At 55.1% G+C, this 62,946-nt stretch overlaps 2 protein-coding genes and 1 long non-coding RNA gene across 4 annotated transcripts in view; all 3 read right to left on the bottom strand.

The window, feature by feature from the left end:
• ATP2C2 (ATPase secretory pathway Ca2+ transporting 2) overlaps positions 1 to 9,364 on the bottom strand; it is a 63,145-nt gene extending 53,781 nt beyond the window's left edge. For both annotated transcript variants that reach the window (XM_081791571.1, XM_078439111.2), the window contains exon 1: positions 9,115 to 9,364. In XM_081791571.1, the coding sequence (XP_081647697.1) occupies positions 9,115 to 9,213 (99 nt within the window). In that variant the 5' untranslated portion in view covers positions 9,214 to 9,364. The remainder of the gene's footprint in view (positions 1 to 9,114) is intronic.
• Positions 9,365 to 16,943: 7,579 nt separating this feature from the next.
• Positions 16,944 to 22,068, bottom strand: LOC144614567 (uncharacterized). The gene is made up of 3 exons (XR_013552400.2): positions 21,403 to 22,068; positions 18,405 to 18,481; positions 16,944 to 17,174 (listed from the first exon to the last, which is right to left on the bottom strand). It is a non-coding gene; the product is annotated as an uncharacterized LOC144614567 (long non-coding RNA).
• An 8,288-nt stretch (positions 22,069 to 30,356) lies between these two features.
• WFDC1 (WAP four-disulfide core domain 1) lies at positions 30,357 to 53,473 on the bottom strand. The gene is made up of 7 exons (XM_060650015.3): positions 53,199 to 53,473; positions 41,729 to 41,912; positions 39,039 to 39,122; positions 37,985 to 38,125; positions 34,471 to 34,512; positions 32,287 to 32,358; positions 30,357 to 30,746 (listed from the first exon to the last, which is right to left on the bottom strand). Exons 1-6 carry the CDS (start codon positions 53,340 to 53,342, stop codon positions 32,300 to 32,302), a joined length of 654 nt encoding a protein of 217 aa, XP_060505998.1. The 5' UTR covers positions 53,343 to 53,473; the 3' UTR covers positions 30,357 to 30,746; positions 32,287 to 32,299.
• Between the last annotated feature and the right edge of the window lie 9,473 nt (positions 53,474 to 62,946).

The raw sequence follows: 62,946 nt of genomic DNA, 5'->3' as shown, positions 1-62,946 counted from the left end.
GCATGAGCCACCTGCCCTCAGGTCCTGGTTTGTAAATTCCATTCTTCCACTAAAAAGAGTGGAGAAATGGCTGCTTCCAGGGCTCGGGCTGGGAAAGTGCCAAATGAGCCTGGAATTTCTTGTGACGCCAGAAAACGAGGACGGGCTCCAAGAGCGATGGAAAAAACATCAGGGGACACGGCAGTCACCCTGCAGATGCTCCTACGGGCCAGGCCGGGGACATCAAACTAAAACGATGGTAACAAATGTAGGCGCCCCTTATAAAATAGGAATTCATGATAATATGAGTGAATGAATGAATGAATGAATGGGCACGCCGAGGGGGGCAGCGCTCCCTCCGGCCTGAACACCAAGGAATCAATGAGCGAGGGACAGAACTAGCAGATCAGCTCCTCTTGGAGGCGCCATCGATCTGGGCAGGGACCTCCCACAGATGCTAACACCAGAGTGGAAAGGTATGAGAAACAGCCTCGACACGACCCTCCATGAAACACTAATCACGGCCAGGAGAGCAGTAACTTTATGGAAGAGAAACGGAGGAGGAGGTCAGGAGAACTCAAGCATCTCCTACACCTGACGCGGGTCCGAATTCCTGGGACGGCCGCGTGACCCCGGGGAAGGTGCCTCGCTTCCTAAACCTCAGATTTCTGCAGGGATTTTTATAAGGATTCAACACAGCACGGTGCACCCGTAGATGTTCACTGGGACATTCTTCTAAAAATTAAAAAGAAAAGTGGGGGGGGGGGGAACCACCCAAATGCCCATCAGTCGGGGGCGGGTGAACTAGAAATGTCTACGCAGCCATTGAAGAAGAACGTTCTTGATCTGTATCTACTGCAGGGGCATGGAGAGGCTGGCGGGGGGGGGGGGGTGGTTGTTGCAGACGGCGTGCACAGTGTGATTTTATGTCTGTGTTTTTAAAGAGACACTTGTGTAGTGGCATATAAATAATAATTACTGAGATCAGGGGCTGCCCTAAATGCTTTGTACATACTGAATCATTGCCTTCACCCCGTCACAACACCCCGCTGTACAGAACACTGAGTTGGCTCCAGGTCATTTTGCCCCCCCCGGGGTGGGGGGGCCTGGGCTGCGGGCTTCAGCGCTCTTGACCGCAGCCTCTCAGGACTGCACAGCAAGGGGCCACGCCTCTGACTGCTGCCAGCTGATTAGATTCAAACAGTACCTCCCTCCACCCCCCGCTGAGGAGGAGCGAAAAAGCGCCCAGAGAAGGAGGAAGTTCATAATGTGCACCTTTTTATTGTGGTTTATGGGGGGAAAGAAATCCTTTAGAAAGGAGAAAGGGGGAGGAAAGAAAAATGTGTAAGGCTCTTAGTTCACAAAAGATAAGTGAAAAACAGTAACTAATATTAGCCTAATTCAATGGTCCGGGAAGGCATTTCCTCGTGCTCGCATTTCGGTGCTGGAATTTGGGGGAGGGAGGGGCAGAGAGAAGGACAGAGGGGGACAGTGAGAGGACTCCTGACCCTGGAGAATGAAACTAACTGCGGAATCCACCTGGGCAACAGGAACCTCCCAGACCAGAGGAGGGAGGCCAGCTGGGCTTGGGGCAATCCGTAGTAGCTTGGGTGCAAGTCTCAGCTCACCAAAGGGCTGCCACCTCCTCCGGGAAGTCTCCAGGGTTGCAGCCAGGTTGCAGTAGTCCCTACCACTCCCCCCCCCCCACACACACACAGGCTGTGTCCCGCTCCTGCCTTACATGTGCTTTCCTTCATGGGGCTTTTCTTAATTTGTAATTATATACTCACTACTAGAAGTATTTCATAGCTCTCTGTCGACCCCACCAGACCATAAACTCCACTCGGTAGGGTCAGTCTTTTTAAACAGGAGGACAGCTGTCCAAGGAGCTCACGTGAGCATCAGAACCACGCACGGGCTTGTAAAGACTCAGACCGCTGGGACCAGACCGCATCTGGACAGCAGCTGCCCTATAGGAAGAATCCACTAAAGCGGGGACAGCCAGAAGGATGGTCTGTGCGGGGGCTGAAGGGAGGGACACCAAACAGCAAGAACTTGCTCGCACGTCCCACTCATGACTTCATGCCAATGACCCCCACCGGGGCCAGCCCCACGGGCGCGCCCAGGAGGGCGTGTTTTTCAGGCAATGGCCTGCCGTCGTCGTCTTGAAATTCTTGGTCGTTTCCCCCACACTGTCCTTTTGCGCTGGGCCCCGCGCACTGTGTACCCGGTCCTTCCTGCCCCTACCACGGAGCTCTTCTCCGGGTGCAGGACCATGCACTTGACCCAAGTCGGACTGCAAGACAGTGAGAGACTCTTCAGAAAAAGAACTATCGCTTTGGGGCGCCTGGGTGGCTCAGTCAGTTAAGCGTCCAACTGCGGCTCAGGTCATGATCTCACGGTTCGTGAGTTCGAGCCCAGCATCGGGCTCTGTGCTGACAGCTCGGAGCCCGGAGCCCGCTTCGGACTCCGTGTCTCCCTCTCTCTCTCTGCCCCTCCCCTCCTCACGCTCTGTCTCTCCCTCAAAAATAAATATTTTCTAAAAATTACTATCACTTTTGTAAATTTTTAAAGTCTATTTATTTATTTTGAGAGACAAAGAGACAGTGTGAGCAGGGAGGGGCAGAGACAGAGGGAGAGAGAGAGAGACTCCCAGGCAGCCTCTGCACTGTCAGTGAGGAACCGGACAAGGGGCTTGAACTCATGAACTGCAAGATCATGACCTGAGCCAAAATCCAGAGTTGGATGCTCAACCAACCGAGCCACCCAGGCGCCCCCAAAATCACTGTCACCTTTTGAACTGAGCATTGTACAAAGGGTTTGAATAAAAATTATCGCTTTTGGGACCAGGCATGTACAAAGAGTTTTAAACCTTGTTTATTTTCTTATCCTTTTTTAATGACTACATTCCCTGAAGGCGGGCATACTCGTGAGCAAAGAAGTGTGCTGAGTGTTTGCATACATTCCCTAATCTCATCTTCTTCACAAAAAGCCAGTGAAACGCACGGACGAGGAACCTTGAAGGCAGAAAGGGAATCCGACACTTTTACCGATTATTACCACAAATGTCCCCACTTGCAGGCAAGGACATTTGAAAGTGGAGAGATTAAGTAATTATGCTTAAACTCATGTTGCCGTAAGTAACGGACCCCGGGCGGGAACTCTGGGCTTCGAATTAACACGGTAGTTTGGTTTTAAGGGTTTGAAAGATAAAGGATGATTCTGTGCAGCATCTGCCTTTGTTCCAGGTGCTTCAAGTCTATCCTGAGCCCTTCTTTCCCATCAAGCACTTGAGTTTCAAGGCGGGCCAAACAAGTGCTTAGGTGGGCTCTTTTCCCTCCCTACCAATGGAAGGTCAAGGGGAAAATGGCGGAGCTGGAAGAACCCAGTCCACCCATTTTCCACCCGGTGACGTAGGGCAGGTGGGTGAGGTTAATAGTACAACTTCAAGAGTGTCTATAACCTCAACAGAAGATTACATATTTTCCCACTGTGGCCCACAGCCCCTCCCCACCGATACCCTTCAAGATTCTACACGGAACATAGTGACATGAGCTGAACTGCGTCCCGCCAAAATTCATATGTTGGAGTTCTAGCCCCCAGTACCTCAGAAGGCGACTGTATTTGGAGGGAGGCCCTTCAAAGAAGTGATTAAATTAAAGTGAAATCGTTCGGATGGGCCTTAATCCAATATGACTGGTATCCTATTAAGAAGAGGACATTGGGGCCGATATACACAGAGAGAAGACAGCCACCGACGAGCCTTCTAGTCCCTTCCCCCGAGGAGCTCTGGAGATTTGGGATCTGCTACCCCTAATAACAAGTCTCATGACATTGGGATTTGGGGCAGAGTTTCTAGGATGGGATCTGCAGACATATTCCCAAGAGCCCACGGTTTTCTAAGAACTTTCGAACTTTGACGATGTGTTCCAATGATTGCCCTACTTAAAAGAGACCATTGGGGGCCAATCGATGACAAAGCACTGTTATGCCACACTAGGGCCCACGTGTGCATCGGTGACAAGAGTCACATGACACCCCGCAGGGATGAAAGTTTCTCAGTGGCTCAGAGAGGAAAACTGGCAGGAGAACAGAATCGTGACCCAGCAGACGGTATTGACAAGTCAGCTCAGAAGTACCGAACCACGGAGTGGTGTCACCACATTGTAAGGAGAGCCTGACCTGAATCCAGTCTGGGGGGCATAGCTACCCGCCAGGGTTGAGAAGCACCAACTATGGTAGCCAACACAGAGCGAGGGATCTTCTCACCCCCACTGGCCGAGACTCACCTTACCTTCAAGTGCATGGGCCAATTCTACGGTTACCACGGGACAGCCTTGAAAACAGACATTCATAGGCTGCTTGCTGTCCCTTGTGCTTAAGGAAGAGGCTGGCTATCCCAAACTAGCAAACGGACTCTCGACAGATTTAAATGCCATTTTGCACACATACGTGTAATCGGACATTCTCAGCCTGGGCATCATCAAAACCAAAATTGAAAAGGAGCCTAAATCAAGACTAGAATTCAAGACTAATGAAAACAGTAAGAAAAAGAGAGAACTATTGAGCAGACTACGTCCCGGGCGTGGCTCTGGTTTTTATGTGACTGATCTCACATGTAAGAAGCTACTCCTTTCCACCGCTGTGGTGGACAGCGTCTACCCCCTGCCTCTTGAGATTCACGCCCTTATGGAATCCAACCCCCTCCTCCTGTCCTACCTCAAGCATGGGCCACACCTAGACTCATTCTTTATATATTTTTAATTTTACTTATTTAAGTAATCTCCACCAATGTGGGGCTCGAACTCACAACCCCAAGAATTGTATATTCTACTGACTGAGCCAGCCGGGGGCCCCCAGACTCACTTCTAATGAACAGAACATGGCAGAAGTGATAAGATGTCACTTCCAGGGTGCCTAGGTGGCTCAGTCGTTTAAGCGTCTGACTTCAGCTCAGGTCATGATCTCACGGTTCATGAGTTCAAGCCCCGCGTCGGGCTCCGTGCTGACAGCTCAGAGCCTGGAGACTGCTTTGGATTCTGTGTCTCCCTCTGCCCCTACCCCTGCTCATGCTCTCTTTCTCTCTAAAAAATAAATAAATGTTAAAAAAAATTAAAAAAAAAAAGATGTCACTTCCAAGGTTGGGTTATAAAAAGCCTGTGGCTTCCAGGCTTTCGTGGCTGCTTTTTCAATCTCTCTTGGATCATTCACTCGTGGGCAAGCTACCTGCTGAGCCATGAGGCAGCTCTGTGGACAGGCCCATAGAGTAAAAGTCTAAGGCCTATAAACAGCCTCAAGAATGAGTTTGGATGGGGCGCCTCGGTGGCTCAGTCGGCTAAGCATCCGACTTCGGCTCAGGTCACGATCTCACTGTCCATGGGTTCGAGCCCCACGTCGGGCTCTGTGCTGATGGCTCAGAGCCTGGAGCCTGTTTCAGATTCTGTGTCTCCCTCTCTCTGACCCTCCCCCATTCATGCTCTGTCTCTCTCTGTCTCAAAAATAAATAAACGTTAAAAAAAAAAAATTAAAAAAAAAAAAAAGAATGAGTTTGGAAGGGAATCCTTCCCCTGCCACAACATGAGCCTTCAGATGAGACCACATCCCCAGCCAACAACTGCACGGCAATCTCACAAGAGCCCAGAGCCAGGAGCACCCGGCTGAGCCACACCCAGATTTCTGACCCACAGGAACCACGAGATAATCGGTTGTTGTTTTAAGCTACTGCATTTTGGAGTAATTTGTTAAACAGCAACAGACAACTAATACAATCATTCAACGTCAGTGGTTGGTTTAAATAAAACATCACCAGTCACATCAAACCTCAGTTGCTTCATTTGTACTTTATGATTTCATTATAAACTCCGTTTGATTTGTCAAGTTACATCATATGCACACAGCTACGTTTAATGCAAGTTTTATACTTTTTTTAATGTTTATTTATTCTTAAGAGAGAGAGAGAGCAAGCACGCGTGGGGGAGGGGCAGAAAGAGGGACACAGAATGCAAAGCAGGCTCCGAGCTCCGAGCTGTCAGCGCAGAGCCCGACGTGGGCTCGAACTGGTGAGCTGCGAGATCATGACCCGAGCCGAAGTTGGATGCCTAACTGACAGAGCCACACAGGCGCCCCTATGCTTATACTTAAGCCGCCTTGTGGCACAAACGACTTAAGATGACACCGGAGGGCTGTAGGACGTTTCTTCCACGAGTCCTCTCGTTCTATTTTGGGAAACACTAACGTATATCTGTGTGGGTGCGCGTGCGCCTCAGAACTCCCTCCTGCGCACTGTCTTCCCGCAACCCAAGGGTGATATCGTCACAACGCGAGCCTGACCGCGTGTTTTCTCTGCTGCGCTCCTAATGTTTGGCTCATCTGTGAATGAATGAACGACCGTCATGCCCTGACTCAAAACCCTTCAACGGTTCCCTGTCTAGCGATACAGCCCAAACTCTTCACGAGGGCCCAGAGGCTCTTCGTGGTTCACCTCTGCGACCTCACCCTTCTCACACCAACCCCTGCACCTCGCCCCGCTCTGCCCAGAGCCCCTGTGAGCTCTGTCCCTCTCCCGGCACACCACTCTGATCTTGGCCACTCGTAGGAAAGTAAGCATCCCTCTCCCTCCCGGGTGTTACCCACCTGTGGTTAAGCAGCCCGGTACCCATCTCTGCCCACCAGGAGGGGGCGCCAGGGGAGCTGGGAGTGTGTACGTCTTCTCCTCCACCCCTAACCCTTAGCACCTGGCCCCCCCTGTGAGTTTCGATGTCCTCATCTATCTCATTTTTTTTTTAAGTTTATTTATTTTCAGAGAGAACGAGAGAGTGCAAGTGGGGGAGGGGGAGAGGGAGAGAGAGAATTCCAAGCAGGCTCCACACTGCCAGCACCGAGCCCGATGCAGGGCTTGAACCCACAAAACCGTGAGATCATGACCTGAGCCGAAACCGACAGTCAGACACTTAACCGATCATCTCTCTTATGATTATAGTAATAAAGCTGACCTCAGTGCAGAGAGACCCGAAAGAAGGCACAGCAAGTGCTCAGTGATAATTAGTATCATAGGTGAGGTGACTGGGCAAAGTGGCCGGGAGGCTCGGCGGCCGTCCAGAACGCTGCCTACAAGTGCTCATAAAAGACAGTTACAATAGCGTGGAAATGATCGCTGTGAACACATTCTGCTTCTTTTTCAATTTTTCTTGGCCAAAAAAAAAAAAAAAGGGGTTCAAAATCGGGGAGGGGGAGGGGAGTAAGTGTGAGAGCAAAGAAGGCTTCAGACTATGAGCCGAGCTGGCAGTCAACAGGCCGCCTCGCCTGCCAGCCTCCACTCTCATCACACCCCCATTTACATTTATGTAATCTGGGTTTGCACAGGGCGCCTTCAGAGACCGGACCCTCCGTGTCTCAGCCAGGCTCTGCCGCCGGCTGCCTGGGTCGCCAGCCTCCCCGCCACTCCCCACCTCCAGGTCACCCATCACACGCCATTCAGGGTCCTGCTGAGAACATCCCGGTCCACAACCGGGTGGGTGAGCCCCCCAACATACCTACAGGCAGGTTAAAGACCTGTTGTGCCCTTGGGGGGGGGGGGCGCCCTCGGAAAAGATCTGGAGGAAGGAAGTCCGCTTTGATGCAGAGATCACGTTCCCCCCAGCACCTGTTTGTTACATCATCCTCACACCTGGCCACGTGGCCACCAGCCACACCTGGACAGCCTATAAAACCTAATCACAACCAACTACACATCAGGAGTGTTTGCAAAACACCCGGCTTGATGCAAAAAACCAAAGCATGGAAAGAAAGAAAAAACAGAAAAAGGAATCACAGCGTCGGCAAACCCACCTCCAACTCCTTTCCCAGGACTCACTGCGTGGCACGTGGGTAGAGAAACGGACCTCAGCAAACTAACCAAACCCTACACCCATCCAATCCACGCCGAAGCCACACGTCGCTTCAGAAAGACAGAGATTACGTGAGGACTGCTAGTTACCCGGCTCCGCGGTCTACCACGCGGGTGCCAGAACGCTCGCACTGACGTTCCTTTACAAACTGCTACTTTGTAAATGCGCAAACGTTTAAGCAACATACAACCAAAGCGTTTGGACTTGTTGTCATTCTTTGGGAGGAAAAATCAATCGCTTAAGTCCAGCGTTTTCATCCCATCTCTTCCATGAAGACGTGAATTTAACCGTGAGGTTCCCCTTCCCCAGTCGGAAGGCCACTGCAATGTTGTATTCTCCCGAGCTCGCCCAGGGCACTGTTTCGGGGAATTTTATTCTTAAATGACTGATTATGCTGGAAAGGAAGAAACAAACAAACAAAGTGCAACGACCCCAGGATGCTTTTGCAAGAATCCAGCGCTCTCTGCTCTCCTACCATGCAGGATGCAAAAGCAAAAGCTTACGCTCTTGCAAAGCTCCGGAGAAAGTTCCTGGGTCACCCACCCACGCTGGCTTCACCAAGTGCACGGGCTTTTTTGGACACTTTTGTCATTTCGGCTGCTAGTAACCCCTCCCTTACCTCCCCCCCCCCCCCCAGTCTCCCCCCACCCATGCTCCCGGCCTGATAATCCTGTAGATTTATCCTAGAGGGTCCCCTAGAGGCTACAAAGTCAACATACACATCTGAGTACATTTCAAAAGCGCGCTGGAGAGGCGGGAAGCATTTTCACCATTATTATTATTATTATTATTATTATCATCATCATCACTCTTACTGCTAAAACATTTTCGCCAAATGTTTTTGTTTTCTTTACATCGCTTTGGTTTTCTTTTGTTTTCAATTCAAGTAACTTAAAAATCAACCCATCAATCCATATAGCAGCCTGTGTGCAGAGACCCAGGAATTTAAAATCTCTGGAGTCGGAGAAACCTAGCTGGAGTGCCCAGCTAGGTCGTTTGCCGGCCGGGTGCCTCTTAGGGGACCCGCTGAAGCTCCCTCTGCCTCGCTTTCAAATCCACAAAATGGGCTGTTTTGGGGTGGGGGGGTGGTGAAATGGCGCGTGCCCGGCTCGGGGTAGCAACGCGACCTGGCGTTGCTCTGAAGACGGCTTCTTTCTAGAACCCGGGGTGGGGAGGGCGAGTGGCGGGGGCGCGGGGGAGGGTGGGGTGCGGCGGGGCGGACGGCCCGCGCCGGGTCGCCCAGACTCACCAAGATTTCCAACTCGCTCCTCTCCAGCGGCTCGTACAGGTGGCCCGCGCCCCGGAAGGCGAGCTTCTGCAGGAACCGAGAGAAGCGTCTTTCGACCATGGTGAACAGGCGGGGTGCCCCTCGCCCAGCCTCCCGGCCGCCGCCGGCCGCCCCTGCCCGCGTCCCTGGGTCCCTGGCGTGGCCGCGGCCGGCTGCGCGCGCCCAAGCCTCCCGGGCCAGGCCCGGGTTACCTGGTAGCCGCCCACCTGCCCGCCGCAGGTGAGGCCCCGCCCCCGGGGCGGAGCTACGCCGCGGGCCGCCCCGGGCGCACCTGGCCCCGCCCCGCCCCGGGAGCCGGCCGCGGGGTTAACCGCGGCGCCGGAGGGCGTGGGCCGTTTCCCAGTCTTGCCAGATCAGGAGAACCAGCTGCAGCCGGGGACGGGGTGGAGGGGGGCGAGCAAACGCCGGTTGCGAGTGCGGATTCCCGGACCTCGCCTTACCCTGCGTCGCCGGGTCCGGAGCCCGCAGGGCATGTGGGGTGTGGCGGTTCCCGGTCCGTAATTGAAGGAGAAGCCTAAGATCTCACCTCCAGGGAGGGCGCTGGGAGCGCGTCCCGGGATGGGGAGGAGGGCTCGAGGACCCCAGGGCCCCCTTTGGGTTCTGTGTGGTCGTAGATGATCTTCGAGCCCTTTCTTCTCATCTGCAGATTGGGCTCCTGCGCTCGCTAACCCTGGGACCTCGGGCGGGCGTCTTAGATGTCCAGAGCCTTAGTTTACTGATCTGTAAAACGCCCACCGTGAGAGCCCTTCATAGTGAGATGGAGGGAGGGCTTGGTGGCGGTGCCATCATCATCCCGCGGAAGTTGCTGGAGTCAGATGGCTCCCGGGGCACATGACTGAACGTGCAGGGTAGATGGTCGAGCCCCCCACGCCCCCCTACCCCCCCACCCCCCCACCCCCCCTATTGGCCCTATTGAAAGTGTAAGGGCTTTGGCTTCACGTGGGACTGGAATCCATAACAAGACCCACCACTGAGTAGGGAGGTAGCTTCGGGGAAGGCTGTGACTCTCCTCTGTGCCTCAGTTTCCTCGTCTATAGAGTGGGCTTCTTAAATGTAAGAACTCTAGAGTGCGACACGGACGTTCTTCCGTTAAATGGTGCTGCCCTTTTTGAGCAAATACATGCCACCTGCCCCACCTGCTCCCCGAAGGGTGTCCACCTCAGCCCCACTCAACCTGATGGGCAGCTCTGGTGGCCCTTGTTTCTCCCATCTCTTTTCTCCCGACCGAAATAGAAGATACCACCAGCGTCATGCCTGCCTGTCTCCACCAATGTCAACAGAGGCCTAGGAATAATAGAGCAAAATTGTGGCGCGAGTGAGTACAGATTTGAAATCCCAGGATTGTTCCTTCCAAATGCATGGCCTTGGGCAACTTCAGCTCTCTCCACCTCAGTTTGCTCATCCCCGAAATGGGGACGGCACTACCTCCCTTTGAGTCAGGGTCCCAGCAGGAAACGGCTGGCACATTCAAACTGAGTAATTTGGGGAGAGTTTGATACACAGACTGTTTCGAAAGGCATGAGCAGAAAGTGGAGAGAAACAGAACAGAAGCCACCGATGCAGACTTCTGGGCTGAGAATCCAAAGGAGAAGGCAGGAGGGTGGAAAGTGGGTCTGGGGGAGCAAAGAGGAGATCTTGGGAACCAACCTCACAGTCCTATTGTACAGATCCGGGCTGCTGTTTGCATTTGTAGAGTGCCTAACAATACTCTCCAGTCCCTGACGTAGTAGGTCCTCAGTAAATTTTATTATTAATATAAAAGATACATGGGAACTCAGCTTAACTATTTCTGAGGTTCTTTCTAACTGGCATTCTGAGATTTTGAGACAGTATTGGATCCAGGGAGGAAGAATGTCTTGTTGGCATAGAATCTGATGCTCTCCCAAGAGTGTCACTCAGGTGTGGTTTCTCCAGGCGGGGCAGCCTCCGTGAACAGGGAGTGATGTGCTGGCCAGGTGCCTTTCCCTTAAAGCTCGACCTCTTGGATCCCGTCACAGTGGCCTCTGTTCGGAGATGCCCAGGCTAGAATTTGTGGGTCCAGTTTAAGAACACCCAGAGCATTCATGAAGGAAACTCTGGGTGGAGGCCCGGACCTACTGGGATGAAAACAAAAGATGGAGTGGACCACAGAGAAAGCAGTTAAAGCCATGGGACTGGAAGCAGTTGAATGGGTACCCTTAGGCTTAAGTGTAATTTCTGTTTGTGTTGTGTTGGGATCAGCCCGCACACACGTCTGCTAATTCTCTCACTTTGTTGGGACTTGGTGCCTGGGTTGTATGCAATTTTTTGTAAATATTTCAGTGGCGCCCGAAAAGTTGGTGTATTCTTTGAAAGGGTATTGGGGAGCTGCACTCTTCTTGGCAAATCAGTCCAGTATCTGTTCATTCTAACTTTCTAGTGACATTGTTCACGTTCTTACTTTTGACTAACTGATCTCACATAGGAAGATAATGAAGAGGTTGAAATTTCCCAGTCTAATTGCTTTCCCGTCCATTTGTTTCCTTGTTGTCTGAATTTCTGCTTTTTGTATTACACTTCCCTGTTGATTGGTGCGTATAAGTTACCTGTTCGTGATGACTCTTCTAAATGTTTAATGCCTCCTGTATCTCATTAAAACGTATTCCTTAAACTACACTTTGTAGAGTTAATTATTGCCACTGTTTCTTCTCCATGGGTTAGCCTGTGGGATCCAAACTTGGTACCTTATTTTTAGCTGTCTGGTTTCATTTCCCCCCCCCAGAATATAAACTCTGTGAAGCAGGGGACTATTATATCTTCATCATTGTGCATCTGTTCAGTGTCTGCCATGGAAAATAATTTTCCTGAAACATGGTAAATGCCCCCAAATATTTATTCAATGTGTCTCTCTCATCAACAGCAGCTTGTTGAAATTTATTCTTTTTTTTTAATGTTTATTTATTTTGAGAGAGAACGTGAGTGGGGGAGGGGCAGAAAGCAAGGGGGAGAGAGAGAATCCCAAGCAGGCTCCACACTCAGTGCAGAGCCCCAGGCGGGGGGCTCAATCTCACGATCTGCGAGATCATGACCTGAGCCAAAATCAAGAGCCAGGCACTTAACTGACAGCCACCCAGATGTCCCTGAAATGTATTCCCAATCTGAGGCTACTTGCTTTAATCTGGGGAAATGGGTCATGTCTACATTGTTGGAGTTGTTATCATTAGACTGGCTTCCATCATCCTGATTCATGTTTTATTTCCGTGCCTTTTGAGACAAGCAGTCTGCTACATGCTGTCATCTTTTATGTTGATTTCAGAATAAACTGAAAATTCTATCAGGGTCTATCTGAAAGCATTTCAGACATAGAGACAAATAATTATGCCATCTATTTCGATTGCTTTCTACAATATAATAGGGTTTTTCGGCTTCATATTTCTCTTTCAAATCTTTGCTTTTTTCCCCCATAATCTTAGGGATTTAATCTGATTACATAAACCTTATTGTTTTGGCCTTTTCGTTGCTGTTGTGCGTTCTTCACTTTCCCCCAGAATCACACCTGCTATTTATATTTGTTTTTGAATGTGCTTTATTACCTCAGTCACTTTGATTGGATTCCATGATCATCACTACTGACTTCAAGACTGTTTCCTTCAAGAGTTTTCTTTCTGCCTTCAGCTGGCCAACTTCTGGGACCCGCTCTGAAGGAATCAGGTCAGGCAAGGTGGTTCACTGGGAAACTTTCTGAGTCTGCAGCTCTGATGGGGATGTTCATGCTTTGGCTGGTATTGAGAGTCAAGGGTGGGGTGCAGCCACAAGCATCCTGCCTTTCCTGAAATATCTGCTCTGGGCACCTTGAACGATGAGGTCACGCTCTTCAACTCCCATTCACTATACGAAAGTGGTGTCATTTCATTTCCCATAAATTATCTCCCAACAATACGCCCTGTTGGAAAGATGTGATGCAATCCTAAGGCACCTGAAACTTTTTTGGTAATAAACCTCACTCACAAATGATAAGGTTGGTATTTTGCAGGCATCCTTTTCTGAAGGGATATGCCATACAAGGGGTAGTGTGTGTGTGTGTGTGTGCGCGCGCACATTTAATTTTAAGTTCTTTTGAAATTATGGCTCTTTACGTAAACTCTCAATTCTGTTTGTTTTTTAATGGCCATGCACACAGGCAATAAGATAATCTTTTTAGGGGCGCCTGGGTGGCTCAGTCGGTTAAGCGTCCAACTTCGGCTCAGATCATGATCTCACGGCTCATGAGTTCAAGCCCCGCGTCGGGCTCTGTGCTGACAGCTCAGAGCCTGGAGCCTGCTTCGGATTCTGTGTCTCCCTCTCTCTGCCCCTCCCCCACTTGTGCTCTGTCTCTCTCTGTCTCTCAAAAGGAAATAAACATTAAAAAGAAGATAGTCATTTTATAGATGAAGAAATTGGAATTTAGGGTGAGAAAGCCACTTTCATTCATTCATTCATTCAGCAAATAGTTTTAAGCACAAACACAGAAGACTTTCTTCTCGAACTTTGTATCTTCTCTCCTGGCAGGTGTGATAGGCTGCGAATAAATCAATGCGTAATGCTGTGTGAGGCCGGCACGTAGTGGGTTGAGTAATGGCCACCCATAAGCCTATGTCACATCCCAACCCCCAGACACTATGTATGTACCCTTCTTTGGGAAAGCAAATTTGAAGACATCATTAAGTTAATTTAAGGATCTCAGGATTTACTGGGGGTGGGGAGGGTGGGGGCTAAGTCCAGTGATCGGCGTCCTTCCTTGTAAGAGACAGAAGAGGAGAGGGGCACCTGACTGGCTCTGTCCATGGAGTGTGCAACTCTTGATCTCGGGGTTGTGAGTTCGAGCCACACGTTGGGTAGAGAAGTTACTTAAAAATAATTTTTTAAAAAATCTTCAAAAAGAGAAACAGAGAAAAGAGAGACAGAAGAGGAGAGAGACAGATTCAGGGGGAGGGCCCCATGAAGATGGGGCAGAGATGGGAGGGGTGCAGCCATGAGCCAAGGAACATGTGGGGCCGCCAGAAGCTGGAACAGGTGAGGAAGGGCTCACCCCTTGAGCCCTCGGAGGGAGCATGGCCCTGCCCACACCTGGATTTCAGACTTCTGGCCTCCAGACTGTGAGACGAGAAATTTCTATTGTTTTCAGCACCTCCCCCACCCCCAGGGCGCAGTCATTTGTTGTAAGCAGAGTGGGGACCCGAGAGAGAGAGAGAGAGAGAGAGAGAGAGAGAGAGAGAGAGAGAGAGACTCTTGTTGCCAGAGCAGGCAGGAGAGGTGACTCTTGAGCAGAGACCCGGACAAGGTAAGGGTCAAGGTGTTCACTGGGGGGACAATATTCCATGTGGAGAGAAGGCCCCGGGGAGGGGGGAGAGGGGGCGTGTGCTCAGCTGGTGTCACCACAGTGAAACAAGTCACATGTTTGCACCAAAACCATGGGCACACACACACACACACACACAACCCCTCTTCAGGCACTGTTGGGGTCACACCCTCACTGTCACTTCTTCCATAGTCATTGTTTGCCAAATGATGGCGGACATTGGCTGAGCAACTCCTATGGCTGCTGCGAGCGTTTCTGGGCCTCTAGGTGACCGCAGGACGCCAGTTGCTGGGTGAATGTGTCATGGGACTCGCTCAGTCCCCAGGCGGAAATACATAGCAGAGAGGCCACGGCTCCCACCTGCTACACGCCCACAGCAGACATCACCGTTCGTGCGTGGGGTGACATCTCCCCATTGGACGGGCCAGGCCTGGGAACCCTTCCCCTTATCTCTCTCCGTAGCCACAATTGTTTGGACCTGGCACGTGAATAGAGCTATTCGCCAAAAGGTTTCCAGAAGAGGAAGGAATGATCTTGGGCAGCAGGTGTTATGGAACCTTCTAGAAGGTGATGGTATGGCTGAAAGAGATTTCTATGGGTAAAGTCCATAGTGTACATGAGGGTTCACTCTTGGTGTTGTGTATTCTGTGGGTTAAAAAAAAAATTGTTTTTTAATGTGTATTTATTTTTGAGAGACAGAGAGAGACAGAGCGCGAGCAGGGGAGGGACAGAGGGAGAGGGAGACACAGAGTCCGAAGCAGGCTCCAGGCTCCGAGCTGTCAGCACAGAGCCCGACGCGGGGCTCGAACTCACGAACCGCGAGATCATGACCTGAGCCGAAGTCGGACGCCTAACAGACTGAGCCACCAGCTCATGCTGTGTGTTGTGACAAATGTGTAACGTCATGAATCCACGATCATAGTGTCATACAGATGGTTTCGCTGCCCTGAAAACTCCCCTGGGCCCCACCTGCCCTCCCAACCCCTGGAAACCACTGATTCTTTCACTGTTCCTATAGTTGTGCTTTTTCAGACTATCTTGTAAGCGGAGATGTGACTGTCTTTCAAAAACTACTCTCGTTTACAAACTTCACAAGCATCCAGACCCGTCACCCGGAGTCTGAGAGAATTCCAGTCCCAGACCAAAAGGCCCAAGGCCTTCCATGTCTCAGCTCACCCTATGTTTGTACTCCCCAGGGTCACTGGGAGGCGGCCACCCCTGTTTGGCTGGGATGGTCCCAGTCTGGAACAGCAGTGCTGGTGTCCTGGAACAACCCTCAAAACCTGCACGGCTAGTTCCCTGCCCCCCACCCCAGCCACCGTCCTGAGACTCACACCTGCTCTTGCCACTCCCTGGCTACCCCCTTCCCCTTCCCCGGGGCCCCAGGGACAGGCTCTTCCCTGGCAACCCTCCCTCCTCTAACACCTACTCACCCCTCAGGTTTTAACTCACTTGGGGCTCCTCCCCAAGGGTGATGGGGAATCAGGGGCATCCCCACCCGCCCTGAGCTTCCCACAAACTCCCGGCACTTTCTGACGTTTATGCGTTTCAGAGAGAAATAAAATAGTTAAAAAAAAAACATAGCGAACTTGATGTTCAACGATCTCGATCTCAACAAAGGTGTATTTTAAAAGGAGACCCTGTATACGTATTTACTGAACAGAAAACGGATGAGAGTATATGTGGCTAAACTGGGAAACCTAACTGTCGTTAAATGAACAAATTCTGTTGGCTTCTGATATAATAAAAAGAGTTCAAAGTTCCCGGTTACTCCCTTTGAAAACTCCTAGGGCCCAGGGTTCCCAAGTGAGACTGTCCCTGAAGGGGGGGGAGGGTCAGTTCTCAGGGACCTGCTGTTGGAAAGGGGCCGGGCCTTCTTTCCCCTGGTTTGGTGCAGGCTGGCCTGGGCTCGTGCCCCGGAGAGTGAGAATTTCAGAAGGGGGTTGCAATCCCTCTGGCCCAGGAAACAGAGAGGGGCTGGTCTTCTGGTTCCCATTCTGGCTTTCCTTGCAGCCAGCACACCAGTCCAGTCCCATAGGTGAATGACCCTGCAAAAAGAAAGAAGGAAAGGAAAGGAAAGGAAAGGAAAGGAAAGGAAAGGAAAGGAAAGGAAAGGAAGAAACTGTGGGACCTCACCCTGGGCTCTGGAGCCCTCCCAAGAAAACTAGACTTATACTGGCTTCTGCCAGCAGCCCCCCCACCCCAGCCGGCCTCCCCAGCCCCGCTCCCCGCACTCCCCCCCCCCAGCTCCTCAGAGGGCCTCCTTCTTGCCTTCAGCCCCAGGCTTGAGCCCCTCCCAGAGCACCTCACTAAAGGCCCCCTCCGGCCCCCCTGCCCTGTTCATTTTGTAATAGTTCCTTGAGCACTTTGTGGATTTTTCTGGAGGTAAGTTTTGCTCCAGGGGAAAAAAAAATCTGTTAAAATCCAAATAAAAGCAGGTGAATGCTTCATGAGATACAAGATATCTACACAGTCTGACACCAGGTGCCCAGAAGACATTTATTAGTTACAGAGGGAAAACAGTCCCGTTACCGTGGAGGTACCTGGCAGACCTGACCTTAACCAAGGGATCAGCATTACCAGGACCAGCGATGGGACAGGTGACACCGTGTGACCCCGGATATGATGCAGCAGGGGACGTGCACTTCACTCCTGGGTATTTCTGTTGCGACTCTTGACCCAAAGCCCATCAGAAGGAGGCATCACACCCAGAATGACAGGTATCCTAGGAAACAAGGGACTTGTCCTCTCCAAAAATGTCAACGTTGTGAAAGACGAGGAAAGGCCATGGAATATTCCAGATCAAAGGACACTAAAGAGTTATAGCAATCTAATGCACGTGTAATTCTGGATGAGAATCTGGGTCTAGGAAAAAGTCTTTATCCTTTTTTTTTAACGTTTATTTTTGAGAGAGAGAGAGAGAGAGAGAGAGAGAGAGAGAGAGAGAGAGAGAGAGACGGGGGCGGGGGGAGGTGCAGAGAGAGAGGGAGTCAGAGAAGCCCAAGCAGGCTCCAGGCTCTAAGCGCAGAGCTGGACATGGGGCTCGAACTCACAAACCGTGAGATCAGGGCCTGAGCCGAAATCAAGAGCGGGACACTCAGCCGACTGAGCCACCCGGGCTCAGGGAAGGGAGGCAGGGGGAGGCTGGGGGACAATGGCCATGCCCCCCGGAAGACAGGGGTGCTCCCAGGGGGGTGGGTGACACGCTGTGGCGACACCTGCCATGGTCAGCTTTCTCCACCTGCCACCCCGGACCCAGAGGCTCTGGACAACATGCTCGGGAGGAGAAGGGGCAGGCACCTTGAACCCGGCAGAGCTGGCTTGTTCGTCGGACAAATATTTATTGAGAGCCAGCACAGAGGAGAGAGACTGTCTGCCGAAGGGGAGTAACAACACTGGCGAACAGAACTGTTGACTTGGTCCAGGGTCCGGGCTCACTCGGGTGTTTGCCCTCGTGTGACCCTCCAAACGCACACCTTCCTTGTCAGCCGCCGGCACCCCCGTTCCACGGACGAGGAAACCGGAGCGGCTGGTGTGGACCCCCCCACCCAGATCCCTGGGGATCCGTTTTCCCCATTGGGTGACTTCCCCTTCTACCGATCGGCGCCCGCAGAGCTTTGTGGGCTGGAGGGCACAGCGTGTCTGGGTGATCTGATCACGGCCACACCGCCAAGAGAAGAGGGAAAGACGGAATTCGTGTCCCGGGAGTTTGGGGCCGGAACCCGCGCACATCCCCATCGTGCTACACAGCAACGCCTTCCTTCCTTCCTTCATTCGTTCATTCCCTGGCTCACAGGTCTGCTCTGGCCAGCCCGTGCTGCCAGGCATCGGGCCGACGAGGGCACGCAGGAGGCCCAGGCCCCGCCTCAGAAGCTCTCCGCCTCTTTCCGAAGGCAGACGCAACCTCACCCATTTGATCGTTCACTGATTCAATAATCCTACACTGAGGACCTACCGTGTGCCTGCGACGCGCCATAGATGGGGAGGGAGATGTGGGTTCCACAGAGTCCTTGTCCTCCCGGAGCCCTGGGCCTGGTGGGAGAGGAGCAGACCACATGGCGTGTGTCATGATGTCCCCGCGGGCAGGACCCGGTGGGGGCCCACAAAGGGGCACGGGACGGTCTACCCGGGAGAGCAGGCAGGACCCCCGAGGAGGTGGGCCGGAGGAGCCTGGCTGGGGAGAAGGGGAGGAGACAGCTAGTCCCGGAGAGGGGTGTTTGCACAACGTCTGCGGCTCCTGGCCGACACGTAATCAGAACAGTCGCGCTCTTGGCCTGGCGCAGGAGGAAACGCCCGCGGAGGTGGCCCCCTGCCGCCCGCAGCCAGGGCCTGGCATCACCCCTGCCCGTGGGAAGCCCGAAACCCGGCCCCGAGTGCACCCTGGATGGGACCCAGCAGGCTGCCAGGCGGGCTCGGGCAGGTGAGGCAGAGGTTAGCGGGCCAAGCCACGCCCCTGGGGATTTGCAGGTGCTCCTGGCCGAGGACAGGCTCCCTTTTCAGAACCGCCCCCCCCCACCCCCGCCGGTCAAAGTCACCGGGGGCTAGAAGCGGGGCTGCTGTGGGAGCTGCCGTCGCTCGCAGGGTCCCACCGCTGGGACCTGCCTGCGGGAGGGGGGGCTCTCCTACTCACACGCTGGCCCCAGGGGAGAGCAGCTCACGGGAGCCCGAGCGTCACGCTCTCTCCCACGGGTCTCTGGGCCAAGCCGGGCAGTGGAGAGGAAGTGGGGAGGGCGGGAAGGACTTGCGGAGACAGAGGAGTGGCACAGACACTTGGGGAACCAGTCACACGGGCTTGGGTCTCACGCTCCCACCGCTTTCCGGAACCCTCCACCACGTGCCCCACTTCCCGAGCCTCGTGTCTCACCAGCCAGACCAGAAGAAGGCAGACCCTACAGGGGCTGTTAAGGACTGACTGAAATGACGGGGAACGAGGCAGCTGACGGTACCTTCTTCAATGCCTGCCCGTGACTTTGAACCACGTGTGCAACCACACGGGTCCACCCGTGATATCACCATGTCCCCCGAGGTACTGTGTTCCTCTCCTTTCTTTGTTGAAGTTTTAAATACGTTTGTTTTCGTTACAGAACACAATTCTATTTATTCTTTGGAGCTCAGTGAGCATCAGGGGATAGGAAAACTTAAAAAAAACATCTGGGGGCGCCTGGGTGACTCAGTCGGTTGGGCGTCCAACCCTTGATTTCGGCTCAGGTCATGATCTCATTGCGTGAGTTCGAGCCCCAAGTCAGGCTCTGTGCTGACAGCACGGAGCCTGCTTGGGATTCTCTCTCTCTCCCTCTCTCTCTCTCTCTCTGCCCCTCCCCTGCTTGCTTGCTCGTTCTGTCTCAAAATAAATAAATAAACATTAACAAAAAAAGCTGAGGAGCCGTTCACTTCTCTCTCCATAATGAACTGTGAAAACAAGATACTTGTTAAAAGTAAACCCCACCCCTGACGTGGGGCTCAAGTTCACAACTCCAAGATCAAGAGTCGAACGCTTCACGGACAGAGCCAGCCAGGCGCCCGCCCCTTCGTATCAAACTTTTTGCCCGAGCTGCCCGGGGGCTCGGGCTCTGTTTTGCCTTCAGGTAGAGCTAAGCGTTACTTGGGTGTCTCAGAAATGACCCAGCTGCCAGCAGCAGAAACCGACTCTGGTTATTTTAAGCAAAAAAGGGAATTTAGTGGAAGGGTATCAGCTTTGCCAGGAGTCTGCGAGGGGAGGAAGAAAGATCGGTCCCTCTCACCTTCTCTAACGGGAGGTGGGACATCGGCTGTGTGTGCCCATGGGTCTGTCCACCAAATAGGTATCGAGGGCCTCCATGCGCCAGGGCTCGTGGGAAGCCGGGGGCCAGGCAGTGCCAACGGCAGAACCGGGCACGTAAACAGGGCACAGATATCGTCAACATCTGTGTGTTTTCGATTAACATCTCCTCCCACCTAGTTACGCCTTCTCTTTGTGTCTGGCTTGGGGTTTCCCCAGCAGCAAACCCTGAGACAAAGATTCGAGCGCCAGTCATCTGGGAGGGGACCCCAGGACACATTGGCAGAGGGAGCGGGGAAATGATGCAGGGGACAGAAGGAAACAAGAAAGGGAGCCTCGTGGGGCCCGTCGCCATGCTGGGCACACGGAGCCCGGTCTTGCCAGGAAACGGGGAGACAGCACGGGACAGCACAGAGAGTGGCAGCTGGGGGCAAGGCCACTGAGGCTTGTAGGTACACGGGCACACCGCTCTCACACCCCTGGTCCCTTGGTTGACAGGCCTGCCCTGCCCCCGCTCCTTTGCATAATGTAAGTCATGAGCCCCGCAGACCTCTTTCCTTTTCTCTCTGGGCCACTTCCTGCGTCGCCGGCCAAAGAAACCTCAGCAAGACCGGGAGAAAATGCCCGTCTCCTGCGGCTGCGAAGGAGGTCTGATTCTACACTACAAAACCATCCTCGCAACTGTTATTATGTTTACCTCCTTAGATGTAACATAAAACGCTCTTAAAGAACCACACCAAACAAAGGTGCGGCTTCATGACTTATCAGGTGACCCCCTTGAAGCCACCAGCCAGCTGGGACAGAGAGGGGGGAGGGGGCCACCCTCCCCGGGAGCCCTGCCACGTGCCCTCCTCAGACGACGACCGCCTCCCGCCGCACGGATGGGCCCATTCTCCTGACTTTGATGTTCGCAGGCTCTTCGCTTCCTTACGTGGCACTCTAGTGTGCTCTTGTGCATTTTGCTAACTTGGCGTGTGCTTTGAATCGCCTTAACTGACAGGTCACCTCTCTACATTCATTGCCCGTTGCTATGGTCGAAGATAATCTCAAACTCACCGGCCTAAAATGGCCCAATCTGATTCCTTACGGTTCCGGACGTCAGATGTCTGCAATAGCCACACTGGACTGAGATCAAGGCTCTGGCAGGGCTGTGACCCTCCCAGAGGCTTGGGGGGGGGACTGTGCATTCCCTTACCTCTTCCAGCTTCTGGAAGCCACTGCATCTCTCTGCTCGGGAGGCCTTCGTCCATCTTCAAAACCAGAAATGTTTGGTCGCGTCTTGCTCATGCAGAGTCACCTTTCTTTGGACCCTCCTGCTCCATCTTATGAGGACCTTTTGGTTACACTTGGTGCCACCTCCCCATCTCAAGATCCTTAACACAGTCACATCTGCAGAGTCCCTTTTGACACGTGAGGTCACATGCTCTCGGGCTCTGGGGATTAGGACATGGATATTGTTAGGGGCCACTTTCCTGTCTGCCACCCCATCCTCCCCCTTACAATTCGCGTGTTGAGGAACCCAGGCCAGTGGCCGGTAGGTAGCATCCCCCACTGTCTACACTCCAAGTTCAGGTCTGCACGTTCCTCTGTGCTCTGAACTCCCTGCGAACTGGGGGTGTGATCCAGATGCTGGATCAGGCTCGGGCACCATCCCCCTGGCTCCTAATGTCTGCCCGTCTCTTTTCGTGATGTTGGGACTCACTGGTTCTCAAGGTCTAGATTCACGAGTGCGTTGGGCAAAGCCGTGGTATTCCAATCCCCAGATTCCTTCCAAGTATCAGCTGGAATACTTTCCTAAGGAGGGAAACTCCAACTGGGTTTCCAACTGGAATGGGAAAGGCAGAATGGCTGCATGACCCCTTCTGTTTAGCAGTTTCCAAGGTAACAAGTTGACTCCTCATCATCCTCTGAAGAAGATCCACTAGAGTTAAAAAGTTTTTTTGTGAACCCAAGAATTAAAACAGATTTCAGTAGATTCGTAAATTTTATAGCAAGTATAAATATATTTTTTAATGAAATCCCTTAGCAAGAGTAAACAAATGGGACTACATCAAACCAAAAAGCTTCCGCACAGTGAAGGAAACCATCAGCCAAACAAAAAGGCGGCCATAGAGAATGGCAGAAAATATTCGCATGTTGCATAAAGGACTACTATACAAATAAATAAAGAACTCCTATAACTCAAACGCCAAAACACAAATACTCTGATTTTAAAAAATAGGCAGAAGATTTGCAACTACGTGGGTGAAGGGTATTATGCTAAGCAAAATTAGCAACTAGAGGGTATTATGCTAAGCGAAATTAGCCAGTCAGAGAAAGACAAATATCATATGACTTCACTCCTATGAGGAAGTTAAGACACGAAACAGATGAATATAAGGGAAGGGAAGCAAAAATAATGCAAAAACAAGGAGAGGGACAAAACATAAGAGACTCGAATACAGAGAACAGTCTGAGGGTTGCTGGGGAGGTTGTGGGTGGGGAGATGGACTAAATGGGTGAAGGGCATTGGGAAGGCACTTGTTGGGTGAGCACTGGGTGTTATACGTAGGGGATGAATCATGAGAATCTACTCCTGAAATCGTATAGTGCTATATGCTAACTAACGTGGATGTAAATTAAAAAATAAGTAAAAATAAAAGAAATTAAGGAGGTCCGAAATAAAAAATAATAGACAGAGGACCCAAACACACATTTCTCCGAAGAAGACATCCAGATGGCCAAAAGCCACATGAGAAGATGCTCAACATCGCTCATCATCGGAGACACGCAAATCAAGACCACAGGGAGGGGTCATCTCACACCACTCAAAATGGCTACCAAAAAGACAAGAAGTAAGTGTTGGCAAGGATATGGAGAAAAGGGACCCTGTTGGTGGGAATGCAAACTGGTGCAGCCACTGGGGAAAGCAGTCTGGAGGCTCCTCAAAAAATGAAAACTAGAAGTATATGATGAAGTCGTCCCACTTCTAGGTATTTACCCAAAGAAAATGGAAACGTGAATTTGAAAAGATACATACATCCCTGTTTATTACAGCATTATTTACCATAATCAAGATAACTAAGCAATTTGGGGTTCCCGAGTGGCTCAGTCACTTAAGCGTCTGACTCCTGACTTCGGCTCAGGTCATGATCTTGCGAACCGTGAGATCAAGCCCTGCGTTGGGCTCTGCGCGGGATTCTCTCTCTCCCTCTCTATCTGCCCCTCTCCTGCTCTCTTTCCCTCTTTCTCAAATAAATAAGTAAACGTTTTTTAAAAAGCCACTTGTGTCCACCGGTAGATGAGTGGATACAGAAGAGGCGGTACATATTTATACAATGGAAACTTGGCCACAAGAAAGAATGGAATCTTGCCATTTGCAACAACATGGATGGACCCAGAGAACAATATGTTAAGTGAGATAAGTCAGAGAAAGACACCATATGGTTTCACTTATATGTAGATCCCCCCCCCCAAAGCCCCCCAAACTCCAAACCAAACCAACCAAACAATAAACAGAGAAAATAGACTCCTAAGTACAGAGAACAAACTATGGCTTCCAGAGGGAGGGGAGTGGAGGAAAAGCAAGACAGGGGAAAGGGAAAATATGAAATTCCTGGTGAGTCCATACCGTGAGCCCTCACTCATGCCCACCGGTGGGTCTGCGGAATCACGGCAAAGCGTGCCCTGTGTTCTTGGATCGGCACCTCCCTCCTCTCACACATTAAACCCAGTGACTCTTCTCTCCGATGGAAAAGGAAACGAGATTTCTATCCCCCTGTTAGATTTCTCATCTAAAGGAAGGGTCTGAGAGTCTGTCCTATTTAAGATAATAATACAGAACTCCTGTTTCCAAGCCCTGGGGGGTGGGGCTGGGGTAGTGCTGTCCTCAGTGTTTGCTCTGAACCCAGCCCCAACCTCCTGGCCCCGAGCCTTCCCGGAGTCCAGGGCCCCCCCCGCCCCCCTCGCTCCTTGGTTGTTTGTCCCTGTTTCCCGGCTGGGCCCTGGAGGGCCGGGGAACCCTCCTGGGGCTCCCGGAGGCCTCACAGCTCTTACAGCGGCCCCCTTGGTCCTCCCTCTGGGACTTCGAGAAGCCCATCGCCCTGGGCAACCGTGAGTTCCTTCCCCTCCATCTCCTGCCACGTCACTGCCTGGCAGCTTCTCCGCCTCAAGGGGGGGTCCCTGGTTTTCCCAGCAGGCCCCCAGATCTCCTGCACACCCTCCCCAGAGGCCTACTCCCAGCCCTGCCCCTGAGAATCGGGCTCCTTCTCAATCCTAGCTCGGCCTCGCCACCCCCGTTTGTAAGAACAGCTGGTCCTTCCGTAACAGGGGCTGGGAACCAGGAACCACTGTAGGTGCTTTATATACTTTAACCAGGAGACAGGTGCCACCAGCCGCGCATTTCACGGAGGGAGAGGCTCGGACGCGGGGCCACCTAAGAAGTGAGAGGAAGAGCCAGGTCTCACCCGCTAACCATCCGGCTCCGGGGGTCGCTGATTCTGACCAGAAAACAATACCACTGAAGACCAGCCCCTCAGCAGCCCGCACGGGGAAGGATCAGAACGTGCGTAAATAATAAAACGAGTAAATGCGAGAACAGAATCGCAGCCGCGTGAGATCGGTCAGGCGCTCTCAAGCTTGAGCTGGCATCAGAATCCCAGGGAGGGTGTGTTCAAACACGGATTGCTTGGCCCAGCCTCCGAGTTGCTGACTCAGCAGGTCTGGGGTGGGCCTGGGAACGGGCATTTCTAGCGAGGTCCCCAGGGATGCTGGTCTGGGGCACCTGCTTTGGGACCTGCTGCTGTAATGAACCTGCCCACCTTGGAAGAACGGGACTGGGCTGAAACTGTCTGCTTCCTCCCTGGTTACACAGAGGGGTAGTTCCAACGCGAACTTTCCCGACCAGTGGTCTTATGACAATGAGCATACGGTTAGGTAAAAAAAAAAAAAAAAAATCCTCGTCTGTTAGGGGTACATTCTGGAGCCTTCAGAGGGGATGTATAGCACGTCTAGGATTTGCTTTAAAGTACTCCAGCCTTGGAGTGGCTCAGTTAGTTGAACGGCTGACCTCAGCTCAGGGGGTCATGCCGTGGTTCGTGAGTTCAAGCCCTGCCCCGGGCTCCCTGCTGTCAGCACAGAGCCCCCTTCGGATCCTCTGTCCCCCTCTCTTTCTGCCCCTCCCCCGCTCACGCTGTCTCTCAAAAATAAACTTTTTAAAATGATAATAAAACACAAAGTACGCCAGCCTCTGTCCTCGCAAAAAAGTTGAGGGTATAGATGAACAATGGTAGCTGGCTGGCAAGTCCAAAGAGGTTCCTTATACCACTTTCTGCCCCCTGTTTATATTTGAAGGTGGTCATGATCAGCCTTGCAGACCTCATGCAAAAGAACGTCTGGCTCCCACACGTAGAAACTGGATACCCTTGAGCAAGAAGCTAGCAGTAACCGAGCCTCAACTCTCTCTGCCGTCAATGCGGACGATGGCATCCTTCCAACGGGGTGGTGGCGGAAGGGGCGAATGTTAGCCGCTCGCCTTGGCACGTGACTCGGGAAATCACAACAGCCCCAAGCGACGCCCCCACAACACACGCTCCAGCCTGGGCCCGGCGGGGTAGGGCCTCGCGGGCAGGGGACTCGCCCACCTCAAGGCACCTGTTCAACAAGTTCCGGGGTTGAAGATGGAACTTGCCAGACGTCTGCCGATCTCAGAGCCGGAGGTGTGGGTGTGGAATGCGGGGCGGCAGATCACGTGGGAGTGCTTCGCAAGGTGAGGCCTCCGGGCGGTCACAGGCAGGATGTGGCCTCTCAGGAGCCTTGGCGGTGGCCCCACACTGTGACTTGGGCCTGTTTCTTTATGTGGCAACCGAGCGTGGGGCAGGAATCCAAACGCTGTCCCAGTGGATCCCAGGGGGCCCCCGGCTTGCTCAGATGTCCCAGTCAAGGTGTCTGATGTTTTAGTTGGTGTTTTATATTGTTTCGTTCGGGTTCGGTTTTGATGGCCCATCACAGAAACCCATTTATGCCAACCTGAGTCGGGACGACTGGGGGCCACCGAGTCTTTCCTGGAACGTCAGCAGAGGGAGGGCCTCCAAGCCTCACGTCAATCGGATTCAAGTCCTGGGACACTGTCAAGAGCTATCTACGGTCTCTGTCTCTGTCTCTCTCTCCGCCTTCCTCTTCCTCCTCATACACAAGGCGGGAGGTGGCCTTTGCACAGCTAAGAGCCCCTCTCTCTGTTCACACGACCCGCAGAGCTGGCTGATGTTTGCCCAGGACTTCCCTTCGTGCCAGGCCTTGGGCAGGAAGCTTCACCACCAGGATTTCTCATTATCCCAATAGGAGCCATGGAGGAAAGCACCTGCAGAGGTGGGATGTACAGGTCTCCTCCCCCTGAGCCGGGAGCCTGGTCACCTCCCAGCGTCAAAAAGACCGGGCAGCAGAGTGGGATAGGGGAGTCTGATTGGCCTACCTTTAGTCAGGTGACCCACGCCTGGACCAATCCGCTGTGGCCAGGGAGGGATCCCAGCCTACCAACATGGCGTCCCCCAGGCGCAGCGGCGGAAAGCCGTTCTCAGGGCGGTGGCCCTGATGCCTGGTCCCTGCAAAATCCTCCCTCTGTGCCCTTCCTTCTTCCTGAATAGCCTTACGTGAACGCACAGAGCCCTGCTGCATTCGTCTTCCCACCTAAGGGGTTAGACGAGGCCTGATTTCCAATCCTACTTCTGTCGGGTTCCTAACGGTCTGTCCTTGGGCAAACGACTTCACCTCTTTGAGCCCCAGTGTTTTCAGCTGTAAATGAGGATCAGAATCCTAGCTTCTGGGAGAGGTGGGGAGAATCAAATGAGGTAATAATCCAGGCAAACCCTTCAGTGGCTCGCCATTGCTTTCGTGGTCAAGTTCGAGCCAGCCGTGAACCTGCGGGCACCTGGTTAGCGATCTACCTACCCCCTGCCCTGTCCCAGAGGGCCCCCTTTTACCAACCACGCCCAACTGTTTGCAGTTCCTTGAGCTTCCCTGGGCTGTGCTTTGCACCTACTGTTCCCTCTGCCTGAGATGCCTTTCCTCTACTTCCCCGAGCTAAGTTGATGAGGGAGCTTGGACCAAGTTGAGGGCAAAGTACAGGCTAACAGTACCACCACCCCTTTTTGATAAAATCACCTTTTTGCACCGAAGACGTCCGAGAATTCTTTCTTGGCCATCGGCTCCGGACCACCCCACCATCACCCCAAGACTTCTCCAAAGTTACTTCCTTGCTCCCTACAGTTGGTTAAATTGTGCCCCTCCTTCAGTCAGAAAGAGGGCCCACCTCCTAACCCCCAGAACCAGAACCCTGGAACCTGTGTATGTGGCCTTATTTTGGAAATAGGGTCTTTCCAGATATACTTAAATTAAGGCTCTTGAGACGAGATCATCCTGGAGTTAGAGTGGCCCCCAAGGGATTATAAAGTAGGCTTTGTCCCACCTGCACTGTCTTCGCCCGAAGGGCCCCGCTTGCCTCCTTTTCTAGACCACCTTGCTGATCTCTATGTGAATGTTCTTCTAGAAAAATACTTGGGGTGGGAGAATCGGTTAATCTTAGCAGCCCAGCTGGAAAATGGTGCCGGGAAAGACTGGGGCTAACTTGGCCAACCCAAAGGAACAAGTGGATGGTTTGATGAAGTTTGCGCTTAGGGAACAGCCTTCTTAAGGGGGTGAGGTCCCTCGCCAGCCCTGCCCTCGGCCAAGTGCCCCCAGGGTCCAGCTACTTTTCCGGGGTCTTGCATGAAGCCCTTTGTATCCAGCAGGCAGGCTGGAGCAGCCCGTGGGCCGGCCCACCTCTCCCAGCTTTCCGGTGCCCCCTCCTCGAGGCCCCCGTTTGCCGTCAGGAGGGACTCAGTCCTCAGAGGCTGGGCCACCTCTGCCCCCCGTGGCTGTGGACCTGTCCCCAGGCAGCCACAGAGATGGCCGTGCCCTCTATTGCCTCTTGAGTATGGCAAGAGAGAAAACTCCAGACTGTGGATTCCGAGAAGCGGAGCCAGCCTCCGGCAGTTCTGGAAGAAGGAGATGGGGGGTGGGGCTCCCAACTGGCCAGTTCCAAGCAGCGAGGCCTTGGGGGCGTGGCTTCACCCCGTGGAACCAGAGAAAACCTCACGAGCTCTGCTGATGTCCCGACGCCAGCTTCCTGGTTGCACTGTTGGGCTAAGTTACGCAAGACGTTACTGCGGGTAAGGTGGGTGCCCCTGTCCATTTCTCTGCACGTCCTGTAAAGGCACCATTCTTTCAGATAAGAAGGGTTTAAAAATTATTTTTTAAAAAGACAAACGGGGGTAGACGACCTTGGTAGAAGGTCTAATCTGACTGTGACACTTAGCGGCGGGGGAGAACAAATGTGTTCTTCCCCTTCTACAATCTTTTCCGGAAAAGCTTCCTAGAATCCGTGGTTCCCAGGAGCACAACAATAAGTATGTGATATCTCTTTGCTCTGAATGACCGTAGGTAGGAGAATGCCATAATCGAGTCCAATATTTTACTCAAAACTTATTCGGTACCTACACGCGTTCATATAGCTACACAAATTAAAGGCTTCTTCTCGTCGATAAAGAAAAAGAAAAAAATCCCTCCCCACCCCCACCCCCCATCGGATTATTATTTAGGTCTGCAACCTCACTCTGCCGTTGACTAGCTGTGTGACACTTGCTAAGTGACTTTATTTCTCTGTGTCTCTGTTTCCCTGATCTGTAAAATGGGTATTCATAGTGTCTTCCTCGCGGCTTGGGACAGCCCGGATGATCTGTTGGTTTTCTTTAAAGGGCTCACAGAGGCGCCTGGAACGCGGTACGTGGTCCGAAGGAGCTGGCTCCCGTGTTACGGTTGCCATGAGGCGTGATGTAACAACATAGGGCACCGGCCAGGAACAGAGGGACCTCCTCGGAAGGATTAACTGCCCACCTGTCACTGCCGGGCGGCGAATGACCTTGGGCAGGTCACAAGACGTCCTGGGGTCCACCGTCCTCCTTTGTAAAAGGAGGTCTCTGGTGTGGACGTCTAGGAGACAGTCTGCCCACCCCTCGTGCGTGCGTTTTCCCGAGACCCCCTCCTGGTGCCCACCCCTACCCTCTTTGGGAGAGCTTCTGGCTCTTTCTTTCGCCTTCCCTAAAAAAAGAAAAGAAAAGAAGTGAAATAGATAGAATAAAGTATTTCCTAGGAGGTCAGCACGGACAGATCCAATTCTTTCAAATCACTTTTCCACTCCGGGCTGCCAGCCTCCGAGTGTTCCTGCCAATACGGTCCTCTGCCCGCGCAAGAGCGCTGGCGATGCGGGATTTCCCAGAAGGCCGTTGCTCTGTTTCCCTGGAAGTTTCCGCCAGGCCTGCTTACGCCCAGTCTGCACGTTCTGATAGAGTCGTGTGGACCTCGTGGGAGAAGGTGTGAGTGCGCGGTCGTGGAGGCGGGGAGAGGAGGGCTGCTTGTTTTTAAAATATGGGGACTCGGGGGTCAACCCCACGCAAGCCCAGTTTGGAATTCGAGAGGCCAGGCCCTCCCGACGACTGACCCGCACCCGTCACCGTGGGGCTGTTCCGAAAGGGATGAGTTGTTGGTGCACAGGAGCATTTCTCTCCACAAGCCTACGCGTGTGGGCGCCCATGTTGCACGGCCACCGTTGAGATGTGTGTGACAGAGGCCCCCGGGGTCCCCACCCTGGCAGGGCAGCCCTTCCCTCGTCAGCCTTCCGGACTCCACGCGTCCCAGTGGGGCCGCGTCCACGGTGTGACCCAGGGCCACCGGCACCATTTGCAAAATGAACACGCGGGCCCCTTGGTCAACCACCGCTAAGAATTTCATTAAGCCAAGTGGGGGCCCCTCTGAGCATCTACCCCTTGTTCCTCATCTTGCCTGACTTCCTCCTCCCGCCCAACTTCCCTACCCTCCGGCCAGTGTCCCCCGGGAACTTTCCTAACAAAGCGCTTTCAACAAGCCCTCCTCCCCGGGTCTGTCTCAGAGGCATCCAACCCAGACCCAGAGCAGTGCGCGCGAGGCTGGATATTCCAGAAGCCGAGCTGAGCTGACGCCTCACCCCAGAATCCCCCGCCCCCACCCATCTCCAGGGTTCAAGGGCTTGAGCGCATGTGATTTAAGATCACGGGGAGGGGCTGTTAAAACTACCAATCTTACTGGAGCAGGTAAGTTCGCTTCTGTTTTGTAAGGGGCGATTTATTTTGAGAACATTTGGCATAGGGACATGCCTCCCAGAGACAAATCTGGAAGAAATGCGTAACAACACAGACACGGAAGGGGGCTTGACACAGCTCACAAAGGCAGTGACCTCTTCCAGGGTGGGCTCCGTGGGGTCTCCGGGTCTAGCGGGGCTGCTAGGTGTGCTGTGTTCCCCGGATGGTCACACGGGGACCCAGTGCTCCCGCGAAGTCACCCAGCCAGGCGGGTCATGCTGGCATCGAGAGCCGGGTGTCCTGTGTCTGAGTATCTCTGTTGAGCTGGGCATGGCCTCTGGGGGTCAAATCGTGTTTGGTCCAACGGTTTCCAAGGCTTAGCAGAAAGTGGAAGAATGTTCTTGCGCGCTGGCTGGAAGAGAAGCAGAGAAGGAATGAGAGCCGCTGCTGGGGGCAGGACAGAGGTCACGGTCTGTGCCACCGCGCCTCCCCCCCAATACCAGGAAGATACCAGTTTCCCTAGGACTGAATTCTTTTTTTTTTTATTTTTTTAATGTTTTATTTATTTTTGAGACAGAGAGAGACAGAGCATGAACAGGGGAGGGGCAGAGAGAGAGGGAGACACAGAATCCGAAACAGGCTCCAGGCTCCGAGCGGTCAGCACAGAGCCTGATGCGGGGCTCGAACTCACGGACCGTGAAATCGTGACCTGAGCCGAAGTCGGACGCTTAACCGACTGAGCCACCCAGGCGCCCCAATCCCTAGGACTGAATTCTTAACTTACCATCAGTCTCTTTGGGCATCATCTTGTTTAGTTCAACGCATCCCTCTCCATCACGCAAACTGCCTCTCACGCCCCGTGCTACCCTGTCGCCCTCCCTGCACGCCCACGCATCCCCATGGGAGGCCACTGCCCGAGGTGGGTCAGACCCACCCCAAGGACCGTTCCTGGCATGAGCAGGTAAGAGACACGCTGGCACCAATCCTCGAGGGCTCGAGATCTTGCCGGAGGACTCACGCCAGAATGTTCTGGAATCTGAAGCCTGATGTTTGCCTTTCAAGGACATTCTGGGGGGCGTTGGCTGCTTTCAAGGGCTTCTGTTTACCGTGGGCACACGTGTGGGGTCTTCACGGGGTGGGGCGGGCATTCAGGCTTTCTTAGCAGATGCTCCCGGTCACAGGCACACATCTCGCCTTGGAGCATCTCATCTGAGAGCAGGGCTTTCCCTGGGGACCCCTCTGGTGCCAGCCCCGCCGCCGTCATTCCGTGGTGGCCTCCCCGTGGCTCCTCGAAGCCACGGTCTCTCCTGCCCTTGGGACTCCTACTCTTCCAGCTACCCTGACCAGGCCCCGTTCCCCAGGCCGCCCCAAGGCGGCTCTTCTGTCCCGTCTCAGATCTTGGCTCAGACGTGAGCTCCGCGCACGGCCCCTCCCCGACCTGGCTACTCTCCCTCACGCCCCCGTCCGTTCCCTTCACGACACGCATCGCAGGCCGATTTCCTTGCTGACTTGTGTGGTCTCCTGCCGGGGGGAGGCCCCTAGGAGCAGGAAGCCCGGCCGTCCCGAAGGGCTGCTGAGGAACCGAGTGCCCGGCACGCGCCTGTCTCGGAGCTGGCACTTGACCATATCGTGTGACCGAGGGAGGGACAGAGGGACAGACTCCGGGGGGCAGCGGGGGACTCGTCGGCCGTTCACGGAGGCCCTAAAACCAGGCATGGAAAGGAAGGCTGCAGCCTAGTCTTTGGATTTAGGTCCGGGTGGTCTGGAAACTTCTGGTGACACAGCCACTTCTCGTATACGCCTACTTGGGACACCGCAAGGGAATTATGAAATTCTAGCCCCGGGTAAAGCCCCACTCTCCCCCTCCCGCCGGTCACCTTGGTGAGTAAAGCTACCGAGGACACCTGCGCCCGAACCCTCCCCTGCCACCGGCCACCACTCCCCGGACTGACCTGCCCCATTGCCTCACTGAAAGTGCCTCAAGGGTCCTTTTCCGGGCTCGGCCACATTCTTGGAGTCACCCTCTGCAAAGAGAGCAGAGCTCTGTCAGGGCGGGCGAGTCTTCTGCGGCTCACCAGCCACTGCCACGTGGAGTCCGGACACCTGGCTCCCTGTCCCTGTGCCTTCTTCCCCCCCAGATGAGGTCATCCAAGGCCGACCTGCAGCCTCTCGCCTCTCCTCATCGTGGCCACAGCCCCCGTGTGGTCTGGCTCTGCCTCCCTTTCTGGCCCCGTCTCCCGCCACTGTCCCCCTTGTTCACTGCACACTCCGGCTGCCGCGACGGCCAAGGTGCTTCCAACCTCAGAATTCTCACACTGGCTGTTCCTCTGCCCGCTAATTCTTACTCTCTAGGCTGAGCTCAAATGGCCCCTCCTCAAGAAGCTTTCCTTGGTATCCTAGTCCAAGGTATCCTTTTCCCTAGTGTCCTCAGTGTGACTTCAGTCACCCTGATCACTGTTTTTACTAAGTAACTACTTGGGTTTGTATTTATTTCCTGCTTGACGTTAGCCGCCTGATGGGAAGGACTGGGTCTGTCTTGTCCACAAATGTAGCCCCAACCTCTAGCACAGGATGAAGACCAATGCTTGATAAATATGTGCTGTAAATTCTTAATAAAGAAATGATGGATGGAAGGATGGATGGATGGATGGATGGATGGATAGATAGATGAATGGACAGGTGGATGGATGGATTGATGGATGGATGGATAGAAGGATGGATGGAAGGAAGGAAGGAAGGAAGGAAGGATAGATGGATGGATGGATGGATAGATGGATGGATGGAAGGAAGGATGGAAAGAAGGATAGAAGGAAGGAAGGAAGGAAGGAAGGAAGGAAGGAAGGAAGGAAGGACGGACAGATAGAAGGATGGATAGAAGGAAGGATGGAAAGATGGACAGAAGAACAGAGTATTGGATAGATTGATGCATGCATGGATGGATGGATAGATGGATGGATGGATGGAAGGATAGATAGATGAATGGATAGGTGGATGGATGGATGGATGGATGGATGGATAGATGGATGGATGGGTGGAAGGAAGGATGGAAGGAAGGATGGAAAGATGGATAGAAGAATACAGTATTGGATAGATGGATGGAAGGAAGGAAGGAAGGAAGGACAGATAGAAGGATGGATAGAAGGAAGGATGGAAAGATGGACAGAAGAACAGAGTATTGGATAGATTGATGCATGGATAGATGGATGGATGGATGGATGGAAGGAAGGAAGGAAGGAAGGAAGGATGGATGGATGGATGAATAGATGGATGGATGGATGGATGGATGGGTGGAAGGAAGGATGGAAGGAAGGATGGAAAGATGGATAGAAGAATACAGTATTGGATAGATGGATAGATGGATGGATGGAAGGAAGGAAGGAAGGAAGGAAGGAAGGAAGGACAGATAGAAGGATGGATAGAAGGAAGGATAGAAAGATGGATAAAAGAACAGAGTATCGGATAGATCGATGCATGGATAGATGGATGGATGGATGGATGGAAGGAAGGAAAGAAGGAAGGAAGGAAGGACAGATAGAAGGAAGGACGGAAAGATGGATAGAAGAACAGAGTATTGGCTAGATCGATGCATGGATACATCATGGCTAGATCAATGAAGGATTAGATAGAAGGGTGTCAGCCATATTTTCAACCCCCTGAAAATAGGAAGGACTTAAACACACCCAGTACCAAGTTGTAACATTTAACACAAAGCCATTTGTCTTCTATGAGCCCCTCGTTGGCTCCCACCTCCTCTCACCACCAGGCAACAGGGCTTCTACGTTCTTTTCTAATCCTGGTTCTCAATTTGTCCCGGGGGAGACATCCCTGAACTGATGCCTCAGTCCCAGGCTGCAGCCTAGAACGGCCCCTGCCGTGTCAGGTGCCCCCGGAGGGCTGCTCGGGGTGGAGGAGAGATTTTCACACCGGAAGTGGCTTGGCATCCCACCACCTCACCCCCAAGGGCCACCTGATGGCACACGAGCGACTGGGCAGAAACGGGGATTTCCCTTCACAGCAGCTTCAGACCGTAGCCCTCAAAAGAGTCAATGGGGTTCTAGATTTCTTTTTTCACCCAAGAAACTCTCAGTGCCCCCGTTTAGTGCCCTCTGCAAAGGAAGAGTGGTTTCTTCTCCTACCTGGGTATTCCTTGTCAAACTTGTGTCGTAGGAATCGCCCATCTGGAAAACAAGCGAGAGGGTGAAACTCCTTCCAGTGAGCTCAAGAGGCCACAACTATCTTCCTAAGAATACAAAGGCATTATTTGTGCGTCCGCTCTCGTTCCCTGCCAGGTGTGCATGGAGTTTCCAGACGCTGCGTGACGGGCAATATCGCAGCGGATCGAGTGCAGGGGCCGACGTGAGCGTCTCTCTGCTCCCCAGGCACAAATGAGAGAGAACTGCAGAGACGTGAACCAATGCCCAGCTTCAATTTGTACGTGTGTTGGAAAGTACAGTGACCTTTAAAGGAAACGCTCTTTCTCTTGAATGCGCGTCGCGTTTATCGTCGTCGTTTTTAAATGAATGAACACACAAATCTTTCTCACGCCTGGGCTTTAGTTTCTAACGTGGTCATCATCCGTGGCCACACAAGGGGGAGCTCTGTGGGGTCCTCGATGGTTTTTGAGTGTAAGGGGGGGGTCCCGAGACCAAAACGTTTGGGAACCACTGTGTTAACAGAGGAACCGGGAGCAGAAGTCCAACGTATCGTTCAGCAAAGGTCATGACGAGGTGTGCAATTCGCATGGGGAGCACACGGTGCTTTTGTGAGTCTGTTCCCAGGAGACCTGAACGTCTGCAGTGCACGTGACAAAGTAACTTGAGTAGCTAATCTTCATTGCCCTGCTTCGCTAACCCTCTCTGAGCCTCAGTTTCCTCACCTGGAAATGGGCAGAGAATTGGCACCTCTTAAAATTATTGTGAGGGTTAAAACAAATAATTTCCCTTAAACCATAGACATGCAAATGATAGGAGGAACCACACGAAACTGACATTTTTGTATGTAAAAAAAAGTGTTGGGGGGGGGGCTCCTGGGGGGGAGCTCAGTTGAGCGTCAGATTCTGGATTTCAGCTCAGGTCATGATCCCAGGGTTGTGGGATCGATCCCTGCCTTGGGCTCCGCACTGAGCGTGGATCCTGTTTGGGATTCTGTCTCTCCCTCTCTCTCTGCCCTTCCCCCCTCATCTAAAATAAAATAATTTTTTAAATTATTTTTTAATGTTTTTTTTTTTTTTTTTTTTTTTTATTTTTGGGACAGAGAGAGACAGAGCATGAACGGGGGAAGGTCAGAGAGAGAGGGAGACACAGAATCGGAAACAGGCTCCAGGCTCCGAGCGGTCAGCACAGAGCCCGACGCGGGGCTCGAACTCACGGACTGTGAGATCATGACCTGAGGCGAAGTCGGATGCTTAATCGACTGAGCCACCTAGGTGCCCCTTTAATGTTTATTTTTGAGAGACACAGAGAGATAGAGCGTGAGCAGGAGAGGGGCAGAGAGAGAGGGAGACACGGAACCCGAAGCAGGCGCCAGGCCCTGAGCTGTCAGCACAGAGCCCGACGCGGGGCTCGAACTCACAAACCGTGAGATCATGACCCGAGCTGAATTCAGACACTCAACTGACCGAACCACCCAGGCGCCCCTACAATAAAATAAAAGAATTTTAAAATAAAAGAACTTTATTTTTTTATTTTATTTTTTTTTTTATTTTTGGGACAGAGAGAGACAGAGCATGAACGGGGGAGGGGCAGAGGGAAAGGGAGACACAGAATCGGAAACAGGCTCCAGGCTCCGAGCCATCAGCCCAGAGCCTGACGCGGGGCTCGAACTCACGGACCGCGAGATCGTGACCTGGCTGAAGTCGGACGCTTAACCGACTGCGCCACCCAGGCGCCCCTAAAATAAAAGAACTTTAAAAAGCAGTTGACTCGGGAACTTCAGACGTCTCGGATTACTGAGGATTCCCACTGTTGATGGTCATCGACCCCACCGCCCCCTCCGTCGTCACCAGCCTATCACTGTGGGGAAACATCTGTGCCAAGGACGTCTGGCCAGGTCCCGTAGAAGTTTCTCTGGGCAACACCGCCATGGGTGAGCCCCGCCCCCCCCCCCCCCCCCCCAGGGCATCAGCACTGTCAACAAAGCACATTCACACACTGGAAACTAACATACTGTTTAGCCAATTTCATCTCCATTTTAAAGATCTCACTTGGGCAACAGTGAGACATTTGGTTTCCTTGTTTTGCGGCCGTCCTAAAAAGCGTCAGGGTGTTCAGGGCCAGCACTGACATTTATCACACAGGGCGCCAGAACCCCGAGGAGCCGATCCACACCCTCGCGCTGATAGCTTATCAGCAACCAGGGCAAAAACTATTTTCTGAAGCAAATGGCAGGGTTTTTCCAGGCTGGCGGCGATGAAGCGTTCTCGGGCCTTCCTCCTCCTTGGGGACAAGTGTTGGCCCGCCACACCACAGGGAGGAGAGAGAGGCATGTTTGGAGCTGGACACCCTCCACGCACCGTCATGTCATTTTTACAAACTAGATCTCCCCTGCTCGCGGCTGCACGACGATCCCCTGTCCTCACGCAGCACCGGCAGGGTCGCCTTGCCAGAGGCAAGCCTGGGGGACACGGGACGCTCAGCCTCGGAGTGACCTCATACCCATCCCAGAGAAATGCACTGACTCCCCACACCCTGCTCTCCGAAGAGTCAGCTTTCCTGCCTGTGTCGAAGTTCACGTTCCTCTTAAGACATGAACCCCTCAGATGTCGGGCTCCAGGCGGATGGACCGTAAAACCCAAACGGTCACCGGCACGCCCGACAAGCTGGCTCTCAGAGGAGCCTTGCATCTTGGGTGTAGGCATGAGATCTGCAACCTACTCTCAGAGAGTTCCCCAGGAGAGACAGCAGGGGCTGGAGAGGGAAGAGAGAGACCATAATGGGTCACCGGGATGGAGGGGCCAAGGCACTACTGCCTTGAAGTCTCAAATCATTTCAAATATGTAGCTTAAAAAGATAAATCTTAAATAAGCGGCTTTTTTCTGGTTATCCTGGGACACAGTGCCCCCACTCCTCCCCGAGGCTCCTGCTCCAAAGGTCACCGTTGGAGATCGAGACATTTCCAAACTCCCACGTAATCACCAACAATTACTGCTAACCGACAGCCCCCTCGGAACGAGGCTAAGAGGAATTTCACTAACATTTCTATCCGGAAGGCTCCGACCATCCCTGGGGGCGGGGAGAACACACGCACGTGCACACGCACCCCACATGGGCTCTGCAGCCTGAGGACAGGCTCAGAATTCCCCCTCTACGGTGCAGACGGTGTAGAGAAGCTTCCGACCTCGAGTTCTCCCTCTTCTATGACACAGATGACAGAGCATGGCGTAGCATATTATCAGCCCATTTTACAGATGAGGAAACTGAGGCTCAGAGATTTGAAGCACCCGTTCCCAGCTAGGAGGTGGCAGGGCTCCAAGGCCTGTGTCCCCTGCAGGGTGAGACGACTCAGAAGAGGGGAGGCAGGACAGGAGGAGCTCTCGGCCAGGCTTGGGGGGCGCTGGTGGTTTTCTCTGGGACAGTCCTCCCCCCCTCCCCCCGGGCGTTACAGGGAGGGTGGGGCAGGCGCCAAGAGCACGGTTTGGGTGCCCACACTCACCTGCCTGCCGGCGCTGCTTGACACACTGCCCGCGGTTGGGGATGCCCTCGGCCACATCTCCGGGGCTCAGGATGTGGCAGTCGTAGCCCGAGGGGCAGAGGAGGGGCTCCGCCCCGTCCTCCGTGGTGCTGCAGGCCTCGGCTGTGGGAGGGACACAGGCCGCGTGCTGGGTGGACGCAGGGGACCATCTGCCCCCAGATCCCGGGCTGTGCCTTGCGTCTCGCTCACCGTGACACCTTCGTGCACACGCACATAGGCACGCGCACACACACCAATGCACAGCCCAAAGTCACGTGATCCCAAACACCCTAATGTGCATCGTGACACACGTACACACACGTTCACCTACACGGAGGCTCACACTTCACCCAAAAAGGCCTGACACACACACGCACTCACACATGCACACATGTGCACACACACAAATCCTGACACACGCATACGTGCGCTCACATCTACAGCCACAGGCATACACACGCGTTCATACACAACTCCGGACACACACATATTTTCGCCACCCATGGCTCTTAACACACACACACACACACACTCACACCTACGGTCACACACATTTGCATGCACACAGACACGCAAACATCCAGACGCAGCGCAAGGACAGCCACACGGGTGCCTCACCGACGCAGTCGCGCACATGCATGCGTGCAGGGTCACAGGCACAGCCGCACCTACACACGTGCACACACTCCCACCCTCCAGTTTTGGGGACCCCGGGCCTGCCTGCCTGCTCCCCACCCACCCGGAGGAGTCGTCACCACGGAGCCGTGGACCCCTTATTATGATTTTGGGGATCTGAAAGCCACCCCAAACCCCTCCCTCTCAAGTCTCCACCCAGGGAGGAGGAGGCCCCCAGTCCTAGGGAAAGTCGAGCCCTATACGGTTCTGCGTTTTCTGAGAGTCTGGCCAAGCCCCTGTCACCACCATTCTTGGTAGAGTATTTGAGGTACTGGAGGGCAGGCAGCCTGCCGCAGCAGAGACAGCCCGAGAAGGAGGGATCCTGACTCTGACGCTGGGGTGGGCTTCTCCCCGTAGGCACCTTGCAACACCTCCTCAGGGCCATCCAGGAGCCAGCCGTTGCCACCAAGCCATCGAGGTTTCGGCTGCACTAGCCAGTCTAAAACTAACAAAACGATACATGGTTACACTGAGCCCCGCCCCAGGCAGCTGAGAAACGCCCCAGCCTCTGGGAACGGGGCGAGGGGGGGGGGGGGGCCTACATTTCACGATGAAACACAGAGGCTCCCTGCCGCACATTCCCCCAGTTCTTTCAGTAACAGAACTTTGAGTTTCGCCTAGGCACTGGGGCCGAGCTGGAGACTACATCTCCCAGCGTTCCTTGCAGCTAGGTGTGGCCACGTGACTGAGCTCTGACCAATAGGATGTCAGCAGAGGCGATGACGCAAGTTTCTGTTCTCGCCCGGGGTTTGGTGCCTGTTTGCTCCGTGCTGTCCCTCTGCCTGCAGCCTGGGAGCCACTCTGACCTTGCAGAGCAACAAGTGGAAGGAACCTGGGTCCCTGGATGACTGGACCGGGGCCACCTACCTGCCATGGACCACCCATCTCCTCGGGCCTATTAACCAAAGGAGGAGTAAATAGGTTGGGCTCCTGGGTTTATGGGTCTTTCTGTCATAGCATCGCGGCCTGCTCTGTGACCAATACATCTTTAACAAGAGGACCAACCCACGCGTAGGGCTGCAAAGTGTTCAAAATCCCAAAGCAGGGGTGGAGCGCCCAAATGCCTCCAGGGTGCAGGTAGGTAACATAAGTAAGAAAAGCCGGCCAGGTAGGGCCATGGCAGACTGGAGACACTCCCTGCCTCAACGGGTCAGCTGCTGGTCGTTGCGACCAACGAACAATCGGACCGCTCTGCCTGGCCAGTGAAAGCTAGTCACTCGCTGATGCGTTGATTCTTTTCATTTCCACTGAGTACTTTTCAGATGCCTAGAGTCTAGTTTAGATGGGGGACGTCCAGCAGTGAAGGAAACAGACCGATCTCTGCCTTATGCGGCTGACCTTCAAGTGGGGAGAACAGTCAATGAGTGAATAAAACACGGTGTTCCAGACTGTGCTATAAAGAAAAATTAAGCAGGGAAAGGAGGGCGAGGAATGGCTGGAGGAGGGCTTGCCATTTCGAGAGAGAGATGTTCCCTGAAAAATGACCACCTCCGGACAAAGATCGGAAGGAGCTGTGTGGGTGTCCCGCGGAAGGATGTTCCAGGCAGTGAGAGATTCCCACATACGGGCCCAGATGCTGGAGTAGGGGCCCCAGAGCCCTGCACTCAGGGCGTAAGGCAGTGGACACTCCCAGCGTTGCCTGCTGTGTGATCTTGGGCAAGCAGCTCAGCGTCTCTGAGCTTCAGTGTCTTCAGCTGTAAAACAGGGCCGCGTGAGCATTAAACGAGATAATGTATGGAAAGGCTGTCAGGAGTGTCACGAACAGGTGTATAGTTTGTGCACTGCTCAAAAGCACCTGGTGTAGGTGGCAAGCGAGGCGAGAACACCTGCACGCTGTCACAGTCCAAAGCAAGTGGCATCTTCTTTGACTTACCCACCCAGAGGGAAGTACCTCCTTGTGCTTCCTTCCACTGGCGGGGGGGGGGGGGGCAAATTGTCTTTTTTTTAATAAAGGGCCCTGTAGGAGCTCTCCTGGCCCTGAGTACCAGCCCAGTCCCTGGACAAGAGGCAGTGCTTAAACACAGGGTAGATTGTAATTATGAGCATAATTAAGGGTGCCGAGTCCCTTGTCATCGCCGTGACCTCACCCCAAAGAAAACAAAGTGTGGTCATTCTTGCTTTGGCCTTGGGAGGAAGGGCTGGGCTGCCTTCTCAGGCGGCCTTCAGCAGTCGAGGCCCATGGGACCCGGACGCCTCTTCCTGAGAGGGGCAGTCCACACAGGCAGGCTGTCATCGAAAGCCTCAGCCCCAAGGAGAACGGAGAGGGAAGGAGACTATACTGCGTCCCCATCCTACCCACTTAGGGACACCTTTTCTCCGCGCTGGGGGGACGCAGCTGCCTACCCACTCCTCAGTATCCCCGCAGGCTCCCTCCCCTCCCCCCCCCCACCCCCAACCTGTCCAGAAGGGATCTAAAACTCCTTCCCTTCAAAGACGAACGAGCTCCCGAGGGCTCTTTCTGCCAAAGAAGTCGTCATTAAGGTTTAACAACCCCCTTGTGAAAGATCTGCTCCCTGCCACTGCAGCCACCCCGTTCAGAGCCCTCCAGGAGTTGCGTTTCAGTCCCTGGGGGGGTTTCAGGGGCTGCCCAGCCAGCCCATGGACTCGAACCCAGGAGTCTGCATCCCCCCTGCCTCTCTGGGGCACACCCCATCCGGACTGCTGAGGTCAGTCTCCACATCCAATACCCCCAGGGCGGGGATCAGGAGGTGAAGGTGAGTGCGTCTGGTGGGGGTTCCGGGGAAAACCGGAGGGCCCCGCTGCCTTCTAGGGGCACCTGGGGCCCCAGCAGGTGGTGGCCCAGGGGCTGCGGTCCCGTGTTTGTAAGAAGAGCCGGACGTGTGTATGTTTTGTTTTAGTGAGAAACCTCCGCATCTCCTTAGGAAGGGGCGTCGTCCCCGGAACCGGCCTCTTCAAGGCCGTGCGCGCCGAGGGCAGTGGCGTGTCCGCACGCGCCGGGGTGCCTGCTCCGCGGGCCCCTCTCGCACGCAGGCGACGCCCCTCCCCGAGGCGCCCCCCGTCCCCGCCCGACTCCCGGGCCCCGGCGCCTACCTGGCGGGGGCGGCACGGCCTCCAGGCAGGCGTAGGCGCAGCCGTTGTAGCAGCAGCGCCGGTGCCGCGGGCACTCGGAGTCGGCCTGGCAGCGCGCGGCCTGGCAGGCGCCCGGGGGCAGCGAGCGCGGCGGCGGCGGGCAGCGGTCTGCGCGGGGCTGCCGGGGGCCCCCCGCCTCCTCGGCCTGCGGGGAGAGCTCGCGTCAGCGGCGCGGACCCGGTCCCCGGGTCCCCGTCGCCGCCCAGCGGAGGTGGGCGTCTGCCGGCAGCCGGCCTGGAGAGGCGACCCTGTCCTGCGCCCGCTCCGGATACGGATCTGCGTGCGCGTGTGTGCGTGCGTGTGCGTGCATGCGTGTCGCGTGTGCGTGTGTATGTGCGCGCGTGTATGCGTATGCGCGCGCGCGTGTGCATGCGTGTCCGCGTGTGCGTGTGTATGCGTGTGCGTGCATGCGTGTGCGTGTGTGCACGTGTCTGCTTATACACACATGGATATATACACCCATAGATTTCTACATATATCTCTCTTACAACCCGTATGTTTACGCAGAGCTCTGAGGATTTACAACCCACACCGAAGACGGATAAACCCACACAACTTGGAGAAATCTCACAAACAGAATACTGAACCGGAGGGGGGGAAAAGCCAGCTCCAAAGAGAACACACAGTGTGGTTCCTTTGATACTTTTAGTTCAAACACAGACAATGGTGATGTCTGGTGTGAGAAGTCAGCAGAGTGGCCCCCCGGTGGGTGGGGACCAGGAGGGGCCCCGGCCCGCCCTGTTCTGCTTCCTGATCTGGGTGCTGGTTACACTGTGTGTTCACGTCGTGAAGCTGGACACGTGATTTTCCTACTTTTCAGTATTATGTTTCAATAGAAAGTTAAAAATAAGATACAGTACTTACCATATAGGAAATATGGGCACATGACGAATAAAATAAGCACTTTAGAGGTGAGGCCGGGAGGCTTTGTCACCCCAGGCAACCCACACTGGGTCCCTTCGACACCAGCCCCCATCCATGCTGGGAACACTGTTCTGCTTCTGGATTTGAAAGTGGGCTATGCGGACAGCATGCCTTACACCCCCCTACACACACACACACACACACACACACACACACACACACAGAATAGATTCATTGGGAAAAACCACCCAGGCTTCCCCCACCTCTTGGCCCCTTCCTCAACTGCTCCTGCCATCTAAATTCCTATTTGCCCCTGGCCTCCGCTCCCCTGCAAATGTATCCATACTTCAAAATCCTGCCCCCTTGTACAAGCAAACGCTTGTCTGCGGACTGGAGTAGTGTGTGGCCATTAAATCTGCCTTTAACCCACTGATGAAAGATCGCCAAGATATGGTGGTTGGTGAAGAATATGAAGGTGCAGGGGAATCCTGGGTGGCGCAGTCGGTTGAGCTCAGGTCAGGATCTCATGGTTTGTGGGTTCGAGCCCCGCGCGTGGGGCAGCTCGGGGCCTGGCGCCTGCTTCGGATTCTGTGTCTCCCTCTCTCTGCCCCTCCCCCCCTCAAAAATAAATAAACATTAAAGAATTAAGGTGCAGAACAGTTTGTACGCTACACGCCTACGTTTTAAAATACACATATGCACACTCATGTAATATGTATATGCCTGCCCAGAACATTTTTGGAAGGATACACAAGAATACGCAAGAAACTGTTATCAAAGATGGCCTTTGGAGAGAAGAATTCAGTTCTGAAGCAGCCAAGGGGGTGTCTCTTCACTGGGTATTCATTTGCCCTGCTTCAATATTATTTTTGCCATGCACACAGTATTTTTTCAGTTTTAAGAAGACGATCAAACATTTGAAAAAGAAGTACGTATGAAAGCATTTTTAATTTTTTTAATACTTATTTTTGAGAGAGAAAGAGAGAGTGAACAGGGGAGGAGCAGAGAGAGAGGGAGACACAGAATCCGAAGCAGGCGCCAGGCTCCGAGCTGTCAGCACCGAGCCCGACGTGGGTCTCGAACTCAGGAACCGCGAGATCATGACCGGAGCCCAAGTCGGACGCTCAACCGACGGAACCACCCAGGCCCCCCATGAAAGCATGTTTAACGACAGGAAAAAACACTTAATGATATGTTAGGGAAAATAAAGAGCAAGGAGCAAAATGGCATATGCCCTCTGACCTCAACGGAGTTAAAAAAAAAAAAAAAAAAAAAGGCGGGAAGGTAAAAAATGTGTCCACATCCTTGCCCCCCACCCACCCGCCCCAGCTATTGCGGAGGCTGCAAAGTCTATGCGCTGCTTCCAATGCCCTGTAGGGGGCGTCGGGTCACCGAGGATAGGTCCCGAGAGCAGGTGCATTTTGGAAGTGTCATCCCAAGGACCACCGGTTTTCAAACTACGTCCCAGGGCACCCGTGGGGCTTAGAGGGAGGGCAAGAGGGAGAAGAAAGCAGGGACCAAGTGAGGCAGGGGCAGCCTGGGGAGGACGGGGCTCCCGGCCCCTCCCCAGCTTCGCCCAGAGAAGTCCTCTTTTCTCCTATATATATATATATGTCTGCCATTTAATTCGTGAAATGTAAGAATGAAGCCAACATTTGGCGTATAAGGAAACAAAGGCTGTAGAAGACTGGTGGTTCTCCCCCCAAAACAAAGGGGAGACCGGAGCGCGGATTCGCAAACTGGTTCAGCCTTTTCACCACCCCCTGCTCAGGCCGGTCCCCGTAAGTCCTGTATCATCGTGAATAATTTTCAACCCCGCGCCCGTTAGCTCTTACTTCGTTTTCCTCAGAATGAACAAAATTGGACTCCCGTTGGGGCCCGACCACTGTGATCCTAATGCAAGGTGGCAGCCGCCCAGCCTCCTTGGGAGGGTGATGAGGAAAGGCCCGCGCGTGGTCGGGAGGCCGGGGTGGGGAGCGGGGGGCTTCCGCATGGCCTGTTCGGACTCGAGTCCTCATTTATGGGACTGACTGCAGCCTGCGGATCAGAAGTGAAATCCTGTGTCCCCTCCCCACCCCCACCCCAGCCCCTGCCTCCCAGTCTGGTGACTTCCTAATGGCAGCCCAGCAGGGGTGTGCAGAGAGATCAATTTTAGATGTGCCCCTGCTTTCTGAGGGACCTTCACACGTCGTCTCCCAGAATTTGGAAAGGACAAAAGAGATAAGCGCCTTAGAAGTCAAATCTCCCGAGTTATTTACGGTGCGGCCAAAACAACAGATGGTCGTGGGTGATACAGAACCGATGTCACCGAGGGGCCCAGATTAAAGGATTAAATGTTTTGGAAAATATTTCATATCATGCAAGGTGATGCCTGAAGAGGGTCCTGAAAAAGCGTGAGTTTTAGGAGCTCTGGGAGAGAACTTTTATCAGAGAGAGAAATACATCACCCTCAGTGGGGCCCCTTCCCGTGGAGGACAAAGGGGTAAAGGTCAGCCAAAGCTGGCTGGTGCCCGCCCCCAGCCCCTCTGCCTCCCAGACTCACCCCTCCCTTGTGCATCCCTGTTCAGCCGTTTTGGCTTCTCTGAGGTCCCTGGAGCGGTCCTACCTCCGGGCCTTTGCAAGGGCTGTGTCTCCCACCTGAGATGCCAGCCTGGCCGCGCGCTCACTTCCCCCAGGTCTCCACGAACAGGGGCCCCTCTCCAACTCGGCACCTCTTAGCAAGCCTCAGCACCTGCTCTGGTCGCATGAGGCCAGCGGGGGGGGGGGGGGGGCGTCCTATTGTTATCCCCACTAAAGATGAGGCCCCTGAGGCCTGCAGAATGAGAGGTGTGCCCAAGGCCACAGGCCGAGAAGGGTCATGAGCCCAAGTCTACGCTTCTCTCTCCAGAGGCCCCAGTAATGGATCCAAACTATACATCTAGAATCAGCAGCCTCAATTTCTGAAGGTTTGCTCAGACGCCTTCCTCCTCCTTGCCTTGAAGCCTTCCACACACTGTTCCCTCCGCTCAGAACTTTCCCCAGATGACTGCTGCTCTTTCTTTGGGGCAAGAACTTAGGAGCTGAGTCTGGTTTTTGAGCGTAGCAAGGTGGATGGGGCTAAGGCCCGTGACCTCGTCAACTGTTGAGGCTGAGTTCGGCAGGGATCTAACGCACTAGACAAGTCTGGGTTTGAATCCTGTAGCTCTGTGATCATGCAGGAAAGCCACGGACTTATTTCAGCCTCTGTTTTCCTCCTCCGCAAAACGGGCGCAGGAGGCGCGTGTGCTGCGGGCGTTTGTGGTGGGAGCCGACGAGGTCGCGCCTGTGCCGCAGGCACCTTCCAGCCTCTTGGAATTACGCTTACTGTTCTTGTTGTCGGGTCTGTCTGGATCTGGGGCTTCCCCGCCTCCCCCTCCCACGTCCCCACCCCTGCCCGCCACCAGTGCGCCAGCCCCAGCTCAGGACACAGTCAGAGAACCGCCTCCCCCGGGCACAGATTCTGGAGAGAACTCGTCCCAGGCTCCACCCTTCGCAACCCCAGTCGGCCCGGCCCTCCAGCGCCCCTCGGCCGAAAAGAAAATAACGGCACGTCAAATCGCCCGGACAGACGAGGCGGCTCACCCCAGAACGACAACACCCTTCGCGAAAACCCCAGGGCAACCCGTGATTTCCAGCTTTTATTTCCATGCCTGCGAAGGGGCTGTATTGCAAGTCTGTTTCCAAACAGCTGCTGCACGCACATTTACGGAAGGGCCCAGACAAGAACTCTCCAGGGCGGTGTGCCCTACTCGGATAAAAACGCCTCCCCCTTAAGATTTCCCACGAGGTGGGTATGGTTTTTTTCACTCCTCTGGGAGAGAGTTCTGGAGGCCCCTGGGGATCTGCGGGGCCATTCTACTGCCGGTGCCCCCGGGGAAGCGGGTTAAGGAAATACCGATTCTGGCCCCTTTCGGCGGAAAGCGCCAATCCTTCAAGTTCAAGTGTGGATTCTCCTGAAGCCAGCAGCCTCGTGTGCAACCAAAGGAGGCCGGCTGAAGAAAGAATGGCACATCTGCACCGCGGAACACAACAGAGGCCTTTGAAAAGAGGACACGGGGGGCGCCCGGGTGGCTCAGCCGGTTCAGCGTCCGACCCTTGATCTCGGCTCAGGTCACGATCGCGCGGTCCGTGAGTTCGAGCCCCGCGTCGGGCTCTGGGCTGACGGCTCGGAGCCTGGAGCCTGCTTCCGATTCTGTGTCTCCCTCTCTCTCTCTGCCCCTCCCCCGTTCATGCTCTGTCTCTCTCTGTCTCAAAAATAAATAAAACGTTAAAAAAAAAATTTAAAAAATGGTTCGTTTCACGTGACGTGAATTTCATCTCCATAAGACATCTTTTACACACTGTGAATAAACGCCATGAAGAGAAAAAAAAATGTGAGTACACCTGTTTTCACGGGATTGCTGGGGCACACACACACCAAAATGCCAACGGGGCTTACGCCCTGGACGAAGAATTCGAGCTTTTTTACGCGGTTGCCACTTTCGGTATCGCCTGGATTTCTTCTGCAGTAAACATTACTTGTATAATCAGGAAACAATCTTGAACCGTTTCCATTTAAGGAGAAAGAATCCAATCTCCAAAGCTGCCCCGATTTACCCACATCCCTCCCTCTGTGCTCTCCACCCACTTCATTCCGCGTGCAAGAGCTTTACCCTTCTTTGGAATGTTCCAGCGACTTAACGGCCAGACCAATAAAAGTGCGCCCCAGGCCTGATTTGCTTGGTGCCGGAAGAAAGCCAATTTTCCTCTAAGCGTTACTTGCCCTTCCTCTGGAATTTGGACGTCAAAAAGTCTAAAAATACGTCTGTCCCTGGAGCAGGGGCTTACAGCTCAGCGCGCGTTGATGAATGCCGTTTCCTGACGCCCTGGGACCTCAGCGCTGGGCTCTGGGAGCGGAACTGGGTGCATCGCTAAGGGACTTCCTCAGAGAGGCACGCAAAGTCCCAGATCTCACACAGCGATGACCTCATCGCAGCGCATGTTGCCGGCAAACTCGACCGACTCCTTTAGCCGGGGCCCCCCCGGGCACTGCGGCGCACCAGGAAGTCTTCTGGAACTTTCTATCCCCTTCCATCCTGTTCTGGAAGGTTTTAACGTAACTTATCCATTCCCTTCGTGGTACATTCATAGTCCCCAGGCCGACTACGTGCCAGGCGGGCTGGCTCCAAACAATGCTGGGCCGGACCAGAAGACATCCCTCCCTTCACGGGGCTCAGCTCCAGGACAAGGGACAAACACCAAACCAGACGTCACACAGAGACCACAAACATATTGCCTTTTTTTTTTTTTTTTCTGCCATCTGCAAAATCGGGTAATGAAAAACTAAAGCCACATTAAAAAAAAAAAAAAAAAGCATGCACATCCTATTAAAGGGGCTGAATGCTAGGGAGAAGTCGAGGTGATATGAAAGCACTTAAGGGAACCGCCTTCCGAGGAGAAGACCGAAAGCTAAGACCACGACAACCCGGCGTGGGTGTGCTTGCCCATCACCCACACAGAAATTCTGCTCCCGTTCCCTCCCCGCCAGCGCCCGGCACCTCTAACCGACCGTCTGTGTCTAGGGGCTTGCCTATTCCGGAAAGTCGACGCAAAGAGATCCTACGGGATGTGGCCTTTTGTGGCCGGCTTTTTCCGCTTAGCAGAATGTTTTCAGGGTTCATCCCTCCGGTAGCAAGTGGGACGACCCCACTCCCGTTTCTATGGCTGAATAATATTCCACCGCATGGATTGGTCGTCTTTCTTTTTTTTTTTTCCTTCTGAGCTTCCGGACCTTTCCAGCTCTCTGCTTTCTCACCTCCCTCCCGCGGGCACGCTCCCCGATGATAACCATCCGGTTGCCCTGGATGCTTCTTCCCTTGGTCATTTCCGCCCGGGACTGATTTCAGGCCTGGAACCTCAGATGGGGAAGCCGGCTGCAGGGAGGAGAAAGTGACTCGGCCAGCTCGTCGCCACCCCCGCCATCCCCCATTCTGAAGAGGTTTCCGCGTGCCCGTGACGTGCGGGACACCGGGCTACGGCCAACCGTGGGGTTGTTCCCCTCGGCACGTCACTTCCCCTCTCCCGCCCCCAGGTAGGACCCACGGGGCCTTGGCCTTGAACACCCCAGGGCCCCCGAGCAGCCCTCGCTCCTCTGCACGGAGGCGCCTTAGAGGTCCCGATGATGGGGTCCCGCGGGGGGGTGCGAGCTCACATCTTCCGAGGAGTGAGGCGAGTCCCCGGGACTCCGACGGTGTAATGACCGCTTCGCCCGTCCCCGGCCGGAACGGCCTGGGGGTGAGTCACGTCTCGCCAGGGCCTCGAGTTCCTCATCCGGGCGATGTCTGTCGTCGGGGCTGCTGGCGGCAAGCAGTAGAAATTGGCAGAAACTGGACACCACAGGGGTGTCTGACGTCCCTTGGCTTGGAGACGCAGCTCTCCATTTGCCACCTCTGTCTTCACTTGGCCTCCCCGCCGTGGGTCTGCCTCTGGGTCCCCTCTCCTCACCAGCCACACTGGGTTCGGGGAGCGCCGGCCTCACTCCCGAGTGTCCTCGTCTTGATGAATCCCATCTACACCAGCCCTGTTTCCAGATAAGGTCCCGTTTCCAGGTAACCAGGGGTTAGGATCTGAGCATCTCTTTCTCGAGGGACACGGTGGAACCCACCACGCATGCCCGAGACCAGGATTTCAGGGCAGGGAGGGTTCTTGGGAGGGGTCCCAGGAAGCTCCAGCGGGCCGGGAAGGGGCAGAGCCCATCCAGGGGGCGTTAATACGCAGGCAATTGACAGGCGGGGGTAGGGGTGGGGCAGCTGGCGCTCAGACCCGAGGGGAACCTCTGGGACACCCTACAGACTGTTCTTCAGAGGTGTCCCGCCCAAGGATGAGCAAGCCAGGTCTGTCTTCGAGTCCCATCTGCTCCCCTGGTGGGAACCCCCAGCATCTTGGCCCGTCCTGGGTGTCGGCTGAGCGTGTCCCCCAGCCAGGGAGGTACGGTCGTATCCGAGAGCCCTTCTGCCTCTCCCACTCGTGCTAACTTCGCAAAAAAAAAAAATAAGCAACAATAAGATGCAAGAAAAGACTCGGGAGGTCACAGAAATCACAAGGGGAAGGGGAGCCAGCTTGGGGAGGCAGCCCTTCCTCCTGCCGCACCCCCTCAGCGCCCCCTCCGCCAGGCAGGCGCCCCTGGGCAGGGTGGGAACTGCCCAGCGACCTCCAGCTGCCCTGGACGGGAGCTTGGGGGATGAGCCAGACTCAGCCATGGTGACACGCGGAGAACTGGGGCCACCCGGTCCCCCGCGACATAGTGGCTGCAGAGGGCCCCACCCGGTAAATTGGGAGGCTCCTGAGACTTAACAGGTGGCGAGTGCTTGTCCTCACACATAGCGAGGGCTCAGGAAAGCACTGTTCCCATCGAACGCCTGCTCCACCGAACGGACCGAGCGCCCCAAAGCAGGCAGCCGGGCTATTTACAAACATCTTGCCTCTGTTTCATCCAGCCTGGCAAATATTTTGGTGCCATGTTTTTTGTCTGGTCCGGTTTTATGTTTATTATTATTTTTTTAATTTTGTGAATGTTTATTTTCGAGAGACGGGGGGCGGGGAGGGGCGGAGAGAGAGAGGGAGACACAGAATCTGAAACACGCTCCAGGTTCTGAGCTGTCGGCACAGAGCTCGACCCGGGGCTCGAACTCACGAACCGCGAGATCATGACCGGAGCCAAAGTCGGGCGCTTAACCGACGGGGCCCCCCAGGCGCCCCGTGGTCTGGTTTTGTGTTTAATAGTGCACATGAAGAGGAGGGGCAAAGCCGGTGCTGCCCGCCCCCCCACGCTGTAGGTGGGGAGGCCGAGGCTCAGAGGGGGGACCCTCTTTCTCACGACAAGCCCCCCAGTGGCCTCCTTGGGGACAGATGGCCGTGCCTCCCTCTCTGCCGTGTCTCTAAGTCCTCGGGCAGGAAGGCAGGTGGACACGGCGACCAGGAAGTGCGCTGGGCCCGCTCTGCCCTCTCTGCCCAGGGCTGGGCCTTGAGAAAGGGAGAAGGGGCAGCCACGTGCTGGCCCAGGCCCTACAACCAGCCTTGGCAGGTGCCCTGTGAGGCCACCTCGAGGGCGGGCGCCTTGCAAGGAGCTGGGCAGTGGCTCTATGCTTTGATTTTTTTTTTTTTTTAATTTTTCAAGTTTATTCACTGTGAGAGAGGCAGAGCGAGTGGGGGAGGGGCAGAGAGGGAGGGGAAGAGAGAATCCCAAGCGGGCTCCGTGCTGTCGGCGTCGAGCCCGACGCGGGGCTCGAACGCCTGAAATGCGAGATCGTGACCTGAGCCGAAACCGAGAGTCGGACGCTTTTCCGACCGAGCGACGCAGGCGCCCCTGGTTTAATTTTAACAAGGGCTCTATTTAACTCTCCAGAGCGGGTTTCAGCACCCTACGGGACACCCGGCCTTTCCTCACCCTGACCTGCCCCCCCCCCCCCCCCGGTCCTCGAGGGACCGGGGTCAGGGCTGAAGACCACCCTCCCCCCCGCCAACCCCGTGCCCAGGGTCCCCAGCCTCCCAGCCTCCCCCCCACTGTGGGACAAAGTGGAGATCAGCCCAGACGACACGTTGGAGATCTCTTTGTGGTCCGAGAACCAAAGTCCTAAATGAGCCATCCCGCTGGGCCAGCAAAGAGCAAGGAGGTGTCAAACCTGAGAGGGGTCTCTCTCCCTCCTTGCACAAACCCTCCCCTGCAGTGAGGGCCCCCTCAGGGGCTCCCAGATACACGATCTGTGCCTCACGCTCTGCCCACATTGCGTCTTCTTCCAGGGATGTCCTTACTCCTCCTAATCCTTAATAGTTCTTCAAGATCTGGCCAGGGTCTCCCCTCCTCCAGGAAGCCTTCAGGGATCGCTCTCCCTTCTCCAAACACCTACCATCATTTCAGTTGCTGCTATTCTTTTCCACTCCCGGTGGCCTCCTGCCTGAGCTGGAGAACGTGAGCCCTGGAGGCTGAGATTAGCCTCGATACGGTTTCAAGCATCTCACCGTGGCGGGAGTCATGAAACATTCCCCTTTCCCACTGATCTACCTGGCAAACTCCTACTCATCACTCAGAGCCCAATGTTGAATGTCCCCAACCCTGGAAGACCCTTTCCTGACTCTTCTGGAGCAGAGCTGAACACATTCTTCTGGGCTTCCAGTGAGTTTGCCCATAATTCATCCACAGGAACGTACCGAGTGCCGACTGAGTGGCAGACACCTGGCCAGGCACCAGGAACACTGCACTGAACGAGACACAATCAGGCCTCACCTCGAGGGTCCTAGATCCCACCTGGGGTGGCAAGCGCCACCCAGTTTCACAACGATTTCACGAAGTCACCAAGAGGCACCGAGCACTTGCTATGTTAAGGGGACTCGTTCAATCTTGCGAGAGTCAGTGCTGTCTCCTTGACTCCTCCCCACCCCTGTGCTCCCTGTGCTAGAAAGGGGGGGGGGGCGTTAAGATCACACACACCTCCCCCCCCCGGGGCGCCTGGGTGGCTCAGTCGGTTGGGCGTCCGACTTCAGCTCAGGTCACAATCTTGCAGTTCGTGAGTTCGAGCCCCGCGTCAGGCTCTGTGCTGACAGCTCGGAGCCTGGAGCCTGCTTTGGACTCTGTGTCTCCCTCTCCCTCTGTCCCTCCCCTGCTCACGCTCTGCCTCTCTCTGTCTCTCAAAAATGAATAAACGTTAAAAAAAATTAAAAAAAATAAGATTATACCCTCCTGCCCCCGGTCTCTCTCTCCTGGTCCCCTTCCTGCCTTACTTCTCTCCTTGGCACCTGTTTTCCTTATCTCTCACTTACTCTCTCACTACATCGCGATCTCCCCGAAGCAGAGAACCGCTGTCTATATGCCCACAGCCTAGAAGAGTGCCCGGTAAACAGGGGTGACCGAACAACAGGTGTTGAAAGAACCGCATCCCTCTAACACTCTGTCTTTTCCAGGTGAGATCGCTGGTGCTCAGAGATGTCAAACAAGTCGCCTGAAGTCACACAGCTGGTGAGCAGCAGAGTCTGAATGCACACCCAGACCCCCGGCTCCAAGGTGCACGCTTCCCGCCCTCTGCTGTGCTGTCCTATCCCTTCGTACCGCCAGCACACATCACCCGACCGCCTCCCCCACTCGACCACGTCCCCCCCGAGGGTGGGAGCCGCTGTCTCCGTGTTGAACCCACAGGACCGCACACAGTGCCTGACCCAGCAGAGCAGTTTCTACTAAATGTTTACCGAACGAGTAAATGACCACACGAATGCCTAATTATATCTTATAAACGCTTGGTTGTTGATGGTTGAGAACACAACGCTCAGTTTCGAGCCCTTGGGAGTCTCAAAGCGGGGGCTGTCCTCTTTGGTCAAAAGAGGCTTTGGCCAAAGCGTGTCACAATCCCCCTGCGCGTTTTTTGCAGCGCCCTCCGCCTCTTGGCTCACAGACCAGGAGCCGTGAGCGAGGGCGGGGAGCTCATCTGCCCACCTCCCGACCTTGGCACACGTGCGTGCCAGCCCGCCCGAGTCTGGGGGCCGCCGGTCCCCTCCCGGCCTCCCCGCCCCGGGCACTTACGCGGGGCTTCTCGGCCAGCCTGGTGTGTAGCGCCCGTCTCCAGATATTCTTGGCAGAACTGGCTTCGCGGACAAGCAGCAGGAAGGACAGAGCCCAGATGACCTTCCTCCCGCCGCTGCCCATCCCGCGGCCGGGAGAAGGCATTTCCTCCCACACGGGCAGAGAAGAGGGGCCCCTCTTGCCGGGAGGGGGGGGGGGCCTGCAAGTGGGGGACAGAAGCGTGCACGGTCCGCCGGGCTCTCAGCTCCACTCGGCCGGGCCCCTCGGATCATGTGTCGGCGCCCAGCACATGCCCCCACCCCTACCCCCACCCCTGCCGGTGGCCGGCCCGCCCTATTTTTAGCTTTGCCCTATAACATCTGGCCGCAGAGTCGCCACATAGATGTCTGCAGCCCGGGCAGCTGAGACGGTGGAGGCAGGAGGAGGGGGGCACGGGCTCGCCAGAGACGTGGCCGGGACACATTGGGATAATGAGCATTTGCGTGCAGGCTCGGTCCCCTCCCGGAGGAGGTGTGCTGGCTCCCGGGGCGGGGGGAGGACCCTGGGCCGGTGGGGGTGGGGGTGGGGCGGCTCGCAGCTGCCACCTCCAAGTTTTGAGCTGAGCCGACAGGCTCTGCCCATGGAAGCTTCTTCGGAACATGGTGCTGAGTGGGGACCCGCCGAGCCCGGCTGCGGAAACCTCGGCGTCCTCGCCTCGCGCGCGGCCGAGCGGACAGCTGCGTCGTGGGGTCCTTGGGGAGGGGTCGGCGAAGCTTTGCACGCGTCGTGAGTGTGCCTGCCGGGGCCGGCCCGCGTGTGTTCGGGCCGCGCGCGGAAAAGCGCCAGGCTCAGAGCTTCATGAACGTTCTGTCGCCGACTGCGCACAAGCAGCCCCTCTGGTGACGCCTGTTTCGCAGGGGAGGAAACACAGGTGCAAGACCGCCCGCGGTCCGGCGGCCAGCGGCAGAGCTGGGGCTCGACCCCAGGCCCCTGTGACCCCACGACATACCACAGAAGGGCCCCCCAGCCCCAGACTTAGGGACGCGCCCGGGTGGCGAACCGGCTAGGCCCGTGTCCGCGTGCTGCTGGGAAAGCCTGCGCCCCGCGTCCCAGTTCTTTCACCTGTGACACTGACTTTGTCGTCTTGGCGACAGTGGCAGGAGGGGCTCAGAGACCCCCGAGGCGGACGCCAGCTCCAAAAGGTCAAGCCTCCGCGCCTCTCTTATTTGCCTGCACAGGGCCTGGCCTGCGTCGGTGCACGGAACAAATGTAGCCGTCACGACGACCCTGCGAGGAAGGGGGCCTTGTCTGCAGATAAGAGAGGCGGGACAAAAGTCAGGCGCATCTCCTAGCCCCCAGGACACGGCGTGGGGCTGGCACACAACAGGCACTCGATAAAGGCTCTTGAGCTGAGGAGTCACCCCCGCAGCAGCATTCGGATCCCAGGGACCCAGGGCCGAGCTGGGACCCGTCAGGTAATTTCTTGAAAAGATTAACTTCTAAAAGGGACCCTCCGAAGTCCTGAGGACAGGAGGGGTGATGGCCCAGGGACACGTGAACTACAGGTCTTAATGCGGCAGGAGAAAGGCTCTGGGAAGAGAAGTAAACACGGAACAAATCTGCCCGGGAAACCAGCCGCTTTCCTTTGATCAGAATCGAGGCAGGAGCCCGGCCCGACAGCCAGGCCGGACGGCCCAGCGGGCGCCGGGGCGGGGGAGGCCAGCCGGGGCCCGGGGCCCAGCCGGGATCGCGGGGCCGGCAAAGCCGCCCGGGTCTCTGCCAAGCCTCAGAACTTGATGTTCCGAGCGGCAGAGGTCTTTCTGGTGTATCCGAGCTCCAGAGATCTGGATCGGATCCCAAGCTTTGTGGGCCGTCCGTCTGGGACTCACCAGCCCCTGACTGTGACTTCCTGCAGATCCGGGGGCGAGGTTTCCTCTGGGAAAGCCTTGGGGCTGGCATGGCCTTTCAGGTCCTCTGCGCCGAGCGAGGGGCCCGCTGGGCGCCTGCCAAGGCCTCTCTCCCTCTGCAAAGACAGGAAACGGTCTCCTTTAAAACTATAAAGGGCACAAGTGCTCAGGGCTCCCACTCTGAAGAGCAGAGGACAAGGTCACAGTTACAGGGTCCAGGAAGAAATCACCCTGCAGCCCTGATCGGACACCCCGACCTTGACCAGATCAAGCAAGTAAACGCTCCACGAAAGGGGTCAGGGTGACATCAGTCCACGCGTCACACGGACACGCAAGAGACTTAGAGGAGCCCTGGGAGGGCGCCCCGGGGAAGTGACCGCACACCTGAGCGCTGAAGGATGCGGAGGGACAGACAGACGGGCTTAGAGTGCGCTGCTGTGGGCCCGCGGGGATTGTGCCTTCCTGGGCCCGTGCTCTGTGCAAAAACAAGGATGACAAGGATCCTACCACAAGTGCCTTGATGAAAAGACAAATAGAACTCAAGCTGGAATGCTTTCTTTTTTTGGTTCTGGCTTGAAGAGAAACCGAGTCACTTTCCTGAACTCCTCAAAGTCTCGTGGGCCCTAGGCAGTGTGCCTGGAGATGGCCCAGGGGTCCCAAGAGCGCTGCGTGACCTGGGGCGAGCCTCTGCCCTCTCTGAGCCAGGAAGCTGGGAGGATTAAATGGACAGTGTGGGTGAGCCCACTGGGTGCACGGGAAGTGCCCTTTGTCATCATGTCCTCTGTACGAGCAGGGTGGCCCCAAGGGGAAAAGGCCCTCAGGTTGGCCGTCGGCCTCAGGAACCGCCCCGCCCAGCTCTGCTCCGGGCTGTGAATGAAAACAGATGTCCCCTGGGCTGTTTGTTCTTGGACAGCCTGACCCTGAACTCAGTTCACTCCACTGCCCTGTTACTGACCTCCACTCACTGTCCGCCTCCCCCTTCCCCCTCAGCTGATGCCCTCCCATTTAGGGAGCTCTCAGCTTCTCTCTCCAGCAAGGCTCCTCGCCTCCTCCCCCTGCCCCCAGAGTGACCGGTGGCCCCAGGGCCAGACCTCCTAGGAACTGACCCCTTGGCCCTGGACAGGGGACCTCCCTTACTTCCTTCCCATTCAGCGTTGCTGCAGGAGAAAGCGTCCCCTTTCCAGCAGGAGGAAGCCACAAAGCCTGGGCACGCTGGTCGAAAGGTCAGGTTTGAGGGCTAGGCCGGCTCTTTGCACCCGTGATCCCCAGCCAAGGCGCTGGTCCTATCGGCCCCTCTCTAGCTGCCGGGCCCGGCTCTCAGCTGACCTCTCTTGCTTCTCTTCCATGCGACGCGACCACTTGCTTTTCGTTTCTCCGTCAAAAGCAGATCTGGTTTTGGGGCGCCTGGGGGGCTCAGTCGGTGAAGCATCTGACCTCGGCTCAGGTCACGATCTCACGGTTCGTGGGTTCGAGCCCCGCGTCGGGCTCTGTGCTGACCGCTCGGAGCCTGGAGCCTGCTTCGGATTCTGTGTCTCCCTTTCTCTCTGCCCCTCCCCTGCTTGTGCCTTCTCTCCCTCTCCCTGTCCCTCCCCCCCTCACTCTCTTTCAAAAATAAATAAACATTAAAAAAAAAAAAAAAAAAGCAAATCTGATTGTGAAACCCCTCCATATCCCGCCTCCTAGGCCAAAAACCTAGCCCTGGCCCTGTTAGGACAGGGACAAAAATGCGCGACCCACAGCCTCTGCCGGTCTGACCTAGACTCTCTCCACCTGGGTGTTAGCATCCCCTGCGGGAGGGGGTTTTAATAAGCCCACACCCAGGTCCAGCCTGGACCAAAGAAGTCAGAACCCGGATCAGTGAGATCGAACTGGGCGTTTCCAGAGGTCCCTGGCTGATTCCGATGAACAGCCAGGGCCAGGAGCCCTGACACACCGCAGGCCTCTCCCCGAAGGGCCCCCAGCGCCCCTCCACGCACCCTCCCTTCTCCTGCTGCAGCAACCTGCCCTCCCCCACACATGCACACCACCTGCCTCTTTGCTCCAAGGCCTCTGTATACGCTTCTCCCTCTCCCTGACACCCTTCCCTGTTTTCTGTGCTGGGGAAACCGGTTCAAGCTTCCTCTCATCTCCACTCTCGGCAAAACACGGGGCTGCTTCCTCCCAGAAACGTTCTCTGATCTCCAGGCCAGCTGGGCTCCCCCGAGAACGGGCTTTCTGGGCCCGCGTGCCTCTGCTGGATAGGACCCAGGCGACAGGACGGTGGAAATGACGTTTCTTGTGACAATGCCTGACTCTCCCAATACGCGGGAAGTGCTCTAAGGGTAGGGACTGTCTCGTCATTGGCTTGGGTGTTTCCGTTCTCACCTACTATGCGCGTAGCACATAGTAGGAGCTCAGCAAACATTCACCAAGTGGCTGCATGGATGTGTCTGCTCCCCCGCCAGGGCCCCCGCCCAGACGACTTTGCTGGGACTTCCTAAGGTCAACCAGCCACCGCCTGTGCCAGACCCTGTCCTAGGAGCTGGGAACACAACTGCCCCTCCCTGCCAGCTGTGCATCCTCGACGTCTGGGGCTGGACCGCCCTCTGACGCGGGGCCTGCCCTGTGCGCTGGGGGACGCTTAGCCTCTACCCACTAGACGTCAGCGATGTTCTCCCGCCACCCCCCACCAGGGGTGACGGCCAAAGATGTCTCCAGACAGTACCGAACGGCCCCTAGTCTGGGACAAAGTCCCTCCCGGTAGAGGTCATCGCCGGAGGTGACCACAGTAAAACAGAGCGGAGTCAGGATGCTGGTTTATGGGTGTTGCCAAACTGCCCGCATATGTTTCCCGTGCTTTTCCGTAGGTTTAAGTCACATACACACACATTTAAAAGAAAAAAGAACGGGGCCCCTGGGTGGCTGGGGCGGCGGCTATGCGTCCAACTTGATCTCGGCTCAGGTCACGATCTCACTCACGGTTTCGTGAGCTTGAGCCCCACATCGGGCTCTGCACCGACAATATGGAGTCTGCTTCAGAGTCTGTCTCCCTCTCTCTCTCAAAATAAATACACGTCAAAAAAAAATTATTAAAAAAAAACCAACGTCACCGTAATAAACACTGGCAGGAAGTGTGAGCCAAGGTGAAGGGCTCTCCGGTCCACCTTGCGCTCCGCTCCCGCGGCGCCTGGGGACCGCTGCGCTCTGTCTCCCCCAGGCCCCCGCGCCTCGTGCACAAGCCGCCCCTCGCCCCTCGCCCCTCGACGGGGTCACTGAGCTGACAGAGGGCACAGGCGGGGCTTCCTTACCACCGCCGCCCCTGGCCCTCCTCCGAGATCCGGTTCTGAACGAGTTCTGCTTGTCCAGACCTGCCTGCCATTCGAGCAGAGCCCGCGACGATGCTCACGGGGCCACGCGCCAGCCGTCGGCGGATTCGGGGTGAAGAGCACGCACACGCCTCTTGTAGGTTCTCGCGCTTCCTCGCAGCTTGAGGGACACCCGAACAGAGAGGTCTACGAAAGTAAAAGAGCAGAGTATTTCAAAGAAGTCTCGCCCCTGCAACAGGCAGACAAACAACCCCGTGTGACAAGCGGTCAACGGACTCGGGGAGACGTTCATTTCCCCGAGGAACGCACGCAAGGTGCCAACGGGGACGTGGAGAGATGCTCAATGCCATTGGCCATCAGAGGAAGGCAAAGCAAAGCCACGTGAGAGGTCCCCTCCCGCCCACCGGGACGGCTGGCTTTTCACGCGCGCACGCACCCAGACGTGCCCTCGCGCACACGCGCAGGAAGCTGGCAAGTCTTGGCGAGGACGGGGAAGAACGGAGCCCTGTCCGCGGACGGCGACAACAGCAAGGGAATGTCCTCTGGGCAAACGTTCGGTGGCGCCCCCGAGAGCTGAGCACAGAATTACTCGAGACCCAACAATTCCACGCCTAGGGAACTACTCGACATAATTGAGAACGGGGACTCAAACAAACACTTGTTTTTTCAATGATTTTTTTTTTAACGTTTACTTCTTTTTGAGACAGAGAGAGACAGAGCATGAACGGGGGAGGGGCAGAGAGAGAGGGAGACACAGAATCCGAAACAGGCTCCAGGCTCCGAGCTGTCAGCACAGAGCCCGACGCGGGGCTCGAACCCACGAACCGTGAGATCCCGACCTGAGCTGAAGTTGGACGCTGAATGGACTGAGCCACCCAGGTGTCCCCAAAATGGTTATTTTTTTTTTTAACGTGAATTGGACTTCAATAAAAGTAAAGTGGAAACAAAACTACCCAGACAAGACAAAACAGAACTGAGTTCTCCACCCCCTGCCTGCGTCGTGGCAGAAAAGCCTGCCTGCCCGTCGCCTGCCTGCACCTGCTTCTTCCGGCTGGTCTGGTCACCGAACCTTCTGCTCAGCGACCACTCCCTCCCCGCCTCCTGCCTTTGTGGTCCGGGTCGGGGCTCAAGGTCGACCTCACGGGACGGCGGGGGGGGGGGGGGGGCAGGGGTCAAGGTCAGACAATCCATAAAACCTGAGCCGGGCAAAGCCATCCGAGGTGCCATTTGCTCAGGATGCCATTAGAAAAGCGAAACAAAACCCCCGAACACAAAAGCTGTGACTTTTGTCACAGGTGAGCTGGAGACTCCGCGGTCCTTTTCCGGAGCGAACTCTTCACTTTCCAGGGAAGCAAACGGTCCCCCTGTCCCCGCACGGTAGCCTCATGTTGTGTCTCCCTGGGACACAGAGGCCCTGGGGACAGCGCGAGAGACGGGTGAGATGGGAGAGAGATCCCCTCGGTCAGGGAGGGGACGATCCAGACCAAGAACACCGGTACATGGTGCTAAATGCTATAAGGACTCAGAAGTCTGGGGTGCCGTGTCAGATGGGGAGCCCCCTCTAGAGAGGGTGGAAAGGAGCAGCATCCGAGGGACGACCTCTAAACCCAGAGATGAGAAGGAACCCAACAAGTTAAGGGGGGGTGTGGTAGGAAGAATCTTCCAGGCAGTGGTCACCTGCCTCTGGCCCCAAGCCCGCTGTACTGTAAACCCACGGGGGCCCCGCGGGGTAGGAGGCAGCCCTTGCCGTATCCCGAGATCAGGGGAGGACCTGGGACAGGGTGGCTGGAGCAGGACTGCAAAGGAAAGCCGTCTAGTGATGAGGGTGCTGGATTCCCCCCAGGCCTGAGCCAACCACGCATCCACGCGCCCTCTTCCCGGCGATCGGTTCAGGAAGGGGTCGGCCATCCGGTCTGGACCAATGAGGTGAGATACTTCCGGGAAAGCGGTCCTCAAAGCGGAGGGCCACGGAGGAAAAGTGATGCTTCCTCTGTGCACTTGGGCTTTATCCGGTTAGGATGCAATGCCAGGATCTTCAGCAGCCATTCTGTCACCATGAGAGGACAATCAGGAGAATGAGGCCAACGCTGAAATGGCAGCAGGGGGGAATCCCCTGAGTCCTTGGTGACTTTGTCGAACTGTTGAGTTCGGTCGATCCTGGAGCCATCCTAGCCGGGCTTCCCGTTACAGGGCACAAACTCACCTTCCGAAAGCCCACCGGGAGAGACTAGGGACTTGACTGGGTCCCCTGCGACTGTACAGACACATTGTACAGCCCATGCAGAATTGTCACAACCCATGCAGAATCCCACGTGCCCCCTTCCTTCTTCCTTCTTCCTCCCCGGGGTCAACGAGTCAGGCCACTTGGCCAGGAGTGGTCAGTGGGGACAGCAGGACACCCCGAGGTTCTTGCCACCCTTTCCAGGCAGACACCGTGCAGAACGCTTTCGCTCGGCAAGAGTGCGGAGAAAGAACAGAAAGCAAGAATCCTTGACCCTTATTATGCAGTGCCTGGTGCAAATAAATCGATCACTTGGCCAAAACAAGCCGTCCCGCCATCTATCACAGTGTGACGGGCACATAAATTCAGAAAGTGACTTCTGCCTGGCCGGGCAGGCAAGGCCCCCGTCCCGACGGGCAGAGAGGGAAGGTGACAGCCTATCCCTCAGGCCCAGGGTCCTACCTCCTCTTGGAATCAGCTGCCCACTGCTTTCCTGACTTTTATTTACTTATCTTTCATGTTACAAGGCACAGATTTTGTATCAGGGGAAAATGGAAACAGCAAAGGGTATTTAAAACAGAGGGATTCAGGGGCGCCGGGCTGGCTCCCTCTGCTCCTCTCCCTGGCTCGTACTCTCTCTCTCTCTCTCTCTCTCTCTCAAATTAAAAAAAAAAAAAAAAAAAGAGGGATTCATGCAGGACCTTTGTTACATAGTATACAAAACAACTCAGAGACTGACAATAACAAGGAGCCACTGCCCACAGCCCCAGTGTAGGGAGGCGGGTGGGGGGTGGTATTTCTCAGGCCCAGGATCTGGGGTCACCCCGAAGCAGCTGAACCACAGCAAGGCAGGCCGGTGGTAGTGGGGCCACAGATGAGACACAGCCAATGCTTAAGGCCTCATCCCCGGCACAGGGATGGGAAAAACACCCTGGCTTCTGCCTTCCTCTGCCCTCCAGTCTCCCATCAGGGCCTCCCGCTGTGTGAGCCCAGTGACATGGGAGCAGGGGACACGCTGTCCGTAGGAGTCAGTCCCCTGGAACGTCCCCCAGAGTGGGAGAGGAGGGCGGATCCGGGGGTAAACGGGCCCAGGATCAGCACAGGTAGTCACGTCAACCCCCCTCCCCCCCCAGCCACCCAGCCACACACACAGGTGACTTCTCCATTGTCTCCCATCCCTAACTTACTCTTTTCCTTCCTCTGACTAGATCAAAAGCTGATAGAACCCAAAGCGATGGCAGAAACCTTCCACTGATCTGTTTTTCTTCGATGTTTATTTTTGAGAGAGACAGAGCGTGAGCAGGGGAGGGACAGAGGGAGAGGGAGACACAGAATCTGAGCAGGCTCCAGGCTCCGAGCTGTCAGCAAAGAGCCCGACGCGGGGCTCGAACCCACGAACCGCGAGATCCTGACCTGAGCCGAAGTCGGACGCTTCACCAACTGAGCCACCCGGGCGCCCCTCCATTGATCTGTTCGACAGCTAGCTATTCACTGAGCATCTACTGGGTGCTGGGCCATTATTCTAGGCCCTGAGATCTGCGGAGCTTACGTTCTAATGGGGGGACTGGGAAGTGACATACTATGAACAAGAAGCAAACGAATGACCAAGATAGTCCCAGAGGGGTGGGCACTACGAAGAAAATAAACCAGTGATGCGCAGTGAGAACGAGCTGGCTAGGGTGGTGGGCAGGAAGACGTCCCTGAGCAGGTGACATCCTAGTCAAGGTGGGAGTGATGAAAATAAACCACCTGCGCAGAGAGAAGGTCGAGGCATATTCCAGGTAGGGGGCGCAGCACGTGCAAAGGCCCTGAGGGGAGCACTAAGTTGGCCTGTTGCAAGCATCATAACGGCACTGACAACATCAAAGGGTCTCAACTTAGCGGTGCTTAAACAAGAAACAGCTTCTTCGCTCGTCTCTCTTTTTTCGACCAAAACGGCAAAGCCCTTCCCAAGTACATTAACAAATGCAAACCGAGAGGGGGTAGATTTGAGGGTTGTGGTGTCAGGGGGCACCCAGCTCCACTGACCGGGACACCAAGCGGGCAGGAAGCAGGACCCAAGCCAGGATGCACAGTGGACCCCACGTATACCCTTGGATTTCCCATCAAAAATGCTCGTGGTGACGTTTTCTGGACGGTAGAACGGGGGGAGAATGGAATCGTACCAATAGTTTCTAACTTGTCTACAGCGATCAGGCATCACTAAGAGAAAGGATGGCCGCGGGTTCACATCCCAGCTCTGTCACCTTGCGGAAATGTCCCCTGAGCTCTAGGCTCATCCCCCCTTCCCCCAGCAAATGGTGCGTGACGGCACCTGCCCCGGGACTGCCGTGCAG

Source organism: Panthera onca, chromosome E2, assembly GCF_046562875.1.
Source record: "Panthera onca isolate mPanOnc1 chromosome E2, mPanOnc1 haplotype 2, whole genome shotgun sequence".
Taxonomy (NCBI): Eukaryota; Metazoa; Chordata; class Mammalia; order Carnivora; family Felidae; genus Panthera; species Panthera onca.
The sequence above is the reverse complement of the archived record's forward strand: the minus strand, read 5'-3'. Positions and strand labels throughout refer to the sequence as shown.

What these genes read in the sequence shown, in the direction of transcription:
- WFDC1 (XM_060650015.3), bottom strand. Translation starts at nt 53,342, where the DNA reads ATGCCTTCTCCCGGCCGCGGGATGGGCAGCGGCGGGAGGAAGGTCATC. An exon ending in GGCCGTGCCGCCCCCGCCAG is followed by an intron (nt 39,123 to 41,728) that starts GTAGGCGCCGGG and finishes TCGTTTTGTTAG; the next exon opens with TTTTAGACTGGCTAGTGCAG. An exon ending in CAAGCAGCGCCGGCAGGCAG is followed by an intron (nt 34,513 to 37,984) that starts GTGAGTGTGGGC and finishes CTTGTTTTCCAG; the next exon opens with ATGGGCGATTCCTACGACAC.